The sequence below is a fragment of the Tympanuchus pallidicinctus genome, unplaced genomic scaffold, assembly GCF_026119805.1.
Source record: "Tympanuchus pallidicinctus isolate F22 unplaced genomic scaffold, pur_lepc_1.0 scaffold8, whole genome shotgun sequence".
In the NCBI taxonomy this organism is placed as follows: Eukaryota; Metazoa; Chordata; class Aves; order Galliformes; family Phasianidae; genus Tympanuchus; species Tympanuchus pallidicinctus.
The window spans coordinates 20,344,474-20,416,562 of NW_026294802.1; the positions used below are offsets into that span (position 1 = coordinate 20,344,474).

At 35.9% G+C, this 72,089-nt stretch overlaps 2 protein-coding genes across 2 annotated transcripts; both read left to right on the top strand.

Annotated features, from left to right (window-relative positions):
- Positions 1-1,206: 1,206 nt before the first annotated feature.
- On the top strand, positions 1,207-40,294 carry DCN (decorin). Its single transcript, XM_052668288.1, has 8 exons — positions 1,207-1,407; positions 5,530-5,762; positions 23,311-23,423; positions 32,654-32,867; positions 33,081-33,194; positions 34,427-34,520; positions 37,384-37,522; positions 38,769-40,294. The coding sequence occupies exons 2-8, from the start codon at positions 5,558-5,560 to the stop codon at positions 38,961-38,963; spliced, it is 1,074 nt and encodes a 357-aa protein (XP_052524248.1). The 5' UTR covers positions 1,207-1,407; positions 5,530-5,557; the 3' UTR covers positions 38,964-40,294.
- Positions 40,295-58,756: 18,462 nt separating this feature from the next.
- On the top strand, positions 58,757-71,744 carry LUM (lumican). Its single transcript, XM_052668845.1, has 3 exons — positions 58,757-59,110; positions 62,114-63,010; positions 70,718-71,744. Exons 2-3 carry the CDS (start codon positions 62,125-62,127, stop codon positions 70,870-70,872), a joined length of 1,041 nt encoding a protein of 346 aa, XP_052524805.1. The 5' UTR covers positions 58,757-59,110; positions 62,114-62,124; the 3' UTR covers positions 70,873-71,744.
- Positions 71,745-72,089: the final 345 nt, after the last annotated feature.

Below are 72,089 nucleotides of genomic sequence, written 5' to 3' on the forward strand. Positions count from 1 at the left end.
CAAAGAAGAACAATTTTAAGAGCTGTTTTCTTGGCTCTTATTAAAATAAAACTAAAAAAAAATATGTAAAAAGTCAAGATTTCATTGTGTTTCTAAAAAATCAGACTTCTTTTAAGCATACTTTGACATTTTACATGCTTTAATTTCAGAATTGCACCTGGTCTTAGCCTAGGGGCAGAAATAAAAGGATACAAGTCAAAACACAAAGACATAAGCCTCCATTATTTTGATGGGACAGTTAACAGCACGGAGAAGCTACACATGTTCACAATCTGTTTGAATAACTAAATAAATAGTAATTATTCTGTTTACTCCTCAGTTTGCCTGAATTTTTAAACTGTGCAACAATAGAGAAATTGCATTGTAGCTTCCGCTGATATTTGCATCAAAACAGAGATTACTGACTAAATTTTAAATCTGGACAATGAGTCAAATACTAACATCTAAAAAAGCCCCAGTGTATCTTCAAAAAAAAAAAAAAAAAAAAAAAGAGTTAAAACTAATTTCCCCTCTGCCTTGCTGTCCTGGTGAGAAAGCAGTAAAAAAACAAAAAAACAAAAAAAAAAAAAAAAAAAGAAAAGCAAAGTTTATATAAAGCTTTTTAACCACAAATGCTAGAATCATTCAGCTAACAAAAACAAGATTTTCATATATATCAAAAACATGCTGACGTTTGAAGAAATCTGTAAAGCTCTTTTTTATACAAGATAATAAGAGTATATTACTCTATATGCTGTTTACTTAGATAATGATTATAGCATAAGCAGAAGCAGGTTAATATCTGTATAAATAGTTTTACCTAAAGCTACCCCGTTTTTTTTTTCCTGATGCTAATCTCCACTTTGACTAGTTCTAAGATTAATTTTATATCCTTTCCTTGAATTACAACTATTATAAACAAGAAGAACAGCCAACTTTTTTTTTTTTCTCAGCAATGAGTCAGAAAAAAAGAAACATAGTTAAAACCAAGAAAACTTTACTAAATATATGTTTTAGAAACCAAAATAAAATAAGTGATATGATTTACAGCAAAGCATCTGTCTTATAGTGTACAAGCAGTTTGGGATTCTAAACAGATGAAAAAAGAATAAAGCAAATGGAAAAAAAAAAAAAGGAGGAAAAGAAAGCAAAAGAGCTGATAAAGTTTCTGGCTACAATACAGGAGACATATCATTACCATATGATCTAATGTGGGTGTCAGCCTGGATTGTGTTCATTGAGAGAAACCTTATTTTTTAACTGTGCTATGGAATAGAAGCAGGAGGGTTTTCCACCAAGTGACAGTCACTGAGCTGAACTTACCCCCTCCTCCTTTCCACACCTGCAAAGCCTTTTGCCTGGGTTGAATATTTAGTTTAATTACATCTCAGCTTTGAGAGCTCCTGTTGCAAATCCCTGGATTAAAAGGTACGGTTTTCGGTAATTCTCCTGAACTATGCTGCACTAATAAAACTTCAGGCAAGTCTACGGCAAGAAGTAGATGGATTTTAAGAGAAGCAAGGAAAAATCCTACTAAATGTTTAGCAGGGTTGAATGTCGTATCCAGCACTTTTGTTTCTCGAGAACATGAGAATGCGTTCGTAAGGACTGTACACATTTCCTACTGTTTATTTGACTGTTCTGTCTCTTGTTTTGATTTGTATAAGCGCTGCTATAGTCCTTTCTTTTTCTGTACCGTAAACTTTTGCAGCAGCATGTTCTCTGTTTGCAAGTCAGTGTTTAGAATCTATGATGTAGGGAGTGTAAAAAAGTGTTGAGTTCATGCATTTCTCGTTTAAACTGCACTCTGAGATATATTTTTCTTCCGTTCAGGTTTCTTTGTACTTATTACAAGCCCTAATGAGTATAATTTTGATTTCAGAGGAAAAGATGTGTAGTAGATGGTTAAACAGGATCAGTGTATGCCTTTATAATGTTAGAAAGCGCCGTGTTACAGTGTGCAAATGAGGAACCCATATTTAAAGAAGCTGCCTGTGAATGAAAGTGGGAAAGAAAATCCCTGGATTTGAAACTCCTGTTAGCAGAGTTTAAATCTCTTTTTGACTCTCAATTGCTTTTTTTGCATACTTAGACTTTCTTGTCAAAAGTCAAACATATAACATAGGAGATTTTTTTTTGAAACGGCATGTATTTTTTAACTCGTCTTTTGTGGCATTTTGAGAGATTTCTGCGAGTGGATGGACTAATATTTAAAAGATAAGGTTCAAGCAAACTGAGAAAAAGACCACCAGTACTGTGGTGACGTGAACTGATGAAGCATATTTCCAGAGCTATTTTGAATTGAAATGTGGCCAATTCTATGGTATAGTTTCCTCTGTTTGTGGAAAAGTCTTACTCACTGTAAACATATAATTAAAGCAAATTTAAACAGTTCTGTCTGCAGACATAAATATTGTGTCACAGACCTTTAAGAATTCAGGTCTTTTTACTTCTCTATTTTTTTAAAGTGAAATGTAAACATTTTTTACTAGTACAGTTTTGTACAATTTTATATCTAACTATTTCTGTCCATTTAAATGTGTAAAAAACAGAAATATATGTACCTACAGTAGGAAAATATATGAATGAAGATGTGTACATGTCTGCTCTTATTTCCTGATTAATCTGTAGTTTGCATCTGCTGTTTTCTCTGCTGTGTGTTTGAATTAGATCCTTGATATCCTTTGTTGTCATTCAGTTCTCCTTTATGCACAACTTTTTTCTGAATTTGTTCTAGTTTTTGACAAAACAGGAACCAAAGGAAAAGTTCTACTACAGGAATTAAATCAGATAAGCGGAATTTATCGATATTTAACAAACGTGAAGATGCTTCCAAAGCATTTATTCATTCATTCATTCATTTATTTATCTATCTATCTATTTATTTATTTATTTTGCCCCTTGGGAGAAGAGTGTTAGTAAGTTAACTCCAGGATATGATCCTGATTGTGCTTTCTTGTGGAGGGGGGGGGAGGTGGAGTAGTGCTTCAGAATTGATACTGGAGAACTTAGAAACGGGTTTAATTTTTTTTATTTTTATTTAGTAATTTGTGAAAAGGGACCTGAGAAAGCTTTTTGAAAAAAAAACTGATTTCCAGTGCCAGGGGTGGTGCTGGTGTCCAGCTTTCCTGATGTTTATTGGGCATTTTGAAATGGGCATCTTTTAAAATCACTCTGTACTTGAGTAGCGTTTTATTACTCATTTTCACAAGGCAGCTTATTAAAGTGAATGGTGATGATTTAGCAAGTTTGCATTCCCGTTTCAAACAATTAACCAATGGCATTGTTATTTTACAATCTATGATTATGCCAGGAACTTGAATTAGGTTAAACCATAGCAAGAATTTACCACCCTGTATTAATACCTCATTTCTGTGACACCCTTAACTTATCCATCCGTGTCGCATGACAAGGCTGTATGCTGGGCATGGGACAGACCTGGTGTTGGTGGGGGCTGGGACAGGAGGATGCAGAAAGATCTCCCACCCAGGCTTGTCCCAGCTGCAGGACACAAGATTGCACGGTGAGGAGCTGTGTGAACAGAACAGGGTCAAGGCTGTGACTCTCCAGCTGACACTGGGGTCTGCAGAGTGCCTCAGTGCATGCAGTGGGTAGCATGTCTGTCTACTCCTGGAATAGAAAATACTTCACAGACTAAGAAACCCAGTATGTTTCTTATAGTGTTATCAGAAACTATATTTTGCTCCATGTGAACTCACTTGGAAGCCTGTGGGACATCTGAAGAAGTTAAATGCCTGTCTTTCTGCTAGGTAGGTGATAGAAATGTAAACTCTGGTGTTAACACTTGCATAGTTGATAAGGTCACCTTCCCATCCTCCTGTGACTGAGCCTCAGAAATTTCTGCAGGACTGCATTTGTGGCATCTGTATGTAAAAATCTGCAAAGGAAATTGAACTCAGGCACAGTACAGATTGTATCTAATTCCAGGCCTGTGATTTTTATTTATTTAGCATTTTTTTTTCTATTGACCATTTCTGCTAGAGTACCTAAATGTTATATTCTGGAAAGAGAGGCCTCAGTCACCCGTGCAACTGTCACCTAGCACCAACTGTCCATGTTGATCATCTAGTCCTATCTAGCATGTTTCAGTAGAGTGAGGGAGACATTCGTTCTCCCTCCTCCCTCTCAATATTTTTAATCTCCATTAGTCCATATGGAGCTGGGAAGTGCTATGTGACACTCCTACCTGTTAGCTAACTTCTAGATAGCGTAGAATCCAGTTAACACCCAGAGAAGGCATCTCAGAGGTAAATTTCAATGATCTAGTTACTGACCCAAAGAAGCAATTGGACATCTTTGCTTTCACTATAAAGAACAATATCTGTAATCAGAATTGCGCTATTCATTTTAAGTAAAGTCTCCTAAGTAAGGAACAAGACTGCTTTTCTATCATTTGATGACTTGAAGGCAGTTTTCTTTTTTATTTAATTGTGGATTGTTTATGCACCAAGGAAAGGTTGCAAAACACAAGCTTGCTCATGTAAATTAAATAGTCAAAGAAGGTAATTCTCAGAAAGTAGGGTACAGCCTTGATACAAAATCTGGAAACAACTGTTTTGGAATTCTTCCCTAGTGCACAGCTAGGTAGGTAGCACAATGTACAGTGTCTTGAAATGCATTTTAGGCCTAAGTCCTCAGAACAGATGCTTAGCAGTTTTCCTTATTATTATCAATGGCAATTCACACTTGTGTAAAGGTGCTCCTGTGCATGAAAATCTGCAGGATGAGGCCCTGAAGTACCATTTGAATGTGTACTGACAATACTGAAAGCACCAGTTCAAATGTCTAAGCAGTACAAAGCATAGGATTTTCAGAGTGCATTTTTATGAGGTAAAATCCCCTAGCCAAAAACTTGGAAAGAAAGCCAAGAATATCCAGTGTAATACAACACTGTGTTCCTTTTTATTGTGCTGTTTAAACTGGGAATTAAGAATAGCTTATTTTAAAAACTAAAGATCTTTCTCTCTCTCTCCCTCCATCCCATCACTAGATCTTACTCTTTCTCAGTCAGCTTTACTAGGATATAATTCAAAACACACAGCAAACTGACCCTTTTAAAAAAAAAAAAAAAAAGAGATTTGTCAAAATACAAAATACTGCATTACAGTGAGTTTGGGAACCTCACGTTCATCCCGAGGGAACAAACTCACTGCCATGAGACAAATGTTAACGAAATCAAATAGACTATTCCATTGGCAGAAAACATACACATGGAAAATGTGGCTTATTGTGTTGACTGTTTTGCATAACAAAGTTGACAGTGCTGCCTGTTCCTAATAAATATTACTCTAAATATGCAAACAGATGTATCTAGAGTTGCATTTAAACCATCTTGTGAGAAAGAAAAAGGCTATTGACAAGCAGTTGCCAGGCTGCTATCACATAACTGTCCTACTTTCACAGTTCAGTTTTCATTTATTGAAAGGAATAGTTATGCAACTGTTGAATGTGCTGGACCTCCTTCAACAGGGACTGTGCACCTATGGAAAACTGCTACTTTTGCTTTAAATTCTCTACTGTGGTTCCTAGGTTCTACCTGGAGTTGATGAACTGAGCCATGAGGCTAGCTTTCCTCTTCATCCTACTGTTGCCAGTATGCTTGGCCACGCCATTCCACCAGAAGGGCCTCTTTGACTTTATGATGGAGGACGAAGGGTCAGCTGATATGGCTCCAACAGATGATCCTGTCATATCTGGATTTGGGCCAGTGTGCCCCTTCCGCTGCCAGTGTCATCTTCGTGTTGTGCAGTGCTCTGATCTAGGTAAGCCCAGAAGTGTGTTCATAGGGACTGGCCTGCGAGGCTGGACAGTTGTGAACACAAAATATTTTTTATATTTTATGTATATTTTATGCATGTACATTTCATTTGCTCTTTGAAGAACTACAGATCTCAGTTGCCCAGAAAATCGCTTTTCAAGGTTGTTTCTTCAAATGTGTATTAAATAAATTCAGTGAGGTTAGATGTGGGGATGGAAACATTTTAAAAGTTCTTAAATTGCACAGTCCAGACTCCAGCACTCTTAATCATACTGTCAAGTACCTCAACATAGAAATCATCCTATTTCCATAGGATTACATGAGCATGGAATAACCAACACTGAATCATGGAACAATCAACCTTGGAACCAGCTCTTTGAAGGAAAGAGCTTGGATACTCTCCAAAACAATGAACACATTTTGGAGTGCCTTATTAAACATCTTTCTTAGACAATGTTCAAGCTGAAACCATGAGAAACTTTTTCACAAACTCCCCTTACTCCCACATGTACAAGGGCTTGTTTGTACAGTAAGACCAGCAGAATGTGAAGCCACGCTATCTGTCACTTTATTCTGATTTTATTATGCAAAAATCTCTAGTAATGAAGTTGACTCCAGCAAAACTGCTTTTGGTTTGTGCCGGTGCTATTTGGTGAATGTGTAGTGTAGAAACTTAAAGATTTTTTTCTTTTTCTTTTTTCCTCACAAGGAAATTAGGCAGTTTATTCAATGAACAGACAAATAGTTTTACTTACGATTTTATAGATTTGATTTTTTTGTAAATGTATTCTCTCTGCTGTTTGAATGTGTTTCTGGTGTTTCTATTTTAATAAGTTATTGCGTTGTCTTTGATAATTACTGTAAGTCATGACACAACTCTACCAAATAGGACCTGGGTCTCATTGTGGTGGTTGTTGTACAATTATAAAATGAGGGGAAAACATTAGTTACATCCCTTGACCACTGTGAACTTCTGTGAATTTTTTAAAGTAAGCCACATAATTACGCAACAGATATGTTTGGCAGAGACCCAGTGAACAAAGCAAGCCAAGTTGCACAAACTAGCACAGACTAATCTACCCATGAATTCACAAAGCTTTTACAGTAATGGTTCTGTTGAAAGACACTTTTTCACTATTTAGATGCTAGATAGTAGCCAACATGGAAAGTTGAATGGAGAGGAGGTTGCACCACATACATGAAGATCTTAGACTTTTATTTTCATACAATCATGGAATCATAGAATTGTTAGAGTGAGAAGAGACATTTAGAGGCCACCCAGTCCAACTCCCCTGTAGTGAACAGGGATACCTACATCTAGATCAGGTTGCTCAGAACCTGATCCAGCCTGGCCTTGAATGTCTCCAAAGAGGAGGCATCCACCACCTCTTTGTGCCACCTGTTGCAGTGCTTCACTGACCGTTACTGTAAAAAACTTTCCCCCTATTTCCAACCAAAATTTCTCCTGTTCTAGTTTGAAACCATTTCCCCTTGTCCTATCACAGCATACCCTGATAAAGTATCTGTCCTCTTCCTTCTTATAGTCACCCTTTAGATACTGAAAGGCTGCTATTGGGTCTCCCCAGAGCCTTCTCTTCTCCAGGTTGAACAGCTCCAGCTCTCTCATCCTGTCCTCATAGGGAGGTGCTCCATTCCTTGCATCATTATTGTTGCCCTCCCTTGGATGTGCTCCAACAGTTCCATACCTCTCCTGTGCTGAGAACTTCACATCTGGACACAATACTTCAGCTGAGGTCTCATCAGAGCAGAGTGGAAGGGGAGGATCATTTCACCTCCTGACGATCCTTCTTTTGATGCAGCACAGGATAAGGTTGGCTTTCTGGACTGTGAGGGTACATGTCCAGCTTGCAATCCACCAGTACTCCCAAGTCCTTTTCAGCAGGTTGGTGTTCTATCCTTTTGTCCCCCAGCTTGAACTGGTAGTGGAGATTGCTGTGACCCAAGTGCAAGAACTTGCACTTGGATTTGTTGAACCTTATGAGATTCACCTGGGCCCACTGCTCAAGCTTGTCCAGGTCTCTCCGAATGCCACCCTGTCCCTCAAGTATGTTGACTGCACCGCACAGATTGGTATCAATCACAAACTTGCTAAGGGTTCACTTGATCCCACTCTCAGTGTCTCTGGTGAAGGTATTAAAGAGCATTGGTCCCATTACTGATCCTCTGAGGGACACCACTTGCCACAGATTTCCATCCAGATATTAAGCCATTCATCACAACTCCTTGGGTATAGTCTTGCAACCAGTTTCTCATCCATTGAAAAGTCAGCCCATAAAATCTGTATCTTACCAATTAAGAGAGAAGGATCATGTCAAAGGCCATACTGAAGTCCCGATAGATGACATCAGTAGCTCTTCCTTTGTCCACTGGAGCAGTTATGTCATCATAGAAGGCCCTAGGTTGGTCAGGCTTTGATTGAGCCATGTTGGATATCTCAGATCACCTCCCTGTCTTCCATATGCATTAGCGTTTTCCAGGCGGATCTTACCTCAGCACAGAGATGATGCTGAGGAAGCAGCCAGCAGAGGATGTCAGCACTTTCCTGGATCGTTCTTTCCACTCTTCTTAAAAATGGATATGCCATTGACTTTCTTCCAGTCAGTAGGGACTTCATCTGACTGCCATGACTTCTCAAATATTACTGAGAGTGGCTTAAACAATACATCAGCCAATTTCATCAGGACCTATACTTATGGATGTTCAGGTTCCCCTGGTGATTGTGAACCTGACCTTTGCTTACAGCAGGAAGGATGCTGTCCCCAGCTTCCAGCCCATCCACTCAAGGGGTATGTGAAGAACGCTTGCCAGTGAAGACTGAGGCAAAAAAGTCATTGAGTACCTCAACTTTGTCCTTCTCTGTTACCTGTGTGCCTGTATTGCCCACTTGTGGGAGTACGCTGTCTTGGGCTTTCCATTTCTGGTTGCAGCTGAAGAAGCTTTTCTCATTCTTTTTGCCTGGTTGGGCCTTGGCCTTCATGACCACATCTCTACACAGCCTAAGAGCATCCCTATACTCCTCCCAGGTTTCCTGTCCCTACTTCCACTGCTTGTGCATTTTCTTCTTGCTCTCTGGTTTGACCAGCAGGTCCAAGTTCAGCTATGCTGGTCTCCTGCCTTCCTTTCCTGACTTCCTATATCTGGGATGGACAGTTCTTATGTACTAAGGAAAGCTTCCTTCAAGATCTGCTAGCTCTGCTCAGCTCTCTTGATCTTGAGGACAGTTTCCCGTGGGGAGGATGGTTCCCCAGGGAACTGTAATTATTGTTATACTGGATAACACTGTTGGAATTTAAGATATTTTAGGAACTTTTCCCAAGTCTGTTTCAATTCTGCTAAATTGAATTCAGTTTAAAAAGTAGAGTTATTCACACTGGAGCCCTTTGTTTTTATACTTGCTCCCACATTCATTCATTCAGTTCCCCCTCAGAGTCATGATTTCCAAAAGATTGCCCTGCATACTGTTGCTTCTGGGTTCCATACGACAGGGAGATTTGGGAATAAAGTGATTAAAGCTCCAGTTCTGTGTTGCCAGATAATTTTGAGAGAGATAAGAAATACATTTTCAGCTTGGTTTAAGCCCACACAATGCAGATACTGGAATGAGAAGACAGTGCTTTTGAAGCAGCTGGGCTGATAACATCCATCCTCTGGGCACAGAAGAAAGATCTCTCTGGGGTTCAAATACATGGCACAGCAAAATAAGTAATATTTCCCTGGCAGAGCTCAGGGAAGTTATAACCATTCAGTTTTCCAGCCTTGGCATGAAGTTTTACCCATCCCTACCACATGTAGTTACAACAGCCACTTTGGGGCCTGGCCCAAATGAAAGGCTCATCAGGATGCAGGTTGGCCCTGAGGGCAGGGATAGGACAACTGAGTATGCCTCTGCTTCACACTCTTCCAGTCTCAAGTCCATATCTGTGTGACTCAGTCTCCATCTAGGTCAGATTTACCTTATTACTCTTGGAAAGCCAGGAGCTAGCTCTGAGAGTTCAGCATTTCTTTGGGAACAGTGAAGGTGCTGCCACGATGACCTAGCGTGCTTGCACCTCCCTGCAAACCACCACTCCTGGCTTGCCTTTCCCTGCGGCTTTAGGCATTTCCTACCCAACCAAATTAGTTATCTCTCCCCCCTAAAATTATCACATTTAATCATCTCGTCCCACGAGTACTAATTGAAGAAAAGCTGCAGGCAATAACAAGACTCCTCCCAAGGACTTATTAAGAACATACTGAATTAAATCCCTGTCCACAAAGGAAAACTGAAATCTGGATCCTGTCTTGCACTCACACTCTAGCCTGGAAGAAGGGGCCCCTTGCAGCTGGGTGCAGAGGACGGGTCAAAGAAAGGCATCTGAAAGACCTAACGTGGGCTTTCTCTTCCTCTGTATGCCTCATTTTGTCCTCAAAGGGACATTTACTATTTCTAAACTCCTGCAGCATAAGGAAGAAGCTCAGTAAGTGACTTGTGTGAAAAAAAAAAAAAAAACCAAAACACAACAGCTATTACATCCAGGATCCAGAGATCAGGTTTGTTCCTTTAATTGATAAGTCTTTTTTGTCCAGTTGACACTTCTCATGAGGATTGGATAGGAATATTGGAAAAAAAAAATAAAAATCCGAATTCTAAAAAAGCAGTGAAAAAAATGCCTGGTGGTCCAGTTACACTAGTGTCAGCTGAATTTTTTCGTTCTTGTATTTTCAAGTTTCAGTCAAATCTTCCTAAGCACATACCTCTGAATTAATTTATTTTGCCTCCAAGCCAAAAGCTGAACTAGCAGGAAGGAGAACACTGTCTTCTCACACCCTGAAGAAGAATTCTCTCAGAGGTGCAGTTACTGACATATTGAGAACAGGATCCAGTGTGCCTACCTCATGTGAAATTAATTACCTTTGTGCAGCGGGCTCAAGGATCTCTGCAATACTTTTATGAAAGTGCTGCCTTTTTCTGAGTTTCCCTCCCATTGCTAAAATGAAGTCATAGAATCATTTTTTAATTATGCTTCAGTGAAGACATTACTATGCCATAGCTGGATTTTCCATTGAGGTTACTGTCTTCCTTATTAACATGCACTGCAGAGTGGCCAATACAGCTGGTGAGAGGAAGCTTGCCATGTTGCAAAATAATAAACATAGGGAAGACATCGCTGTTAAGCAAATATGCCTCATGAAACCTTAGCAAGGTTTAACAGTTCAGTTTAAGTTCCAGCTTCCCAAAGAGTATCTCAAGCAAAGGCAGGAGGTCATGTGTATTTATTCAGCAAATGTGGCAAATGCAGAATGCTCCCTAAGCATGTTCAGTGATAGTGGACAGAGCTTTACTTCACCTTCAGATGAGTCTGACAGCCCCTTAGGAAGTGATCAGTGTAAGTACTCTTCAGGATGCAGTAACACTGACTTCCTTAGAGACTTTACAGGGTTGAGGCTTCCTCCAGCTTTCTTGCCGTGAGCATCCATGCAGGCTTTAGTAATTAAAGTTGAAGCAGTATTATATCTTAAATGGGATCTTTAGTCACAGCTCAGAAAGGCAAGTTTTCTCCAGCTGTAAAGAAGGGTGTATTAAAGCTCAGCATGGGCACTGGATTGTATTTGAAGAGCACTTTGAGATCAGCGGGAGAAAAGCTCACAGATGTGTAAAGCATTATTCCAGGGATCCAGTAACATGAGTCAGTTTATCTGAAGATATCAAGTGTCTACATTGTATTAAATGATGGCTCTTCAATACTCGAACCATGGTAACGTGTCAACAGCTAATTTATTTGTTGACAGAAGGCAATTTTTCTCCTTGTGTAAAATATTCCAGAAGCATCTGAACACCAATTTTCTGATCTTCCTGTGATTTTCACTTCTTTCTTGGGAACCTCATCTCTCCTTTTTAAGGAAATTAACTCCTTTGGGACATACTTTGATTAGAACGTCCATAGTCAACACAAAATATTCTTATAGAAAACATATAAAATATATTATAGAACATAGAATAAGAAATACTTACCTTATTGGTGATCAGTCTCAATCATTTTATGAGCTCCAGAAAACAGATAGGGTTACTCCCTGCTGTTATTTGAATCTTTACCATCCTTACAAAAACATAATTTTTAAAGCTAAACATTTAGCTTGAAATCCAGTGAGTTTCTAAAAGTGCAGTAAGAAAAATCATGAATCATTAAATGACAAGATATTAAGAAATATACTTTTTAAACAAATTTTTGTTAATTGACATTTTAATTGATGAAAATTTAAGTTACATTATTCCATGTTTCATTATTTTCTTTCTTCCAACAATAAGGGCTGGAGATTTATTCCTTTTCCTACATCTATATCTAACAAGAAATGTGATCAATGAAAATGGTACTGTGAAATCTAGGAGAATATTGCTGCTTATGCAAATAGTAGCCTCTATGTAATAATATAATGGCCCTGAAACTAAGACTAAATGCCTTTCTGGATATTCTTTATTAAAACAAAACTTGCGCTGTATTCACACAGAAATCATTAAGCTTATAATAATTATTATAAACAATAATTAGGCTAAAATAATTATAATATTATGTGATAATTGGGTGAATTGTAAGACTGAGACATATTGGATATCAAACTTGAGGACCTATATGAGGTATTACAGATAAGATATAGAAGGTATCATTTCAGGTAATGTTTGTTACCTAAGAGTCATCTGGTCTCTCTCACAATCATAGGGCACAGGGCAGTTCTTCCTGCCTAAGGTGACTGAAAGGAGAAATTAGACTATCATTAGAAGGCCTCAATGGTCATTTGAGGCTATACAACTGATTTTCAAATTAATGAAGATATGTGTGATAGAATTAAAGACTGAAGAAGTAATAGGTTAACAGCGTTATTTTTCAATAAATTTGACCCAGATTATTAAATTTTTAGTATTTATTCTGTTTACATACCATTCATTTTTTAACTGGAAGTTTAAATGGGCACAAAAGAAAGCCCTATACTCAGTAAATCCTGAAAAATTATTAAGAACAAAATAATTAGAACACCCTCTTGAGAAGTGTTCAGGAAAAACAAAAAATCCACAAACAACAACCTGGCTAGATGTAGGATTCTCTGTATTTATAAACTATGATTGGGTTTCTCCTCTGCAAGAGCAATAGGCAGGCCTTGTTGCATTGCCACTAGTTTTACTAGTTTAACCTGAATTGCTGATGTTCCAGTTCCAGTTGACAGATATGATTCTGGATGAAAGTTAGTCCATTCTAATTATATACTTTATTTTTTCATTTCCTGCTTCAAAGGTAACTGTTACACTCATCTTTTGGGTTTGTTTGCTTGGTTGACTGTTGTTTTGGTGAGGTTTGTTTTTTTTGGTTTTTTTTTTTTGGATGATTTTATACTTGTTTGCTTGGTTTAGACTAAGGAACATCATTTAATATGGCCTAGTAGAGGGAATGGTAATCTTGACTGCCAGATACAGGTTGTATGAGAAGTGACTGTTTTCTGGATCAGAATATGAAAAGGGCTGGTTTCTAATATATCCCACTGTACAAATAAATAACTAATAGATGGATAATAAAACTTGAATTAATTGTTGTGACATTAAAAAACATAGCAGGTGATTGAAGCACTTGAAACATACCAAAGAATCACTACTGGTATCTACTAATGCTACTGAAATCTATAATATGTGTATTAAGTTCTTAATATCTGTATAGGATGTAGTGTTTGATAATGTATAACTATTTAGGAGCTATTCATATTTTCAACATATGAAGCCTGTGCTGCTCACCTGCTAAAGACTCCGCCATGTCCTAGGAAGACATAAGGACTCCAAGAGTTCTTTCTCAGTGTTCGCTCTGCAAAAAGGAATGTGATGTAGGAGTCTGTGTCCTACTTGAAGCCACCAACGATAATAGTAAGAAACTGCCATTCTCAGGAAAAACACTTTTACCAAGCCCAATTACTGTGGTATTTAGAAAAGCATCTATTTTTAAACAAGTCTTCAAAACACCTCTTTCTAAACAAGTTTTGACATTTCTAATTCTTCCTTATTAACTTCAGGCTCACTGGTCTCTGTTTTACCTTATCCATATCCTGGATCTGTCATGTGATTACAGGAATAAAAGTTGCTTTTTCTTAAGGTTTTTATATGTTCTTAAAATTGAAGTCTAAAAGTATATGCTTTATAATATCTCACACATTCTTTTGAAACTTATTTTTCCTGCTTTTTGTGTTTGTCCTGACAAATAGCATTAGCAAATGTTAGAATTCAAGTTCTGTCCAGTTGCATTACATTTTATAGCTTATTCCTGCAAGGCATTATTGTCCTTTACAGTAGGAAAGGAAAACAAGGGGAGTGGAAATTTCTCATTGGATTCTCAGCAAGGGAAGAAATGGAAACAGTGAACCCAGAGACTTTAAAGACCAAAGACTGTACTTGCAACTGGTGGTGATGAGGGGGAGGCTTGTGTGTTTTGGTGCTTTTGGTGCTTTTGTACAACTCAAGGAACTTATAGTGTTCAACAGGTCTGTGTCCACTTGTCAACAGGGTTATTCTTGCTACACAGGCAAAACTACTGACTTAGGCATTCTATAAAGAAAGAAAAAGATGAAAAACAGTATTTGAATGTTCCTTGTGCAATCTCTTTGCATGCTCTTAAGTGAGGGCACCCAGGAGTGCACTCTATCAGCCTTTTGTTCATTTCCCAGGAATCTGGTTGGAGTGACTCTGAATTGCTACAAAAAACTGTTAAGTAGAAGGTGATTGCAGTTCTTATTTCATTATGAAAGAGAATGCAATAAATAAGCAACACAGTGAAAACCAGAAACTACTTCTGTCCACCTCATTTCTTGTAAGCTTTATGTATTTTAATGGCAAGATGAATGGGCAAGTTATTTATATAAATGCTACAGTATTTAAGATATGCAAATATAAATGACTTTGCAGCCTACTTCTGTAATACATCATAATCACAACAGCAATGAGTAATAGGTCATCCTAGAACCAGCTCCTTCTGCATCATTTGCATCATCTAACATGTGAAAGCCCAGGATGACCTCAGTTTCTGTGCTGGAGAATCTTCACTTTGGACACAGCTAATCACAGAGTCCGGAAGTTCATTTTCCAATAAATGTTTTCCCTTCTAGCACTCCAGTGTGAGCCTCAGAAGCTAAACTGGCTCTCAATGAATTCCTATTTTAGGTTAATACGGAAGAATGATGTTTGTGCTAGTGCAACATCCACTCTCTCAAAAAAAAAAACCATGACCCTTTACCGAATATCTTTGTATAAGACTTATATGAACAAAGACATAACTGAAACAGCCAAACAGGATTATGATACAATTTATTTCCATAAGCTCAAATAGGATTTACATGCCTTCAAACTGAGGAGATGATAATAATTCTTTACCACTGGGAAGTAAGAATGGGAAAGAAAAAGGAACAGAGCTAACCATGTCTGTATAGTGGCACCAGGTCATAGTAAAACTATGGGCATGTGGTCAGAGAAGAAAGGTGTAAGTTCATTGGAAAGTAGAAGAGATCTCCCCAAACTGCTCTTTATTGCTGCCTCTTTGTGTTAGGGCTAATTCTGGTACATTCCAAAGCAAGTATTTAGAGTGGTGTCTTTAGATTAGTATCTATTTTTTGCCTGCTGCTTGAACCATGAATCAGGAAAACATCCTTACTCCAAAGGATTGTTAAAAAATTTAGTGTTAGATAGTGTTCACTTTTCCGAGTCACTGAAATGGTCTGTTCTAACTACTCTAAATACATGTAAGAAATACAGATTTCACCTCAATGCATGAGTAGTCATGGGTAGTACATCTGCATTGCATCCACAGTGATTAAAGTCACAATTACAACGTGCTGGCAGATTATACAAATCACACAGGACTGTTGCTGTTCTCTGATGGGATGTTTTATGTCAGTAATCACGACAGTACTGCAATCTTGGCAATTCTAGCAGTTACTTCAGAAATCTCACGATGTTTGATTGTGTCACATAATGCCTTCATCCCTAAAGGCTCATGATTTTTTTTCAAAATACTTTTCTGCCTAAGATAAATCTCTGCTTCTTGATAAGGTATAAATCTTCCAGACCTTTGAAATTAACAGTCAGTTAGAAAGAACACAGAAAAGGAATTTGCTTGATTTTGAGTTTTAAGGACACATCATTACTTCTTGGTATGAGTGTTCGGAGCCAGGAGACTGAATCTATCTGTACCAGAAATGTGACTAACGCTGAAAAATAATTCATAACATCTGTAGCTTGTAATATCTTTTATACTCTGAAATATGTGTTCACTACACAGAGTGGGTGGAAATGGAAGCGAGCAGATAAGCTATGCACACATTTTAAAACCTTTGCTGTGACTTTTTCAATTATTAGTACTATCATAATAGATAATTGAGCAGTTGATCACAGTGTGTGATTTTATTACTTTTTTTTTTTGGTGTTCTTCATTCTGTTCTGGGAAGCAATGTTATACATTGTCATGATTCTGCAATTTTGTGAAATGTTTTTTGGGAAAACAAAACAAAACAAAACAAAACCAGGGTAGTGGTGTATCTGTAGATCTACTTCTGGGAGAGACCTTCTCAGCAGGGGATGGATTTCATTTTCTCACTCTTTTCATAAGGGAAGGGTCAGAGGTATACAAAAATAATCTGTGAAGAAAATAAGCCCGAAATGGATCTTAATGGATAATGAATCTTATGGACTGAAAGCAGGAAAAACATCTGAAAATGGTTATCAGTCCCCTTTAAGAAGATGCATTTTAAGTTTCAAATGTTCAAAAGTGGACACTCCTTTTTAGAACAATCGTATGAGAAAAATAGTTCTCCACTTTTTCAGATTTTTTTTAAATTAATTAATAAAGTAGTCATTAGAACTGACAATTTCATAGGGAATGAGAAATGCAGAGAACAGACTTTTTGAAACTGGGGGAGAGAAGGAGTCTGTGGATACTTCTCAGCAAAGAAGGACAATTGTTTCTTATTTTTCTGGATGGTTGGATGCAAATTATGAAATTGATCTTATTTTCAAATTCTACACAATAGAGAACATATTTCCAGTAAATACTCAAGTACACAGCCTGGGAAAGCTTCAGTGAACTTTTCTAAGTCCTATGATTTTCCACAGCCAAGACTGCTGAACCCATAAGCTTGCCATTCACCCCATGCATCCCAGCGTCCACTCAAGGCACCACCAAGGGCATTCACCCCTGGGAGGGAGGGAGGCAGGGAAGGAGGGCTGCTGCCCACTGTGGGACAAGGCAGAGCCCGGCTTGGAGCAGGGAGAACACACAGCAGAGGAAGCACAGGCAGCTGCCAGAGAGGCCTCCTCTGCCGGGAGAGCAGCCACTGATGACCACGGCTGGGAATTACACGTAGCTCAGGCCAAATTCCTCAGCTGGCAGCAGCTGTTAGTGGAAACTGAAGCGGACTTGAAAAGAGCCCCATTTTATGGCCCCTATGATAATAATTGTGAGTGTTGGGATGTAATAACACATGTATCTGAGCTGCAGAGTTCAGATCTCCCTCTGCCTTTTGACCTCTTCTCCCAGATGGGGAAGGGAAGGATTTTCCAGCAGAATAAGCCCCATCCTCAGTTGTTGTAAAATAGGAGAACATGGGGAAAAAAAAAAAAAAAAAGAAAGAAAAAGAAAGAAAAAAAAACGTAGCAAACTGCTGCATTAAGTAGTTTGTAATTGGCACAGTTCTCTTTTTGTTATTTTGACTATGTGGTCTCAGCACTGCAAAGACGCAGTTCCCAGGGAAGTGTCCTCATCTCTGAGCTACAGACTCAGACTCCCATTTGCTTCGTTTCTCTCGCTAGCCTCATAAATCTTGCATTCCTTTTCTACAGAGCTGTATGGCTTCAGCAGAAACATGGCTTCATGCCAAGCTGCATACTCTCACTTCTGAGAAACTGGAGGAGCAAACTGAATCCCCTTCACAGTGAGTGGGGCTCAAAAGCCATCCCTGTCATTCTGGGGGTTAAACAATTCCACAACTGGTTGGTCACAGCTCCTGCAGCTGAGTGCATAATTCCCTGTGCTGCAGAAGTAACGGAGTTTGCCTTGTATACCAAAATCCCTAATCTCCTTTAGTCCTCGGACTATTCCCAAATCCTTGCTACATCTCCTACACCTGCTTGGCCAGCTAAATGGCAGCGTATGTGAGTTGGGCTGGCGTACCACCATGCTGGAGATGACTGTCCACTTCTCTCTGCTCTCTCTGGGACTCTGTAAAGACTGAATTATGCCAGCCTTAGCCTCACTGTGTCATTAGCTTGGCTTGTTTCTACCTAGTTTCTGGTTTCATAAAATCTCCAGACCCATGGGACTGTCTTCTCCAGGTGGTAAAGCACAAACAATCAGAAAGGCGTTACAATCACATAAATCTAAATTACTTAAAAAATCATGACAAAACACTACACACCAGATAGATAGGCTCTCATTGAGACAAGCCTGATTTCTCAATCCTCTCATTACAGAGGGGTTTCTGGACCTGAGAAATGCTCTCCTCTGAACATCTTCTATATGACTGTAGTTGAGTGTTTCCTTCACTACACTTCTAAAAGTGAGTGTGGGTCCTTGATGTCTGGCTGTGTGATTGAAATCTTCTGATCATCTAGCTCTGTTAGGCATCCCTCTGATGCATTTAATCGCATTAGTTATTCCAAGCATCTGTGATGTAGTGTTAAGAAAGCTTCTTCCAGGGAAAATAAAAGTGCAACTGATACTGACTATCAAAAGGAAGTATTTCAAGCTTATCTACACTTTTTTCTTTTTATAGTCCTATGGCATATTCTGCTCTGGAAGTATTATCATATAGATAGGATATGCATATAGATACATATATATAACTAGGCATCAGCCAGCACTGTGCACTTGCAGCCCGGAAGGCCAACTGTGATCTGAACTATCTGAACTGCATTAAAAAAGGGTTGGCCAGCAGGGAGAAGGAGGTGATTGTCCCCCTCTACTCAGCTCTTGTGAGGCTCCATTTGGAGTACTGTGTCCAGGCCTGGGGCCCCCAGTACAAGAAAGACATGGAGCTCTTGAGACAAGTCTAGAGGAGGGCCACTAAGATGATCAGAGGGCTGGAGCACCTCTTCTATGAGGAAAGGCTGAGGGAACTGGGCTTGTTTAGCTTGGAGAAGGCTCCAGGGAGACCTCATTGTGGCCTTCCAGTACTTGAAGGGAGCGTATAAACAGGAGGGGGAACAGCTGTTTAAAAGGGTGGATAGTGATAGGACAAGGAGGAATGGTTTTAAACTGAAACAGGGGAGATTTAGGTTAGATTTTAGGAGGAAGTTCTTCACACAGAGGGTGGTGATGCTGGAACTGGAACAGGTTGCCCAAGGAGACTGTGGATGCCCCATCCCTGGAGGCATTCAAGGCCAGGCTGGATGTGGCTCTGGGCAGCCTGGTCTGCTGGTTGGTGACCCTGCACATAGCAGGGGGGTTGAAACTAAATGATCATTGTGGTCCTTTTCAACCCAGGCCATTCTATGATTCTATGATGATTCTGTGACATATACAGATATGCTGACGAGACTCACTGAGTACTCATAAGTTCATGAGGTAGAATAGAAAAAAAAATCTGCTTATTGAAATCTGTAGAGCATGATACTGATCTGGTCCAATTTGCAGATGATAATTGGAATTTATAGTTTTTTAGCTTGTATGAGGAAGACATTTTCTCCTGAAGTGCTACTTTAATGCCAATGGCAATAGCTGCCTGACTAAAGAAACACAAACTGGCTCATTAGATCCCATATATTTTGAGAATCCTTAGGCTCTTGATTTCAGTATAAGCAAGTATTTTGGGAGGGTGGGGTTATACCATTTTTTGCTTATTTGTGAATTTTTAAAATACAGTTACAAGCTTAAAAAATAACTGATTCACTTTTATTCAATGAAAATGAATAAAGCCAGACATTTAACAATTTAGCAGACAGTAGGAGAGGCAGAAAAATCTAAATCTTTACTCAGTTTTAAGTTAATCTTAGAAAACAGAGACCTGAAACATTTCCAGATTGCCAAGCTGTATAGTAGTGATTATTTGATAAAAATTCAGACTGCTATGAAGGGTTGTCATGCAGCTTTTTAAGAAGCAAGCTTAAGTATATATGTATTAAAAAATAAAACTAAAAGCTGGAATACTTGTATGAACTGGTTTTAAAATAATTCAGGAAGTGACTCAGTTGGCATTTTACTGTATTTGTTCCCCTTTTGGTTGGTACTACATAAATTTCACTGGAAGGCATTTGTTGGTGGACATAGAGTCACACAAAAAATTGTTTTCAGAAGTATGTGGACATCACGTGTGTTTCTCAGAAATAAGTGCAGCCCACAGTCATCCTCTAAACTCCCCTGTCTTCCATACAGAAGAATCCAAAAATCTGCCTGGGCAAAGGTAATTCTACATGTAACTCCTACATGTAGCTATCTGGAGATCTACCTGTCTCTGTAGAGACTTGAAAGCTCATGTAGAAGTGACAAGTGTCAAAACACTTGGATCCAGTCCACAAGTCAAATACAACTTAATCCGGAATTATTTAGCTGCTGATTTTATAAGGAGGTGTCCAGATCCACATATTTACAAACTTTTATTTCACTGGGCAGATGCATTTTATGTAGCTGTCAGTTAGTGGATGTACTATACTACTTAAAGCTAATATTACATCTCTATGGCACCAGAGGTACATCCTGTGTTCCTCCATACGGAGCATGATGCTCTGCTCTCCCATATTCAAAACTCAGACAAATCAATAAAAAACAAATGTCACATCTACAGCTGTTTTCTGAACCATTTTTTAATGTGGTTTCAGGAAATAAATAACCGAGTATGCGTATGTATGCATATGAAATAATACAACAAGTTTGTATTTTAAGGGATGGAAGATATATTCTTTGTATGTGGAGCTACATACATCATAGTTTTCAATACAAGATACAAAGCTTTTATAAAATCACTTTTCACTGAAGGTTATTTCATTATATTTGTTTTATTGTTATAATATGAAACACAGTTTAACTTCAGAGCTATGAAATTATCAGTTCTATCTTATTCACAGAAAATACTTCAGCTTGTAGAATCTGACACGTGAAGCTTGAAATGTACAGCTGGAAATTTAATTTGAAGCTTAGTCTTTAGCAAATCACCCCTTTAACAGCAGTCCAAGTGTTCTTACGAAGTATATTCCAAGGACATCCAATAATGTACAGCTGTGCAACTCTTGTGTACCCTGGTTTCTGCCACAAGTACTTAAATTACAAATGCCAGTGTTTTTAATATGAATGTACTGACAGCTAGAACATGCTAATATTACTTTGTATTTAAATAATTCAGTAATTTTTTGCATTTGTATGTGAAAAATACTCTAAAGTTGCTAGACTGTGAAAACTTTTCACAACAATTATGATCTTAAACAAACAGTGCTTTTTGGGAGAGAATTTTTAGTTGCTGACATCACTGTTGTCTGCTGAGGGCAGAAACTGTCCAGAAACAACATGCAAATTATATGGTATTACATTTGTGTATATTTGGAGCTCTGGTCCTACACTTCTGAAAGTAATGAGAGTTTTGCCTACAGAACAATTGAACTCCATGTCTAAATGAGAAAAAACTGTTTTAGGAATATGAAGAACCCCAAGCTCTATGATCTATTCATGTGCTGAAAATCAGTAAGGTGAATAGTAGGGGATCTGAGCTTTGGCTCTTGTCATTTTATATGCAGTATATGCTTTTACTCATTCATTCTAGGCTGTAAGTTTCTTCTTAAAACATTTTGGTTATGATGTGATTCAGCCAGTCTAACCGATATTGTAGTCAGTTTTACTAAATACTAAACTCATGTAAATTTTTATACTCCTTTGGTTAATATTTGGGAACTTACGGATGGCAAAAAAAATAAAATAAAAAATAAAAAAATTGGAAGAGTGATTAGGATTTCTTTAAATTTAAAAAAAACGAAACTTTTTATAGCATCTGGACAATAGAATATGTTCTGTACAGACATCACTTAAATCTAGGAAGCAAACACTTCAAAAGTTGAGCTCTTCACGTAAGTTAGAAGCACTAAGTATGGTGCCAAATACACCATTCTTTTCATGATTTGTCATAGTAATTTAAAATAAGACGAAATTTTTCTTTTTCTTTTTCTTTTTTTTTTTTTTGTCTATTAAACACCACAGAATCACAGATTTTTTTTTCAGTTTGGAGAAAATGTCTTCAGACAGTATCCTGTCAGTGCAAGGTCCATTACAGCAGGTTGCTCAGGGCTGTGTTTTGAACATCTCCATAGATGAAAACTCAACAGCCTTTGTGAGCAACCTGTTTGGACAAAAATATCTTAAGGATCTCTGCAGTCCCATTTATTAGATTAAAATAAACTTATTTTAAAAGATAGTCAAAATATACAAACATTTTTCAGCTGAGAACAGTATTTGTTATGCAGTCCACAGACATGTTGAGGAGACACAGCTGATACTTACAGACATCATTCCAAGGAAACTCTGAGTACAGCTTCAGAAATGTTTCTTGAAAATGTTATTGGTATTCTACCTGGTGATAACTACTTCTGTCAGATGCCCATACTGAGACTTCATTAATGTCTGTCAAGTATTTCTACCAGCTGTTCATTTGTTCATTTCACATTCTGTTTTTTTTTTTTAATTTTATTTTGTTTTTATTTATTTTATTTTGTTTCATTTTAATAACAGGACAAGCTAGGAAAGAAACATTAACTTTGTGGTAAATCAGAATGACTATTATTAATTTGCTGTATTCCAAGTCACACTATGAAAGGAAAGCTGGGTAAAGTGAGTGTTATTTAACACTAAATAATTTAATTTCCATTACTTCACTGGACTTATATATCAGCTATTCAGAAAATAGTCCCAAAGAGAGTCTTTAATTTAAACTGTCTGATGTTCTTTTGGCAGTGGTAGAGAAACCAAGAGATTTGTTCTCCAGAAAACTTGGACGCAGTTTCAGCTGACAGAAAAGTGGGGGTTTTGTGCCTTTTTTTTTTTTTTTTTTTTAAGGTGGACTTAACTGCAAGTTATTTAGCTACTGTCAAACAAACAATATTTTTTCTGGAAGTGCTTATAATTAGCAACCACTCTTCTTTCAATAAAAAAAATTCTGCTACCCTTGAAATAGCAGAAAATGCTCTCTATCCAAAAAGACACAGTGAAATCAATAAATGCCATATTTCTTTCTGAAAGCAATTTTTATTCACAAAATTCAATAGGGTTAAATGCATTAGAAATATTTTTGGCAAACTCAAGATATAGCTCAGATATATTTTCAGAAAAGGGCATAATGGAAATGTTAATAGAAAAATTTCGATTTGACATAGCAAAATAAAACTCCATTTACCTCTTTGGAGACAGAAATTCTGTCAAATAAGTCTTAATAAGCTTCTTCAGGAAATGAGTTCTAGAAAAGTTTACTCAAAGGTAAATGTAACTAAGGAAAGTACTGATTGCTTTTTGAAAATTATTGTAAGTCAATTGTTTTGGTTTTTTTTTCACTGATCCTAGGTCTGGAAAGAGTGCCAAAAGACCTTCCCCCTGACACAACTCTGCTGGATTTACAGAACAACAAAATCACTGAAATTAAAGAAGGAGATTTCAAGAATTTGAAGAATCTTCATGTAAGTGTATATATGGCTGAACTAACACACACATATACAAATTAGACAAAAAAGGTGATTTGGGCATCATACCCATGTTTTTAAGGAACATTGATTAAATACTTTGTGTTCTTCCTCCATCGTCCCGGTCTATAAATTCTCATTCTAATTCCTTTCCTCGTGCCACTAAAGATCTTCATTAATTTTCATCTCTTTGTAATTGTCTGCCTTCCATTCAGCTCCTGTTCTCCATCACAATTTCTCTCACCTTTTATTTCCTTTGGCAAAGTGGTTTAATAATTTCTAGTAAAAAAAAAAGCTACTTCTCAACCCTCACACATCACTCACTCATTACCATATTCCTTCCCCTCCTGCCCCTGAGCTCATGAAGTGCTCTATATACTCTCTGTGCCATCAGTTTTTCTTTTCTAATTTTAGCTCAGGGATCCTTTCAAGCCAAAATTCTGCCTGCTGCACTGCAATGAAATTATGGTTTTGCCAATAATTGCCTATTAGTAAAAGTCTACCCTTATCTATCTACATCTGACAACACTACTCTTCCAGCACTGCTGACTGCTTTCCATTTGCTATCACCCAAATAAGCGCTTTTTTCTCTCTTAAATTTCTCTGAGCAGCTTTGAACAATTGCTAGGGATACAGTGACTGTCTGACTGTAATGGAGGGAGTTGCATGAGTAGATCATGATGCAGTTCTTACATAATTTTAGCAACTGCTGCATAGATGTCTACATCTGACCTCAAATGAGATTATTTATGTCCCCAAATTTTTTGTTTGCCAATTCTTGTGCTTTGCTACTAAACAGATTTGACACTCTACTTCCTTCCTGCTTGTTTTGGTTCTCATTCATCTTGGAGAAGTGTCCTGTTTTTTTCAGTGAAGATCATCTACTGGATGTTGAAACAAAAAAAAACAAAGAAACCTCTTCAGTGCAACTAGTCTTTTCCAATCCTTCCTCACAACACTGCATTAAATGGTATTGCATATGAAAAGCACTGGCACCGATAATATCTTCCTACTTGGCACACAGCTCAGGTCTTCATTATACCTTGTGCTGTGAGTTAAGCTGTTGTGAGTGATGTCATCTTGCTGACTTTAATTCAATGGATATTTTTCTTTCCCTTATTAAAGCAGATAGAATTTAATATTGAATTAAATAGGTGACACTTCAGGAAAGACATCATTTCTTTACCCTAGTCCCAAAAGTAGCCAGGCATGTTTAGGGACCAATGGAAAACAAACAGAATAATGACAACAGTAACATAGGTTTTACTAAATGACCTACAAAACTGATTTTCTTAGATTTTCTCAGTAAGGGAAAAGGATTCTTTAATCTCCTCCCCAAAATAATGATTTACTCATGTACATTTATGCAACTAAGCACTACCTCTATGCTTGGCAGGCATCATTTTTCTCTTTGTGAAGGATGTGGGAATGATTCTCATCCCTCCACTTACAGTATTTTTCAAAGTAATAGTGAAAGGGGAATATTGCCTTTAGATAAGCATATCTCAAAAGTTTTGCTATTGACAAAGGTCTGTTTTTGTGTTAAGGATATGTGTGTGCATATGTGTGATGTATATGTATATATCTCACATATAAACTTTTAAAATCATATTCTCAGATACACATCACAGACTTGTGATAGCCTTACACTTGACAGTGTGATGTTCAAAAGTTTCTGGACTTCTACCAAAATATGAAACCTTTTAAGACTCTACTAAACCAGAAATAATTGCATAAATTATCGCTCTTACTGTTACAAAATCTGAAATAAACAGAAACTGCACAGTCTTTTGCATGAAATTATCACTTAGCGTAAACATTTAAAGAACAATTCTCTGTAATCCCAATTCATACACATCTTGATGAATAAAAAAAAAGCATAATGAGTTTACTCCTTTGGACAAACCATTTAAATTCATATCTAATTCCTATAGACATCACCTACCATAGGTATAATAGTTTTGGAAGCGGTTTTCATGAACAAATCAAATTGCAGTTCAGTTTGTGCTAAAATATAAAAGAAGAAAAGGGATCCCTTTATCTTGTCCACGTCTTCTCTTTCAGTACAAAAGTAACTGATTAAGCTCTTAAATGGAAGATAAAGAGGACTTAATAACTACAAAGATGTTCTGTGTAAAAAAAAGAAATTTCGTGAGAAGGTCAAAGAGCAAATTTGCAGCTGGGGAATTTGGCAAACAAGTAGAAAAGGTTTCAATTAAGGAAATATTTAAATGCAAATAATATATGCCTGCAAAGGAGGACACACAAAAAGTAAAAGGTGATGCTATACTTGATATTTTTACAGTTTTCAACTGATCCAGAAAAATGTGACTGAGCTGTCAAAGTTGTTCTTAAAAAACTGAATGAGACTCCATACTATAAAAATGAAACATGAGATAGACTTTAATTGGAGGTCTCAGGACAATAATGAAAAAAAAAGCCTTAAAAAATTTTTTTTCGGGCCAAGAACAACAATTTGCAGTTTCAGAAAATTGTCTGATTTTATGTAAATTATTTGCTTATGATTTAATCTTGTCACAAAACATTTAGAAATGGTGTTGGAAAAGGAAGAAGAAATCTTTTTACACAGCTATCAGAATTTTCCAGGCAAACTAAAACTCCTGGAGAAAGTACAGTATTTTGACCCCACGGACGTTTAAAAAAAATCTGAAATACTACATGAGTAAGCTGAAGGAGGAGTTTAGAAAAACAGCACATGGAATTGCATGCTGTGTGGCAAAGCCAAAACAAACCAGCATAATACCTGGCACTTTGGAAAAGAAGTAATAGAAACAACTGTGTATGAGATCAGTGTAAGATTGCACAAATAAAAGTAACTGCATGCTTTTGCAATAGGAATTTTTCAAAGGCATAGTGTTAGTACAGTAAAGGAAGGTGAATACAATTTTGGGCTGAAATCCAATGGAACACTGCTTAGTTTAAGTTGATGGACCATGTCCATCATGTTGTATGCAAAGCAGACAACAGAGCCCAACCAATCTTCATTTACAATAGAAGACTTGCATAGAGAAGATCTATGCTAGGGACTTATATTTACAACCATATCCACAATAAGTGATTATCTATGTTAAATGTATGGGCTAATAAACTGAAATACTCTTTGTAGCAACATTTTATAGAAAAAATATTTTTTTGCACAAAAAATGTTTTATGCCCTCAATTTTTGTTTATTTACTTATATCAGAAAAGGGCACCCTATGGAAGGACAAGGGCCTAAAACAACTGACGATAACTCTAAGAACACCTTCCAGGGATATAGAAAATTTCCTGACAGATAAAAATATTAGTGAAAGAGCACAGATTTTGGATGAATTATTACTGCTTCAGTTTCTTTTTCACAGACATTATCAAAGGAGAAATTAAGTAAACATGCTGATCTTTGAATCAGAGATTGAAGACTGTACAGTGACCACTAGCTTACTGTAAACAACAGGCAGAAATCTCTGCCCAAGTTCTACTTCTGAACTCAATTCCCACTATCACTTAGTAGATCATAGGATGGAGAGACACTTCCCTCCTCTCCAGCTAAGAGCTTCTTAGAATCATGGAATATCTCAAGTTCAAGCCAAATTTCTGTGAGCACTGTCCAAATGATTCTTTAACTCTAGTGGGTCCCTGACAAATATTCGAAGAAAGAAGATGTTAATCCTTCTGAACTACAGCACTTCCTTAGAGAGATTCCATTTCTCAGACTCTTTTTTGCATTGTGCAGAACGCAGAATGAGATTTTCCACAGAAACAAGCAATGTGCAACACATAACATGCATGAGAAATATTTTTTTAATGTGCAGGGGAGAAAGATCTTTTTGTGTGAGCATAACAGCAGCAGGAAAAAATACTTTTAGATCTTCAAAAATTTGGAGAGTTTCAGAATACTGAACTAAAAAAAAAAAAAAAAAAGGATTTTAAAAGAACACAGCAATAAAGTAAATAAACAAGTAAATTATGATACAGTGAAAGACCTAAATGCTTGCCCCAGTAGACAACAGTAGTGTCAAAATGTTCTCTAGAATGCCAGAACATTAGGATTATTTTTACTGGAGCAATAAAACATAGAGCCAGCTGTTCTCTGGTCATCTGTGCAAATCACGTTACACAATACTTCCCAGCGACAGCTCAAACTTGGTGCAAACTACAGCTACAGTAGGAGCTTTGGCTTGGTGAGATTACCCACCCAACAAGGTGCTGTGGATGTGATCAAACTGCTTTCCATAGTTTTCTTTCCTCTATACTGACAGGTTTGTTTCAGTGCCTTGACATCTCCTTCTTCACAGTTCGTCCACCTCTTCCTGCTCCTTTCCATGCCATCCCTTATTCCTTGCCTTTCCTATCTATGGCAGTTTGATCCACTTTACGGAAGCTTATCAAAGAATTTAAGTTCTAATCTAAGAACCCTAGGAAAATCATTACACCACCATGCTTTTTTAAAACTGTTATCTTTTCTCTGCATTAAGACTGTATGTTCCTCATCAGACAAAGCATCTTGTATTCTGTTCAGAGACCTCCTTGGATTCAGCGCCTCTTGGTTCCTTCAAGTTTACCAATCTGTATGATTTTTAAAATACATACTAATTTTGTAAAATTTTGTCTTCCAGTAAGACACAGAAAAGGAAATAAAAAGGGTTTTTTTGGTTTAGTTTTTGTTAGTTTGTTTCCCCTATACGTGCACGCTCACACTTAATATTTGGCAGAAAAGCTTGACTATATACAAGTAGTCCAGCATACAACTATGAGTTAACAACTGAAACCATCAGGCAAACAAAAATGACCAAATTTATTAATATTTTTATTTGAATGCTGACTCCTGAGCTTACAGTTCTTAAGGCATTACTGTTCCTAGCAGCACTACAATAAAACAACAGGTAATAATAAAATACATAACCCAGGAAATTAAAGAAATTCCATCGGGTCAGCAGATTGATTTTTTAGTTTAAACCCTGAAGGCCGCATGCATCATTAAAGATTTGATGTTAGGTAAGAGCTCCATACCCAGCTGGCAAACCAGATGTATCAGCACGTATTAGGGTTGATCACAATTTGCTGATTGTTCTACAGTTCATTTCAGATTTTGGCAAGGCTCTTAGTTCAAACTCTTCTAAACTAAGAAGGAGAGACGTAAGGGTGGAAACCCCACAGAACCTTGAGGTTCTCAGATAATGAAATGACACCAAAAAATATAATACACCTCTCTTCACCTCTGGCCAGGGTAGAAACCTCAAGTTTTGGTAAACCCAAGAACTAAGCCAGTTCCTATATAATGGCCACATGCTCAGTCTACAGTTTGTTTTTTGACAAAAGCATGCCAGCAAGTGTTCCAAACTCTGCCTGAATGTGAATCCCTGGTTTTGTTCAGAGAATGAATATTTGAAGCACAAACCAGGCCAGGAGGAGGTAAATGGACAGATTCTAATGGAGGAGCCAGCATCTATTCATATCATACAATCCTTTTCCGCTTTTATTTATTTTAAATAGAGTTTTTGTTACTACACTAATATAAGAGGTGTGCCAGTAAAAATTAAGCTATCTTTGGAGCACAACTTGTCGGGTTTTTTTGGTGTTTTTTTTTTCCCTCTCTCTCTGAGCACTGCTTAAAATGCTGGCCATGATGCAGTGGTCCATAGGTATTACCGTGGAGCAATATACAATAATAAAAATAACACAGCCTGCTTACCTTGCAGGAACTGCATAAGAGCCATGGGATCTATGATATACATATCATATTGTGTATAAAAATAGAAAAAGCCTTTATCTTAGAACAAGAGAAGCTACTTTTTCTCTTATTCACAAAAAATTGCTGTGTGCCCTCTGATCTCAAACACGCAGTGTCTTTAACGATTCATATATTTGTGCCTCTTTCTCTTTCTTTCTCACTTCTCTTCCTGCCTATGGCTAAGGACCTCAATATCCATATCAAGTAATGTTTACACATGCGCATGCTTAAAGCTTTTTCTATGTGGATTGGTGATATGCTTCAGTATTGTTGACTATCTTATATATGTATTGAAAGAAATATCTGTAGTCCCTCCACCAAACAAAGGAAGAGCGATTTTTGAAAAAAAAATATTCCTGTGCCTGACTTCAAGTATCATCCTAAGCAGTCAGGATTCTTCAGTCTGCTAGATCATTTCATACAAGCAGCAATGCAATTGCTAGCTACAGGTCAAGCACTTTCAACGCTTTCAGATTGACCCTCATTTTTCCCTCTGAGCATTATTTCGCCCTGCACAAAATTAGTAGATGGAGCTGTCCCTTTGCAAAATGCATATCATGTCCCACCATGCCATCTGGGCTATATTCAGGAAATAGTCCATGTGGCATTTTTTTTTTGCCTAACATCCCTTCCTCACTAGAACAGCCTGCAGATGTTTTCCCTCAGCTTTTCTCCTCTAGTTCCTGTTTTCAATGACCTCTAAATTCCCCGGAGTTTTTCATTTAATTTTATTGTGTTTTGTTTTAACTTTTGTTACACGCAAACCATACGGGGCACATTCTGAGGAAAATAAACAGCAGTGCTCCAAAGCTAATAACTTCTTTCTCTAAGTCTTGCGTATAATAGAGTTATTGTGAAGTGGGAAAGAAACCCATGGGTACAGCTGGCCAGGTGCTCTGCTGGTGTGTTATCCTCATCATTTGCTGTTGCTTTGGGAGACAGTAAACTCCTTTCAAATTCTGATGTGTGGGCTTGTTTTTACTTCTTTAAAGCTGCACAGCAGTGTGAGAAATAATGTAGCTTCAAAATAGTGGGACTCACACAGCAGGATGCAAGTGAGAACTGATGTTCTGGTGCAAAAAAAGTTGAAAACTACAGGGTCGTGATACTTTTCCAACTTATACCACCAATCTGTATGTTCCCACTGTGAAAGCATTTCTAAGCATACTTTTTGATAGATATCATCATTTCTAAGTGAGATAGATATTCTGAATCTTTGAATAAAACAACTCTTCTGTGTGTTTCCTCAAGATGGTTTTGATCAGAACAAGCAGTCCTCACAAGAGCTTTAGCTGTTCTCTGAACATTAACTACTCACAGGATATTTACATTACAGGGTGAGCTGAATGTATACCCATCTATTTTTGGTGAGAAATATTTCACATCAGAACACCAGCTTTGATAATCAAACCACAGATATTTTTATTGAAAAGTTAAAAAAAACACAAAACTGAAAGTAGGTACAATTATTAAAAGATAAAGCAAATCTTTAGCTGAAATAGATGACCAAGTGGTAAAAAGCAAATATAGGTTAAAAATTTCACATGCTCATGTGTCGAAACTCACTTAATATTGCTTTAGATATCTACAAAAACTGTTACAATCAACCAAAAGGACTGTAACTAGTAGTAGTACATTCAGTTTTTCTGTCATTACGATTAAAGCAGTGAAAGAGACTAAACAGAATAATTTAAGCTGTATCCCTCTTAATAACTGAATGTTTCTCATGTCCTAACACTGTGCAGGTAGATTTAGTACTCTAAGGAGAGAAACTGTATCTGCTTCCAAATTCTGGCAGTTTTCCCTTAGGAAACAAAAACTATTCTCATAGCAGTTCTTATAGCAATCCGAAATAAGAGAGAGCTGTGGCCGTAGCTTCCACTGACCAGTATATTTACTTTGGGAGAGACTTATTGTTAGTGAAATACTTCTCTGAACTGTGAGTGACCTTTTCTACCTCCTTTTGCAAATGTGGTATTGATAGCTAGCATACAAAATTAAAACCAGATCTGCTCAACTTTACGCATACTCAGTGAAACCATATACAGATCACAATGCTTGCTTTGCTCAGGATGAGCTCCTTTAGGAAAAAAAGACATGTCAAATACGATTTTAAACTATATTCTTACCACTCAGTTTTCTAGATAGGTAGTCCAGACACAGTGATTTAGTACTTACTTAACTTATTATGGGAAGAGCTAAATGTTCTATTTTCCTCCAAGAAAAAATATGCATGTTCAACCCTGAAAATATTAAAAATATCTTGAAATAGACTGGATATTAACTATAATAATATATATAATAAACAATTATTTTTTTGATTGTGTATATCAACAACAGTTTTCTTTTGTTTGTGAAAAATGACGTAATGGAGTTAGTGAACAAAGATGTTCTATAGCTTCACTCAAGTAATACATATAAATAGACAATGGTATCCATATCAATATAGCACATTCTATATCTATCTAATTCACTGTAGAAATGTGTAAAACTGTAAGTTTGATAATTAGGCAATTATGAGATTAATTCTCATACATGTCAAATTTGTAAACCTTTCCATTAGCTTGTAGTACTCTTCTGACAGTAATGGGTCTTCTTTTTATGTCATGGATGGTTAATCAGTATGAGCTAACAGGAAAGTCACATTTCAGAGGCATGTGGAGACTACCTCTTCCCGAAATGTACAAAGAGTTCATTTGCAATTTGCTTAGATTTATCCTGAATCTAGATAGCACAATTGCCAAGAGAACTAAATTAGATTCTAACATAGAAAACAGAATACATGTGGTTGACTCAATGAAGTTCTTAGAGTATGAGACTTCAAATTGTTCCTCTTTGATAATATGTTATGCTAAAAACAAAGAAACAAATTATTATTCTACAAAATATAATTTGTTCTAGTTTTATTTCTACAAAAATGAGACTATTAACAGACAAACTTAATAAATTCAATCCATAAGAAGAACAAGAAAATGCGTGAATATTTTTATTAAGCCAGACTGTTCCTTGGCTAAGTCATAGAGTTTTCTGTTCAGGAGAAGTTGGACAGGATGGTTATGCAATGATGGACAAGATATAAGTGTATTTGATTAAACAAAACTACTACTTTACTTCCTATCTAGTCAGGAAAAAAAAAGAACAAATAATACTGATGTTAATTATACATGCATGACTTACTCTTCACAGATTTCAAACAGAAGGACTATGCTTAGTTGTGAATATAAATTATAATTCTTCTGGATATTAAGAGAAGCTGCATATAACTCAGCAGTGAATTACCATTTGTAGTTATTATGTAGGTCTTGCTTATCTTTCTCTGTTTCATAAGTCATTAGTCCATTTATGTCAGTACTGCGCTGTATTTTCTTCAGCTCACTAGATTATCCATCAAATGACCTTAAAAAAAACCTAGAAAAGAAAAAATATTTTAAGTGCTTCATTCTTTAAATAATTTTCCCAGTGGTCATCTGAGATCTTTGTAATTATTACTCCACAGGCATTGATCCTTGTTAACAACAAAATCAGCAAAATAAGTCCAGCAGCTTTTGCTCCTCTGAAGAAACTGGAAAGACTGTACCTATCCAAGAATAATTTGAAGGAACTTCCAGAAAACATGCCCAAGTCTCTTCAGGAGATACGTGCTCATGAAAATGAGATCTCCAAGTTGAGGAAAGCAGTTTTTAATGGACTGAATCAAGTGATTGTCTTAGGTATGAGCATGATGATCTGTAATGAAATCAATCCAGCGTATTGCATATTTTTTCAAGAAGCATTTAGTCCTCTCAGTAATTTTATGTGGAAAGCCACAAAATGTGTTATTAAATTATACTTCTACATTAGCTCTCATCTGATAGAGACATAAAGTTCAATGTATATTGATACATACAGTGCAGTGTAGCTCACTGAATATCTTTTGTCAACAGAATTGGGCACCAATCCACTCAAGAGCTCAGGAATTGAAAATGGAGCTTTTCAAGGGATGAAGAGGCTTTCTTATATCCGTATCGCAGATACTAACATTACTAGCATCCCTAAAGGTAAGAATTTTGTTAATTATTTGACAGATTTACACAAGTGTAAGACAGAAACTTCTAGTCAGCTAGAGAAACTTAAAAAGTGAGTAGAGAAGCGTCTTGAGTTAGTTTTTAGAATATCCACTAGCTGACTATTGGATAAAGAAAAAAAAAAGCCTGAACAGCAAACAAAAACACACGCACACAGATTTCATTCTGTAGTCTGTTGGCTTTAACTGGTTTGGAAAAATTTGTTTTTCCCTTATGACAACCTCCAGAAGAGGTATACTTTACAAAGTAAGGCATTTTATGTTACTTTGCTCTCCTTGTCACATAGTTGAAATATAAAGTGGAAGAATGTTTTCTTCCTCTAAGCCTCGTTTGTGAACCTGGTCAATGTTGTACGGATGTAAACCCATGCAGAATTAAGTGAAGCTCTACAAGCATAAAATCAGCCATCCATGAACCCAAAGAGTTGAAGCCAAAGGATCATTCCTATGCAAAACAGAAATATTTGCCATTTTTAAAGTATTTCATTGTAAATCACTACAAAGTAAAAACAACTTTGGTATAAGCTTTTAAAAAAGAAAAGAACTAGAGAATGGTTCCAATGCAGAGGAAATTATATTCAATTTATTCTTACTTCAGCCAGCAAAATGTTTTGAAGTAGCTCTACTTTTTTGAAAGTTTAATACTAGTTGTTATTTCTTTCTTGCCACGTTTCCTGTTTTGACTGTTTCTTTGAGGGAGCTAAGATAGTTAAAATATTTGGTTCCAGTTTATTTTCCTGATAAATAGAATTTACAAACTAGTTTGTATCCCATTTAAAATACAATAAAACTATTTTTTCTCATCGTTATAATGTCATTTCCTGCTGCTGTTATTTATATACAAGAATGTCAGACTTCGTTTTAGCCAGACTACTCACATGTAGTACAATTATATATGTCCCATTTATGTAATTGCAAAGGCTAGAATATCAATGAAGAACTTTATTTAGATATTTCTTAAGAACTAACTGCTTTTTTTAATGACCTTAGGAGATTGATTTTATTTAATGGCAAATAAATTCTTACTAGCTGTTTTCAGTTTACCTGACTGTGAAGTGTCCTATTCATTCATGGAACTAATCTTGGTCATATCTGGCAAAAATCTTTAACACAACCTCCCCTCCTTTTCCCCTACCCAAAACAAAGAAACAAGCATAAAATAATACAGTTTTATCAAAAGTAAATTGATTACATTCTCTGTCTCAGGTCTTCCTCCATCCCTTACTGAACTTCACCTTGATGGCAACAAAATCAGCAAAATTGATGCGGAAGGTCTGTCTGGACTCACCAACTTGGCTAAGTAAGTGTTTAATTTTTTCTTTTCACATGTAAATATTAATTGAAATTGTAACCATTACAGAGCAATTAAAAACATAATTCTGGGCTTCTCAGCATTATCATCATTGAAGCTTTAAGTAACTTAGAAAGAAGAAGCTCCGAAGACTTGCACGCTGAAATAACAATGCAAAAAACTTTTTTATTTCTGAGCACCCTCTCCAATTATCTTCAGTTATGAGCAATGTATGCCAGTTTTTTTCACATGAATACTGTTATATTTTAGAACTCTTATGAAAATAGAAACATAATTGACTACTACTCAGATTATTGTATCTTATTCCTAGATCTACATGTTAAACATTCAGACTGTCATAATGAAAGCAAAAAAAAAAAAAACAAAACACAAAAAACCCCCACAGAAATCTAACAAAGACTGTTCAGCAAAAGGATTTAAATTTACCAATTTTTAGTACCTTGGACTACAGTTTAGCACAGTGACATAATTAACACACATTCACATGTTTTGAATCTGGCAGTCCCAAGTGATGAGTCTCACAGCAGCTTTCTAAAGCTTGTAAAACAAGACATGTTCGATGTTCATGTTTGATTAAATATTCATCCTTGCTTAAAATAAGTTTTTTCCTGGATGTCATGAACAAAATAAAAATTCTATAATTATGGGTTACAGAACTGTGAAGCAATTATTGCTACTGATAGCAGCTTCGTATAAATCCTTCAGGCAAATGATAGATAAAACTTTAGGCAAAAAAAAAAAAAGGAAAAAAAGACCACCAAATTCTTAATTACTCAGTTCTTAACTACTACTTACTTACCAAGTTCTTAATTACTACTGTTTGGAAATGTGTTGTCCTGCAGATGATGCTGTTTTTCTGCTTTTTGAAGTTAATCTCTGGAAAACACTGTAGACAACATTACATGGTTAATATTGTTGGAATTCCTTCTAAAGTCATAAATTAGATGCAGCAAGTGCTAGTAGACCACTCAAAATATCTAACCCTGGCCTGCTTCCATTGCGGTTGCACTGAAGCAAAATAATCTCTTGTGGTCTGGAAATGTGGAGCTGTGCAGAGTGGGCACCAACTTATAAAATTGTTCTCTCTGGCCTGTGGTTGAGCAAGCAACATAAGCACAGTCAGAAATCTTTTGAAAAGCTGAAAAGTAAGGCAAAGTAAAGATCTGATGAAAAAGCAGGGTGCTGGGTATAACACAGCAGACACTTAGAAAGGAGGGTGTTACAGGACAGCATATGTGATAAATCTAAGGGGCAATATGCATCCTCCTGCAGTTCTACAGAAATAAACTACCCGAAAATAGTTTTTATTTGTATGGGTAAGACATCAGGAACATCAGTTTGAGGTCGGATAACCCTCCTGGATTGTATCAACAGTGCTCAACAGTCTTATAGCTGTCTTTAACAGATAGTTGACCTGCGAGAAAGTCTTTCAAAACTTTTCATATAATGCTGCAGTGAAAAAAAAAAAAGTCTCAGGAATGTAAATGGAACAAAGACTTTGCTGATTTCATGCAGGAAGGAGGTTTGCAGAGGAATATACGCTTTTTTATATATATGTGCATACACAACTGCTGCTACTAAAGTCTCTAGATCTTATTAAAGTTTACTGAAGAAAATCTAGCTGCCCTTTTTTTTTTTCCCTAAAGTTTTATCTATCATTTGCCTGAAAGATTTATAGGAAGCTGCTATCAGTAGCAATAATTGCTTCACAGTTCTGTAACCTGGGGTTACTTCGAGTCCTGAATAAGAATGTTTGTTAAAGTGTATGTAACAAAAGAGTCGGCTATTGCAGACAAAACAAAGTAAAAACGATCAGAGAACTACCTCTGTGCTTAGCTATGGTTTGGTTATGCTATTCAACTATGTCATGACTGTATCAGCTAAAACACTATGTTATCAGTTCATTAATATAAAAGGAAATAGATTTTGCCAATAGTAAACAACAGCCATTTTCAAACCTCTTCTCATTTGTTCCCACCAGAAGAGGGAAGATCCTGTTCTTTCCTAACTCTTTTAATCAGTTTGTATGTTCTACAGTAATCCTTTCTGATTCCATTTTTAAGCATAACTTCTAACTTAGAGTTCAAACAACAGTTAACAAAGTGTTAACAAAGGACAGAGTGCCTACTCATAACAACTGCAGAATTACCACTGAATTCCGTACTGCAACACAAAGCCTTGAAACTTAGGAGAGACTCTTTCACATTTTCCTAACTGGACCACATAAACTATGTTAATAAACCCTGAATGTGGATGTATAAATTGGGAAGGATGACTTTGTGGCTAAAGTTCTGGTCTGGAACCCAGAATAAACGTGTAATGTCCCATTTCTATGTTCTGCTGAGAAGATCACTGTATGACTCAGCTCCTGTTTACAGTTTGCAACATGGCTCTAACTACATGTACTTTAGAAGGATGTGGTGAAGATTTAAAATTAACAGCTCTAGTCATTGTGGGTCTAGTTTGACAAATAAAGTTACAGTTCGTAATCCTAAAGTCATTTGAGAAACTTTTAAAGAAAGGCTGGTACCTATGTGGATACACGGTATGTATTTACAGTGCAATCAGGCATATACACAGTTTAGAAAAGTATGCAGAACTGTGGACAAATTAAGTGAAGTCATGATACTTGTAAGTATGGTAGCTCACACCAGATATCAGTCATTTTAATACATTTATCTAAACTAGTTATCATTGGTGACTCTGAACCTTATGCATAAACGTAGTCTTTTCTACTGTAGTAGTTTGTAGAAGTAATAACCACAAGAAAGATGATTATGTAGGTAAGTTTAATGTTTTAATTAGTTTCTTTTCATGTGTTTGTTTGTTTGTTTGTTTGTTTTTTCTCCAGATTGGGTCTCAGCTTCAACAGTATTTCTTCTGTTGAAAATGGTTCTCTGAACAATGTACCTCACCTGAGAGAACTTCATTTGAATAACAATGAACTTGTCAGAGTACCTAGTGGGTTGGGTGAACACAAATACATCCAGGTAAGGTTTATCATACTGCCTCAGATAACAACGTTTGGAAGATTATAGACGATATATGAATGGTTATTCAATTTTGAATGAAAACATTTAGTTGTGAGAAAGATAACTTGATTAAAGTTTCACTCATCATTGGATAGGCATAGAAAAGTAGTAAACAATAGGACTCTTATTCTGTTGGGTATTTTTTGGCAATGGAATTGTCTAGATCTGTAGGCATGAATTTGCATCTTTGTGACTTAAAAAGACACAAATATGGAGATATGGAGATACAGAGATATCTATGTACTTATTTATTTATTTATATACTTTTTTTTTTTTTTTTTTTTAATTAGAAACTGTGCTTTCTAGGAACATTTGTTAACTTTTCATTTTTTTTATTCAACTCAGTGATGTGTTTCAAGTTTCTCAAAAACCTTCCATTTGGTATCCTACAAAGCTATGCCTTCAGGAGGTGAAAGAGGAACAATTCACACCAGCGGTGTTTCGAGGTCTGTGTGATTAAACAGCAAGAAATATGACCTCTTGGAACCAGTTAAAATCTGTCTCCACTTGGTCTTAGGTTTTAGAGGAAGGAATCATGGAATCATATAATCACCAAGGTTGGAAAAGACCTACGTGATCATCCAGTCCAACCATTCACCTATCACCAATAGTTCTCACTAAACCATGTTCCTCAACACAACATCTAAATTTTCCTTGAACACCTCCAGGGTGTCCAGGGAGAAAGCTCCCAAAGAATGAAGACTCCCAAATGGAAATCACTGCCTTCATGTAGCTTGAGAAAATTCATTGGAAATGGTCACTCTGCAGCAAAGTAATCATCAACTATCAGCAGTTACTTTGGCTCTGTGTCCTGTAGAGTTGCATTCATGAGAGTGAAGGTTGAACAGAAACCATTCAACAATTAATGCATTCTTTATATACAGCATATGCTTCTGAACCACAGTACTACGTTAATAATTTCACATTTGTCTCCTGCTTCAGCTACAGTATGATCAATTGATAGTGCTACTACTGTATTAGCATGCAAAATTTATGCTCATTTTCTAGAAATTATTTCTAGTTTGATATATTACAGGTATTTCAAAAAGTAAGAAGAATCTTAATTTGTTTGTTTTAATTTGTCTGGAAAAGTGGATGTGTTTTCAGTCTGAATGATATTGCACAATACTATTTGACATGAAATGATTTATGTTATTTGCCACGGCATCTCAATTTCTCACTTATGCAATTCTATAATTTTCAGGTGGTCTATCTGCATAACAACAAGATTGCTTCCATTGGCATCAACGACTTTTGCCCTCTTGGCTACAACACCAAAAAGGCAACTTATTCTGGTGTGAGCCTCTTCAGCAACCCTGTGCAATACTGGGAAATCCAGCCCTCTGCTTTCCGATGTATCCATGAACGCTCTGCAGTACAGATTGGAAACTACAAATAGATTTCTAAAGGCGGGGTTTGGTTATATTTCAGCTAAAGTACCTGTTGTAATGGGCCTGTTCAAAAAATTGTTGCTAACAGTTAGTGCCAAATACCAGAAACTTCACCGTAAAGTGGAGATGATCCAATTATGTAAAATAAATTAATCATTACAGATGTGCAAGATCAAACATACCATCAAAAAGAATTTCTGTCTGTGCTTTAAACTGACTTATTTCAGCCTTCTTTTCCAGCATGCTTTCTGTGGTAATTTTTGGTTTGCTGAATCCTACAGGTTTTCAGATTCCACTGTATATGAGATTCGGAGTAAATATTTGTCAAACTATGATTTAAAAAAAAAAAAAAAAAAAAAAAAAAAGATAGTGATTGAGCATATTTTTATAGCCACTGAAGAAAAATAGTAGAGGAAAAAAGGACTCTCAAGTCAACTTGAAACTTGAGAAGGAGAGAGTTACCTCCTTTAAATTTATTTCAAGCCCTGGAGGTTTAAAAATATTACTATAATACTAAGCTAATTTTGAATGTATCTATTTAGCAGAGGCAAATAAAATTGTTGCTGATGTCATTATTTTCGGAAAAAAATAAATTCATATTGTACACATAGTTCTTTTAAGTTTGCCATTTTTTTAGAGCAATGCTATTCAGGATTAGTCTAACATAATCCTAGTGAACAAAATAATGAGTAGTCTGCAGCACAAAACCTATAACCTATGTCTGGAGCTCAATTACTAATTTTCTCTAGGGCAAATCCCTCTCACCTTAGTCATAAGAGCAGTTTGATTTTCAGTGAAGCAACTTTGCAGACTAAGGTATTAGGCTTTAGCCATTGGTATCAATCCATGTATATATCTAAAACAAAAATAATAGCAGTTCACTGTTCATTTCTTCTACATTGTACATTTGTCATCATCCTTTACTGATTTTGTTTTTTAAACACTGTTCTTAACTGTCAAGTAGAGATATGCAGGCTCCCCATCAGATGAATATGTGAAATTCAGAATAAAAGCAAAATCCTAAGCATAGCAAAAAAATGAAGTGAAATAACAGAAAGGCCTAGTTGAACATTGCTGGGATATCATTTGTAGAAATATCTTCTGAGAATCATCTGAAGCTTTCTGCAAATTGGGATTCTACAACACATTCTAGTGGGTAGCAAGCACATCAAAGGTAGGCTGCACATTTCTACTGTCGATCTACAAAGCTAACCATATACTCAATCAAAATGCCACCTTAAAAGAATGTTCTGCAGCCTCTTAATTCTCCAAAGCCAATCTCTCTAATTTGTAAAACATATATGTCATTTATATTAAAGGATAATGCAATACAGGCAAATTCCACAGTGTTTGTCTTTATTTTCTGTTTTGTTAGCATGACATACTGTGAAAGAACTTTAATTGTGGTTAAGCCCTGAGAGTGAACATCTTTGGCATGGTAATAACTAAAGTACAAGCAGATTATTTGAAAATCTTTTGTCTTTAGAAAAAAATCACTAATAGGCCTTTCTTTTTTAGAATATGAATATGTCCTCTTAATATTGTCATTTATTTATAAGTAATTGGAAATTACAATGAAGCATGAAAACAATTACACAGAAACAAGGTGTTGCCATCTTTGTTTGTTATCTAGTTCAAAGAAATAGCTGATGAGTTCCTGTATTTGCATCTGATTTTCTTCTGGGTTTCAAATTTTCTGAGCATTATTTTTAGAAAACTAACAATACTTCATATTCTTCTGTCACTGGCAGAAAAACCTTCTGGGTAATCAGCAGGTTATTTTTTCCCCTTTGGCTTTTGGTTGGGTATCTGATATTACTCAGAGAGACTTCATATACAAAGTTGAGTGCTGGCATTTCAGAAGAGGACACAGGCTTTTTTTTTAGCTTGAACAACTTCACAGATACACTTTACAAGAAGAGATTCATATCCTAAATAATACAAATAACTTATTATATAAAATTTCACATGAGCATGTATTCAAGCTTCCCTTTTGTCTCTCCGTAGCTTAAAAATCTCTACTGACAAAGGATTTTCTTTCAAACCAGAAACAACCTTAAGTCTATAAGAAAATACCTGAGCCTGTACTCCACTGTCTACACAATATCTACGTGAAATCCAACATAACAAATTTGCCTGTTTTCTGATTTTAAGCACATATATGTCATACAGTATATTTACTGCCAACAATTAAGGTCTGGAAAGATAATGAGAGTTTCCTGATTCCCAGCCCTGTAGAGTAAAAGTGAATAAGCAAATTCTACAGCCTAAGACACCAGCAAGATCTTGACACTGACTAGTTCAGAAGGCAAACACACTCTAGATTTTCCTGAAACAATTTCCAGACAATCCCTCAGTACCTAACAAAACCCTATACTGAGTCCAAACAACATGAAGCATCAGCAAACTCTTCAAAGCATTGGTGCATTGGAAGCTTAATACTTTTAAAACTACTTTTTTTGTATAAATACAGAACAGATGGCTCTTCTGCTTTTGAAAGGAAGAGAGAAAGAGAAAGGAGAAAAAGAAAGAGAAAGAGAAAGAAAAAGAGAAAGAGAAAGAGAAAGAGAAAGAGAAAGAGAAAGAGAAAGAGAAAGAGAAAGAGAAAGAGAAAGAGAAAGAGAAAGAGAGAAAGGGTTAGAGGAAGGCAGGAAGGAAGGCAGGAAAGAAGGCAGGAAAGAAGGCAGGAAAGAAGGCAGGAAAGGGAGAGGAGAGGAGAGGAGAGGAGAGGAGAGGAGAGGAGAGGAGAGGAGAGGAGAGGAGAGGAGAGGAGAGGAGAGGAGAGGAGAGGAGGGGGAGAAAGGGTGGGGGAGGGGGAAAGGGAAAGGACTCAATCCTTCCAGAAAGAATGAAGATGGTAAACAACCACATAATAACTTGTGGGATTAGACTCATTTTATTCCCATAAAGAAATAAAATCCGTATTTCCTGGAGCATCCTAAGGCATCTCAGCTCTTCCTGCAGCACAAGGCCACAGAGGGGTCACTGCAGGCAATGGGTATGACCATTTCTCAGGTTTTAGAATAGATTCTTCTAGGGAACCTAACCAAAACATTTCTTAATAACCTAAAAATCTAAACTGGCGGAAATGAGAATAAGAAGTTGTAGTGACAGATCTTCAGTTGCAAGAATGGTATAAAAATGTAACTGTAATACAGAAGCCTCTTCTTCCACTGAATACAAAATTATAAAAAATCCACACTAACAAAAAATAGCACTTTCTTGCCTTTGCTTTTAAAGGTGTATTTTATCATAACTGTCTTGGTAAAGAAAGCAAAATAATAAAATCAGACAGCAATGTGTTTTCTGTCATCTACAATTAATAATGCCTATGACTTGTCATGGTACTTAGAAACAAGCCCAAGTAAAAGTTTGGATTTCATTTATCTCATTCACAGGACTTTTCTGTATTATAGCCAATATTTTTTTGCTGTTCTGTGATGTCTAAACAAATAATTTTTCCACCATTCATTAATTTCACTTGAATGTTCTTTAAAATCCATGTAGGAATCTAAAGAAAATTTCACCTATCTTCTCACAGAAATGAGTAAATAAGTTGGAAACAAAATCTTGAAGAAGTGATGCTTATTTTCCACAGTTTTAATGCGTTATTTTAACTCAATGATACTGTTGTACATTGTGCTTTTCCATTTGTAATAACTTCACCTTTTTCCCGCTTTTATAAAATTAAGCATATCCCTTTTCAAAAGTACATCTATATTTCCTGTTAGCAAAACCAAACCTTGTTAAAGAATTTTATTTTTCAAAACGATTACAAGAAAACTCCAAATCAGACCCTTCTTTTAAAGCCACAAGGCAGCTAGCTGTTTTTGGCTTTGTCCATCCAGTTATGGACAATGATCTACTTGATTTCCTGGTATATAAATAACATCAAATCTAATTTCCTTTTCAGAAAAGAGTTAAATCTTAAATCATTTCTTGTCAAATCAAGTACTGCACAGATTGCCTTGCTCTGATTTCTGGGTCTATAGATTTGATTCAGTATCCTCCTCCCTGGACTGTTTCTCACATCTTCTAAATGCAGTGTCTGCATTTATGAGCTCTTTGGCTCATAAGCTGGCTTTTTCAACCTACTAGTGTACAAATCTGGGTACAGTCCCTTTCTGCTTCTATTTGGTACTAGTTAGAAAGAAAGAAAGAAAGAAAGAAAGAAAGAAAGAAAGAAAGAAAGAAAGAAAGAAAGAAAGAAAGAAAGAAAGAAAGAAAGAAAGAAAGAAAGAAAGAAAGAAAGAAAGAAAGAAAGAAAGAAAGAAAGAAAGAAAGAAAGAAAGAAAGAAAGAAAGAAAGAAAGAAAGAAAGAAAGAAAGAAAGAAAGAAAGAAAAACACACAAATAATGTTAGCTACTTTATAACAATTTACAAAAAACAAAAAACAAAACAAAAAAAAAAAACAGCAGAAAGTTGCAAAATTAAATTTCTGTTCAAGGCTAGCATTACTTTAATGCGTTTGTATTATCATACACAAAATACCTAAAAAAGATTACAGGAGACTCTGATCTCAGCACTACTCTGAAGTGCCACCTAGTGTCATTGAGGCACAGTAACAAAGATGACCATGAATTGTGAAAACCAAGAGGGAAGTGATTCTTGAGGGTTTATGAAAAGAAGCTATGTTGATACATTAATTAATATGCTTTGTCTGCTATGTTTTGTTGGTTTTGTTTTGTTTTGTTTTATTTTTGTTGCTATTAAGTGTGCACAGCTGTGGAATCAATAGCCTGTTTGCATGTCTCCAGTCAAATATTCTTACTTTGCCCATGGATGTATAAGATCACATCCTCTCTGAATGCACGTGTGCCTGAATGCACGTGTGCCTGCAGCTTTGCTGCAGGGCTTGGTTTACCTCTCCATTAAAAAAAAAAAAAAAAAAAAAAAAAAAAAAAAAAGTGACCTTATTTTCCACAGTCATCACCAAGCTGTTGCTAAGTGGTGGTGGGTTTTTCTTTTCATCCCAAATTTTAAAGTGTTGTAGTTGGTGCAATTTTAATTAAAAATATTCAACAGTGAGAAAAGGAATTAAGGAATGTGCTTGTGGCAAGCTCACAAAACACTCTGAAGGGAAAAACATGGGCTGCCAAATAGCCAATATTAAGTGGATTGTCTTCAAAATTAAATAGTAAATCTAAAAATAGCTGATGCATTTTAGAATAAAATATTGTCATCATTGTGCAGGAGCAACAGAACCCAATGCTCTAGCAGTTCCAGCTGTAATATAATAAAGGTTTTGTGCATCCCCTGAAAAGGCACAGAAACTGCTTGTGTTTGAATTAAACTCAACACAAACACTCAAACAGCCAGTCTCATCAATGGATACATTTAAAGTGACATAAAACAGCCTTTGGTCTCCTGCCCTACTTCCTGCTCTGGTTGTTAAGCGCTGTTAATGTACCCTAAGTGCCTGAGGATCAGTCTGGCTGCAGGCTCTACAGAGAGCTGCTGACCCTGCCTGTTAAACTCTGTGCTTTCCTCTCTGAGACACAAGGAAGATGAGGTATGATTTTCTTCAGAACTATTTTGTGAGGCGGCTCCCTTACTCACTGTATACATTATTCCACTTGAAAGCTTGGGAGATTACGTCTGTGTGGGTGTCTTAAATCAACAGACCAGAAGAATGTTAATGCTCTGTCACTGCCTGCTTACACTGGGGATAATTTACATTGGGAATGGAGTTGGACAAAACTATGAAAACCGGTATTGTTTTAATTATACAACATATATATGCACATATCCTATTTGATTATAACATAAAATTGGGAATAAAGTTAAGAAATAAAGGGAGCTAATCACAAAATCAGAGCATCTGCAGTGTAACGAAAAGCAGTGATTCTGAATTCCTGAATCCACATGCAGGACAGCAGCAAAAAACACAGTGAAGAAGTTTCTGGAAAATAAGAAACGCCTTGGGCCCTGAGTCTGCAAACATTTACCCACATGAATAGTTCCAGTGTTCCCAGTTGGAGGAACTGAAAGCTACAGATGGGAACTCAGTTTTGGAAGGAAAATAAACAAAAAATGCCATCCACTGCCTGAATACAAAAAGCCATTTTTTAAACAAGCAAACAACAAAATCCACTGACCTACCTCCATTCTGAACAGTCTGATCCAAAGGGTTGTCCCAGGTAGTGTATCTGGTTCAAGCCCAAAGTAAGGGAGTATAACTACTAGCAAATTATGATTTCTAACAATGCATATGATATTGTTCTTATTTTCACAAATGTATTTTGGAATTGGTATGTTTTGTCTCTTCTGGCATCTGGCAAAACATGCAGTAGAAGACTTACTGCTTTCTCTGCCTAAATTCAGAAGATTTTCATATGCAACCTTACAACAAGCAAAATTCCAATTTTTTACCCAGCTCTTTTTTTTTTTTAATGACTATTAAAGTGTATCCTTTAAGGTATATCATAATTACACCTTTTGATTGTTTTCATCTAATACATTCAACTATATATTGTACTTGTATGAAAAAGCCTTGAGGGTTTGAATGCTATTTTTGCCAACTTCAGGTTTGGACAACTTGCATTATTACTTCCATATGAAGACTTTAATTGAGATGAATTAGACTAGTGCCTCTCCACATACCAACTTATTGAAAGTGTTCAAGCCCAATGTAAAGGCATGGAAAATAGGAACCATGTGTGTGCTCTTAAATACATGTTAGGAAGAGATCTTTCAACTGGAAAACTCAGAACCAATTAAACTAATCAAGTAGTATTCTGCTGATGAGTCCTTTCATCCTTTAATTTCAAGGTATTCAGTCTTTGCAGGAATCAAAAGATTACGAAGAATAAACCAAATTCTCAAGTACAGGAAAAAAAGAAATGTAACTTAAAAATGCATAAAATAAGACTATCTTAGCATGAAAGACAGAATCGTTCTGAATATTTGTTGACTGTGTTAGGAACATTAGACAACAGAATTGCTTATAAAGGCTTATTTACTTCTGAGAACAATCCTTCAGAGGTTTGTCCATACACACCATTCTAATGTGGATCTGTTGCAATGAACTCTTGAAACCATGCAGCATAACTGAAGTATTGGCTAATGAAGAATGATTGAGAGATCCTAAATCTGAGATGATTTAGAATTTCACTATGTCATCACCAGAATTATGTAAAAAGATTGACATGTTGGGTTATTTATATTTTTCTTGTATCTCCTTCTGCTTATTCCAGCACCAGGCTCATCTGAAGTTGTGCCAACCTCTTGGATTAGCTGCAGGGAGTTAAAAAAAAAAAAAAGGTCAGAATTTCTGTAAAATGGGTAAAAGATAATTGCATTATGTTATGGAAAATGTTAAGTAGATGAGCTCCTCACTGCAGTCAAAAGACTAAATGTCTGTGAAGTAATATTATTACCTTTGTTTCCTTTGAATTTTTGAATTTCACTGGCAGAATTCTAACTCAAAGGATTTTTTTTTGTCCCCTACATCTTGGGAAGTGGGACTGTATGTACATTGTAGAAAAATGGAACAGCTCAATGACTTTTGATTACTATGCAGAGCTGAGAAATAAAGAGAGAAAGAATAGAAAAAGAGATCTGGATTGTCATGGTCAGGGCTATCAGAACCTTCTGGTGTGCTCAGGGCCAGGTGCTCAGGTTAAGACACGTGGCATGCTGGTGCTTACAATCCCTGGAAAAGTCCTTAATCATTCCAGCAGCCTGCTTTGCAGGCTTAAAGTATGGAAGATCAATGAGTCCTTCTCTATGGCCATTCTTAGCTCCACGGTTAAGTAATACAGGCATAGAAAGATGACCTTTCCATGGATTAGAGGCACACAGACATTGATTAAATTTTTTAACCTGAAAGAATAAGACAGTGGGGCAAGACATTAGTGGGACTTCATGTGGGCTCCCTAGAAAAGTCACTAACCTGAGACAAAACAAGTCTTCTCTGATGGGTTTGGACATACGGGACACAATAATGCAGGCTCACACTTATGCACTTATGTTCTAATCTTGCTTATTCTTCATTGCTTGCCTGCCTCAAAAAACCTTTTTACTAAGACTCAGAAAGAGGGAAAAGTAAACCTCAGCAGGTTTACTCAAGGCAGAAGGGTCTCACCAAAAATCCTTTCATAGAAAGTTTGGGGCTTTCTGTTGTTTTAACCTGTTTATACTGCTTCAAACTAACAGGGTTATTCCATTGCTATTATGATAAAAGTTTCATAGCTAGTGCAAAGGTTTAAACACTTAGATACAGAGTAAAATGCTTCTGTTTACCAGCAGAGCTACTATGAATGTGTAAGAGCCAGCTCTGGAAAAAAAAAAAAGAGTTTTCATTCTACATTCATGATATTGAAAAAAAAAAAAAGAATTTTGTTATACAGCAACTAGTTAGACATTATTGAAGTTATCTATGGAATATGAAAATGACTTAAATTACAGTGTTGTTCATTGGTACTGCTGTACAACTGAATCAGCAATTCTGTGTGAAACCAGCTTTTCCATTTAAAAATTGTTACTCTGTTAAAATTTGGAATAGGATCTTATTTCTGGAGTAATCTTTTTTCTCTTTTGCAAGTTAAAAGTAATCTGTGTATCTTCTTCAAAACTTCAGTGCAAGGCAAGAGTGACACATATCATCATGCACACATGCAAACTAAGAAAATTTGAGAAAATGATGAAAATTATTATTTGATACATGTCAAATTATGGATCAGCTAATGTTAGCAGACCTTAGGACCTGAATGTTGATTTTCTTATTCATGGTCTTGGTTATATTTCAGAGTCTAAAGCTGTGTCTGTTCTATTAAACTAAATCATTACTTTTGCCAATTGTGGACTCTAGCAAATCTATTGTAAAGATTTCTCACTCCACAAAAAATGATGGTTTCATGATGGTTTCATTTAAACACTCTGTTGAGAGTGGCAAGTCACAGATCATGACTAGGACTTGTTCTAGTCAGTCTAGAGTTATAGAAAGGCTCATTATAATGAATTGATATTATAACAAATGTCTTGTAAATGCCAGAGATACTGTCTGATTTACTGGTGTAGGTACAGCCTAAATGGGAAATTTGATGTCCACCTGCTTATAATCAATACTGTTAGATGGGATGTCATTCACATTTTGTATGGACCTATCCAGATGTTGACAACCCTATTATCTACTCACCACATGAATGGTTTCCTACTTTTTTTCTTCTCTGTCAGTTCTTCAGCAAAAGTTTACATCTATATCTTTTCATCTTTGACCAAGAGGTAATATCATGAAGTTCCAATCTGATCAAGAGTTCAGTGCAGTTAAAATATTTGACTGTAGTGTTTTAGTTTCCATAACTATGATCCAAAACAAATTACAACTCAGTTTTTGAAGAGAGAAGGAAAGAAATTACCTCTAGGTTAAATGCATACTGTTGTTTCAAAAAAAAGGTGAGGTGCCTTTGAAAATGCTATTTCATTTTGTTGCACAACGCATATCTATATATGCAAAAGTAACTTCAAATATTAAGAAAATACGAAAAGATAAAAGAATGTTTGTTGATTCCAATTCTGAGGCCAAACTGGCTTACCAATTAGCAAATAGACATGCATGTATAGAAATACACAAATACATAATTACCTCAAAAACCTTTAAGTGTTTCCTGAAGTCTGAAAAATATGAAAATGTAAAGAAAAAAAAAAATCAGTCTGAATAGAGAGAGCTCTGAAATTTATAGGAGGTAAAGAAGAAGAATACTTAGAAAGTGGTATATTATTCTCTATCAAAGTAGGATGAAGAAAATGTTGGTGTCACTTATCCCTTCCAAGGTTAGATGAAGAACAAGTTAGACCTCAAGTAGTTTAATTTCAAAATAAACCTATGAAAATCTATGATATGAATCTCAGAGGCTTCTAAAGTTGTTTTTTTGTTGGTTGTTTCGTGCCTTTCTAATTTCTATAACTTACACTGACATCTGTTTGAATGCTTTGATTGACTAAAGCAAAAGAAAGCAAATCACTGACTCAAGAGATGACTTAATGGAAGCAGAGGACTGTTTTCTAAATTTTGATCTCACTTTTGAAAAAAAAAAAGTCCTCATTATGCCTTTTTTATTATAATATTTTTAAAACATGGTAAGAAAATGGAAAATACCTTTGGGTGATTATATTCTGTTTTCAGACTTGCACATCTCGCTTTGCCTGGCACTATTTCTTTGACGTTTGTTTGCAGACATTGTGCTGAATACACAGCTAACAGAAGGTGGCAATGAAAACTGTTGGAAAGCACACGATTCAGACAGTTTACACAATGTGAGAATATTGCCTCACTTTAAGAGATTGTCTGTCTCCTGGTCTGGAGCTCCAAGTGCATGATCAGGTCTCAAAACATGTGTCTAATGTCATTTCGGATTACTTAGACACACTTGGCTTTCGCCACTATTTCAGAACAGTGAAAGTTCTTGTGATCCTAAGTCATAACAGCCAGTGATGTGGATGTACAGAACAGTCCAGAGCATATCAGACAGCAGTAGATATCTTTGTATCACCAACTGACTGAGGGCACCTGATGTTATTAGTAATGTCAAACAGCTCATAATAAAGCATAAGTAGAATTTCTGAACACTGCATAATTCCTAAGACTAAAGGTATTGCATAAAACATGAGGTAAAACCGCTCTCAACCTCCTCTTGGTTAATAGAGACAGGTTAATCACTGGATTGGAATCTGGTGGTTGCCAAAGCTGACTATTTAATATAATCAAAAGCATATTTTGAGCCAATATTTCAGAAGAGTTAACATTCCCAAACAGGAAAAGGATGAGTAAATTCGTCTGGGAGGAAAAAATTAGAAGAAAAATAAGAACTATACTTAGAAAGAATTTAAGAGATTGTCCTGAAATACCTTTTTGTCCTGTGATTTTACAACTGAAAAAAAAGGAAAACTGTAACCATGTTTTTTTTTCAGAAGTGAAATGCAATTAGAAGTGAAGGAAAATAAAAAGCATGAGATATGAAGAACGAGGAAATATGATGTATGTATAGAACCACAGAACTATAGTCAGACAATGGTTTGGGTTTGAAGGGACCTTAAAGATCATTCAGTTCTAACCCATCTGCCATAGGCAAGGCTACCTCCCTCTAGACCATGTTGCCCCATTCAATATGTCTTCGAACACTTCCAGGGATCGGCATCCACAGATTCTCAGGGCAATCTATTCCAGTATCTTACCATTTTCATAGCAAAGAATTTCTTCCTCAAATCTAACATAAATTTGCCTTCTTTTTGTTTAAAACTGTTATATTTTGTCCTAGCATTACTCTACGTGATGTCCATCTCCATCTTTCCTATAGGCTCCATTTAGGTACTGAAAGGCCACTGAATAACACCAACTCTATCATTGAGTGAAGAGGCCTTAGGCCACATATAAAAAATATAATAAAGTTAATACATGAAAGTAACAAAAACAGTTTCATCTTTTAATATCTTTTTTTAAAAAACCATAAGAGAGCAACATACACATAAAATGAGTGGGATTTTCAGCTTATTTTTGTGAAACTAATACATCCATCTAGTTCAATAGGATTACTTGCAATTCTTAGTAAGTTCTCAAGATCAGAGATTTTTAATGAAATTTTACTCTTCCTATACTTCATCTTTCAAAATACTTGTTCACAAATGTACACACAATGAAAAAGTGATGACATGAGTAAAGTGTGATTGTGAAGAGAGGGCTGTTTCTCTCTGGTAAGACAGGTCTTAAAAAGCCTAGTAAAGAGACATGATTGAATTTTTGAATTAATTATCTAATTGTAATTCTACATATTCAATTGGAAAAATCACACCTAACGTATTTTGTTGACTTGAAAATGGAATCACAAATATACAAAAAAACTGATGATTTTTTTTTTTTTTTTTTTTTTTTCAGTTCTGAAACAAATTCTCAAATTCATGTATCAAAATGGGAAGCTAGGCTGTGTATTTTTTGCTGTTCACAGAAGAGTGTGTTTAGCCGATGCATAAAAATGCGTAAAATTATTTGCCATAATTTGAGTTTGTCATAATTTAAGTTTCATTTTGAATGCTGATATGGTTTGAAACATAGCACAGATAAGTTGGTTTTCATCTTGAAGATGCATGTTGAACTCATTTAAAGAAGAGGTCAAATCTGCCAAAAATCCTAAGTCTATGAGACTTCTTAGATCTTCAAGTTCTAGCACAAATTTTCCTTTTCAGTTATAAATGAATCCACTTCCTTTTGCAAATCATAAAATATTTTTAGCATTTTAACACCTTTCTTCAGAAAAGTAAATGATGTCCCCATGATCAGCATCCATTTTTTTAAGGAATTCCTGAAACTGGTGATAATTTAATCCTTTGGAGTTTATGAAATTCACAGCTTTTATGGCAGTCTGCATGACATTACCAATTTTTAAAACTTTTGAGCATAAATCTTCTTGATGTATGATGCAGTGATATTTCCTCAAGTGTGACTTACTGATGGCAGTAATCTTAGATTTATTTTATAAGTTCTTTTTTGGCAACTGTTGCCAGAGTGCCAGTGTTAGCTATAGCAGATACATTGAAAAAGTTAAAGAAAATAGCTTTAATGTATTTTTTTAATGTTTCATTTGAATCAAGAGATTGAGTTATGTCTTTTAATGGCATCAAGTAAGCCATTCCGTCAGTGATGTATTCAATACCTCTAGTGGAAATGGCATTTTAAGCCATATCAGTACTTTCATCTATAATCAAAGCATAACATTAGAAATAAGAAGCATTACTCTCTAAATTTCTTTTGATATATTTTCCTATTTCTTCACCTGGTGATAGTCTGGAGAGACAAACAGATTTTAAAAAAAACAAACACTTTTTATCAGGATAAATTATATCTGCCATGATTTCCATACATTGCTTAATAAACTCACTGTCAGTAAATGGTTTTGATTGATTTTTTTTGGCAATCAAAGTTGCTACCACATAACTAGTTTTTTATAGTAGTCTGTATCAGTTATAACTAAAAAAAAATATTTGTTGAGAAGTCTGACCTTTTTTCAGTTTCGTTATTTTGTCTTTGCAAAGGTTTCCTTGATATGCATTGAACCTGGCAGCATGATTCTGCCTATAATGTCTTTTCAAATTGTAATCTTTGAAAACTGATATGATTTCCTTACAAAATAAGCACAGTGATATATTATTTTTATCCTCTAAAATGTACTTATCTATCAATTTTTCATTGAATGCTCCTCCTTTCACAAGTTTTCCTTTTTTTTTTCCTGTTTTGTTTTGAAATGATATTAAGTATGCTGAAATACTATAATCGGGTTTTTGACTGCATTTCACTCACCAGGCAGCACAAATGCATGTATTATGTAGAATATATGAGTTTTGATTTGACTGAGTATGTGTGGTGGGTATGAGAGTAGAAATTGGGTTAGTTTGGAAGTACATGTCTTTCCATAAGCCCATGCTGAGTGGGTCTGATCATTTGGTTCTCCTGTACATACCATGTGATAGCACTACATATTATCTGCTTCATAACTTTCCTTGCTACTGAGGTGAGACCAACAGATCTGTATTTCCGTATTTCCTCCTTTCTGCCCTTCTACAAGATATTTAAGATATAAGATCTAAGATATATGTATTTAAGATATATATAAGATATCATATTTGTCAACTTCCAGCCCACTGAGATCTCCTCATTTGGCCAGGACATTGAAAGTGGCTTGACAAGCACTTTTGCAAGATCCTTCAACACCCTTGGTTCATCCCATCTGACTCTATAAATTCATGGATGTTAAGCAGTGCAATAGGTTGCTAACAGCTCTTCCTTGGATTGTAAGGCTTCATTCTGCTCCCTTAGACTGATGTACCCTATCTAACCCCAGTACACCATATTACTCAAAGGTAATCCCATGATCTATGTAACTAAATTCCTGGCTGCAGCACCAGCCCTGTAAACATTTGTTGATTCTCCAGATTTGACTGGCTCTTTCAAATCCCTTTCCTTTGACAGGAAGAATCGACGAAAATACTACCTGCACTCCAGAGTCCCTTGCTACTGCTCTCAGGACTAATAAAATAGAAGCTACTGTTCCTGAGCAATGCAGCAAATCTGCAAAGTTCATAAACCTAAATTTGCATATTGTTTATACTTAAAAGAGAAATAGAATAACACTCATGAAGTGGAGGTGCCTTAGGTATGCATAGGTCAAGCAGGTCCTCCTTTCTATCAGTCTGGGAACGAGCCCTTCACTTCTGGGTGTTACCTGCTAGAACACAAGGAAAACTACAAAAGCACTGATAAATAATCCTTACTTTGCTGACAGTCTTATTGTCTGACATTGCCTCAAGGTACAAACCTCTGCCCACAGAAGGACAGCACTGAGTATCCCACTATAACTTGCCAGTTCATTAAACCAGTTCCACTGAGGAACTCATAATTTTCAGCAAGGAAATTCTCAGTTTTGATGGGGAAAACTTGATGGGAAAAAAAAAAAAGAAAAGAATATACTCCTAAGACTATAATGTCACCAAAACAAACAAAACAACAACAAAACAAAAGAAACAAACAAACAAACAAACAAACAAAAAACACAAAAAAACCAGCAATAACAACAAAAAAAGTGAATTTTGAGTTTGTAACAAAGAATTATAAGGGATGGGAGGTGTTTTCATCTATGTATAAAATAGTGATGCATATAGTTGCATCAAAACTAAAAAATCTTTATGAAGAAAAGCTAAGGAAGAAGTCTGATTTTCCTCTACTGATTTGTCTTTTGGTGACCTAATAAGACATTAAGAAATGACTCAGCCATAGAGGCATCTATGCTTTAATGGTGGCATCTCTAGTGGCTTATTATATCTACTAGCAAAAAGATTAAGCAAATCCAAAGGTTGCTATTTCCATTCCTATTTTTTATTTTTTAAACAAATGACAGATTTTTGCACCAAACCAGAAAACTCCGAAACTTTTCACACCTTTGATAATGGCTGTATGTTGTTTGGAACAAAGATATTTTGTTGGACTTCATCCAGCAGTAACAGAATGGAGACTAATGGATTGAGATATATGGTAAGTCAAGTTAGATGCAACATCCTTTCTGGCCTTGAATGGTAATGATGAGAAGGAAGAAAGACATTGCTTAATGTCTACATTAGAAGATGTTTAGCAGTCATTGACTTTCAAAGGAGGTCTATGCTGATAGAGCACTATTACATACAAAGACTTGGCAATAAGCTAGCCAAGTTTGCCATGTCTTGCTTTTTATTTCCCTGTAAATCATTTGTGCCAGTTAAGATACAGAGCTGTTATTATAACCTACCAACCCCAACTTTCCCAGAACTTAGTCAACTCCTTGACATTCCCTCTTATTTCTTGTATTAGAATTATCTGAATTGGTTCATGTTCCAGGACCAGATGTCTTTATTTTATACATAGACCTGCACATTATAAATGTTAGAACACAGACTATATATACATAGGAATCTGTTTAAAAAGCAGTTACTAGTCTTAGTCCCTACAGTTCTTAACATAAAAGAGAACTAAAAGGAATTTTGCCATTGTCAATTTGAGTCAAATTAAGTGCAGTCTGGTACAAAAACAATCTGAAAAGCAGTGAAGAGATTAGCAGTAGTCAAATACAGACACTGTCAAGTCTGAAGCAAAACAGTAAGTAATTTCTCAGAACCGCAAAAACAAAGATACATACTCAACTAAAATATCTGTTGTGGTCTGCTAATATGTTGTACCACTAGTACCATTTTTGTAAATTTCCAAAGCTGTTATTTCCTTTTTAGGAGAAAGGAAAAAAAGGATTTGGATCACCACAAATTTTGTAATGCTTATAGTATGTGTGCTAACAATTTCCATTTAATGTGTAAGTGCGGTGTAGAAGCTGAATAAATAAAATTTCTATTTGGATGAAAGAGAATTTTCAGATGAAGAAATAATAAGCACCTACAGCCTTCAGAATCTGGAACTGAATTGTTTTTAGTGGAACTCATTTGATATGAGTCAGCTTTAAGCAATACTTTCAAAATGCTGCAGGACTTTGCAAAAACATTTAACAAAGTATAACTGGAAGTTTGAACCAATATCATATTTTTGTTCATTCACTAAATATAAGCTAACAGGCTGTATAATTACTACACAGAGATGTGGAAAACATCACACAAACAGCATAGCACCTATCTATAATTAAGTGGCTTGTGTGGTAGTATCCATGGAATTATGTTTTCTCTCAATAGACATTTCTTTACATTCTGCTGCTGTAAAAGAAACCCATTAATACAAATTTGCCTTCATCTCCTCTTGAGAGTAACATTTAATTTTGAGTTAATAGTGTGAAAACCTATTACTCCATTTATGTGGTAATTTGAAAAGCTTCACAAGTATTTTATCTGAAGCTATACACTTCTGTGACACCCTATTTTTAACTTTGGGCACTCAAATCTTTTAGATCTTAGGGAAATTATACTTGTTTTTGAATAAGTACTTATAGAATTGAAATTTATTCATAATTAATATCAGATGTGTGCATTGTAAGTCTAAAAGGAAGTGTTTGTCTTCGGTAATATTTACTAGGTTTCAGTGCATTGAACTTTTAGGAGAGAAAAGAGATAACAAACAGATTAAGAGAAGTTCATGAAGAAGTATGTAGAAGCTATTAAGCAGATATTTTTACTGGAGAGAGATAAGGCAGAAGGGATATGACTGATGGCTGAAGAGTGAGAACAGGGGCGTTTTAACTCAAAATACTTGAAAGCTAGATCTGACTTAAAGCAAAGTGATAAACTCACAGTGAGTTCTGATCTCAGATTCTTTCACTAAGACCTACCAGACTTCTTGGCCAGCTCCATATCTGAAAATAAGAATTAACAAGAAAAGAGCCTTGAAATAAAGGATAAAAGGAAAATAAAAGGAAAATTTCTGTTCCCATAACACAAATTGAAGAGAAATACGTGATAGCAGGTTTTAATCATATTTTGACTCCATTTATGAAAAATAAATAAGAAATAAAGCCTACAATTAAATGCAAAAGAAAAAAAAAACCCACAAGATGGCTTTATTAGAAGAACAGCTGCTGTAAATCTGTGAAATACATGCATGTTCTTAAACTATCAGGTAAGGAGCATATTTATAATTAAATTAGATGCTATGGATGAATTTACTTATTATTTTGTGGATTCCTTGGAAATTAGGTAAACTACGCTCACATGTGCTTTAAAAGCTTTTGAAAACTGGGGGGGGAGGGAAGGAGAGGAGTCAGAAAAAAGAAAAAAGACCCTGAGCAAAGGAATCACCCACCTGTTTTCCCACTCCGTTGCATAAGAAACCATATCTTCATCATTTGAAATGCACTCCCCCAGATGTAGGTTTATGAGGTGTGTGTTTCCTGAATCAATTAAGCCTTCATATAAAAAGATGCTGAAGGAATAGCATTAACATCAGAGTGGAGAGAAAGCAAAAATCTTATTGAAGTAAAGGAAAATTCTTCTCTATCTTATTCTTGGAAAGCATATTTTCTTTATCTTGAATGTGCAATTTACATACCTAATGTAAAACAGTCAGCAGAATGGGAGCTATATGAATGAAAATTCTTAGCTGTATATAACCCAAGTTTTTACAAAATGGATTAATTGTAAGTGGTTAATTGTAAAATATCATCACATTTGTTTAAGAAGATGTTTCTACCCACTAAGGAAGGTAGGCATGTTTTGTATTTCTGTTTATAGAATGAGAAAAGTGGTGAAGACTGAACCTAGATAAATTGGAGTAATAAACATCGAGTACATCGATATACCTTTGCCAAAAACACTTTGAGCCTTCACTATCCTGTATTCCCAGCAATATGTAATTCTGTTTGTACTGCAAAAGTAAAATCATGTCTTTTATTGAAAGATCAAAATATATATTAATTTTTATACAATAGTGTGCTTGTCTTTCAAAAAGGTTTTTAATCAGAGAATACAAATCCCTGTGGATTTTTGAGTTATCTTTACAACTGTCATGCTGTGTTGATCACCTTCTTCCCTGTACCTTCTTCCCCACGGCAAACCACAGGGCCACTTTAAAGGGCATTCTGAGATATTCTTTTTCTGTAGTCAGAATCCTTTCTTTGTTTCAATTAGATTGTTTTCCGAATACTCTTGCTTTTTTTCCCCTTTGCAATCAAGACTACAGCTTAAGTTTTCTTTGGTCAACTGAAACTAATGAAATAATTTTCAGAGAAGTATCATACTGAGAATGAGAAACTCCATCTGGTCTCCATTTGTCCATGCGCAGGACAACAACAGCTTTGCCCACTTGTACATTTCCAGTCCTTATTCCATGCATATTTCACCTACTTAGCTTAATTCATTATGGCAATTTGGAAGATTTCAAACACTCTTAACCATTTAGCTGATCTGCATCACTCAGGATGTGTAATTATATTCTGTCACCAGCCTCTGTTTTCTAACATGTAACATGGTTCTCCGATGCCAGGGTAACAGGCACAGTGTTAGAATATCAAAACAATTAAATTCACTCCCTCAGGACTGCAGTGGCATTTGGCACTCTGTCTTGAGTAGTTTTGTTTGTTAATTGTGTTATGACAGAAGTACAGGAATTTGAAGCCCAGGGATCTGCAGTCATGGGGCATCTTTCTCACTCTTTGTGAAGGGCACTGAATTATGACTGATCTATCTCTGCCACCAGTGACCTGCTGGCATGAAGGCCCAGATGTAGCAGTAGCAGTTCTTGGTGAAAGCCCATGACTGGGTTCCTCTGCAGTGTGAGGCCACTTGATTCTCCAGCCTATCTACATCCTGTTCTGTGGCTTTTCTGCCTAGAAGTAGGCAATCTTGTTGCTTTCATGGGCGTGCGAGTTAAATCAAAACTTGTTGAGTTAAAGAAGTGCAAAGGAATGGATTGCAAGAAGTTCGGAAAGAAATCATTTATTCTGTACAGGCGGCACCAGACAAAATAAATAAATAAATAAACAGGGCTGAAAACAAGAATGTTTGCACGCTTGTATCAACAGCAGTTATGGCTAAATGTAATTAAACATGTAAGATTATTTAAACTGGCTTCTGTATTCTTTCAATATGCTCATTTCACATTTGTCCCGTCCGGCTTTAGAACAGAGAGGTTGCATCTCATAAAATAGGAAGACATCTACCCCTACTACTATAGATAAGGGGAGATTCTCACAGAAACAGTAAGATCCACTTTAAACAGTTACTGTCTCAGTGCATTATTTTTTGGCATTTCCCTGTGAAAATAGCATTCTCATCCAAGCTGTAAGATACATTCTTGAACTACATCCATGGAATAAGAAAGAGACAATGTAAAGCTGAGTAGTTCCAGATTCTGAAAAGCAGGAGAAAACCATAAGTGCAAAAATGAACAAATTTATAAAGTGAGTTTACAGTAACTGCTGGGGAAAAAATACAACACACACACACACACACACAAAGCATTCCTGTGGATGTGTTTATACTAAACAGGCAAGCATTTAAACACCAAAGAAAAGTTACAGATCAAGTAAATTACTACAATTTGTGGAAGAAGCTTTGAACTCAATATCTTATGTTGGGTGAAATGATGTAATTCAAAGATAATCCTGACACTTTTGTTCCTGTCCTTAAGCTAAAAGTTTTATTAAGCATATTTTATTGTGGACATACGATAGTTAAAAAAAAAGAAAAGAATGAGTCACTTGGCTAAAGAAGTACAGCAGCATTGAGGTCTGAGTGCTATTTGTTAACTCATGTCTAGCAGTATAAAATAAGTTGGAAAACAAAAGTCTGTTTATAATTTGTTTTATAAAGGAAAATGTTCTTCTGAAATACAAAAAATCTTTGCATAACGCCATGGCTGATGATCTAAACTTTTTCGGATTTGTGAAACACTTATCATTCTCTCATCCCACAGGAACAGCAGATGGGTTGTCCTTGTACAAAATGTGGTATCCACCTGCACTTCATTAAGAGAGCTGCATTTTCGTACATGCCACACCACAAGATCACCATGATGACATAGCAGCTTCAGAGAACAGCGTGACTAGGGTTTTTTTTTTCAGGGTCTTTTTTTTTTTTTCCTCTTGTAACACAGAGGATCTGGCAGACTTTTACCTCCTGTCACTGTTTACAGCATATATTGGTCGATACAGTCCCTTATTGCATCTGCTCTGGGAATTAAGGAAAGCAGCTTCAAGGCAGTAAGGTAAGTGCTGCTGCATGTTTTAACTGTAATGTTCAGCTATTTAAATGTAGCTGTAATGGGAATGTGAAAACATGTCAAGATAAGTTTGCCAATTTGTAAATTGAATACAAATCAGCAGTCGTTTAGTGCATTTACTTTTTTAGCTTCCTTGAAACAGCTTCACATGTTTTGTGCATCAATGCTGCACTTTTTCAAAGTGTTTTGTTCTGCTTCAAAAGAAGAGTTGATGTACAGCACAAAGAATTTATTTTAAAAACTACTCATTCCTCTCTTGGTAATAGCTTCATAGAACTCCATTTGTTAAATTTTCTTTCTTAGTTTTATAAAAAGGCAAGGTATTCAAACATTTAAATAATTAATCAAGTAAACAAAGAGAGGAAAACTATAGGCATGTTGAAAAAGTTTGGATAATTTTAAAGCTAATTTTTTATATACTATTGAACCTTTTTTAATATGAACTCTTACGCAAACTGTGTGAAACAATAAGCTGCAGAATTAAGGCATATTTAGATTAATGCTGTTTGAATAATAAACTTTCATATACCTTGTTTCACAGCTTTGGAATTAAAGCAGTATAGGCTCCAAAATAATCTGAATAGTTTGTCTACTCCACTGTAGTAAGCATTTTCCCCAGTTTGTGAATCTGTCATTTGGTGTGTTTTGGCATGCTGCCTGAGCAACTTCACAAATGTTTACACAGGTATTTAACAGCATAATTGAGTAGAACAAACACAGGCAATTAGTTCAAGCATGCTTGTGTTATAAGATCTAAGAATGTATGCTGATGGTATCTTTTGAATGTATATAGTTCAGTGTAGCATGTGCATATCATCTATTTACATTTTACACTTCTGACAGAGAACCACATAGAATGCAAAACAACAAATAAAATATAACAACAACAAAAATTCGTGTTACTGTGCTATTTCATGTCACATATGTCCACATATGACTTTTCACTAGGGAACTGTCATTTAAATTTTAAAATCTTATTGGTAAAATCATTCAAAATTTTTTTATCTAACTCGAATGTTTTCATGGTAGTTAAACATTGTACACTCTTTAAGTGTCTGCCTCTCATATGAGTAATAAAGATAAGCATGTTGAATATAACTGGAAACCACAAGAAGAATAGAACTTGAATTTAAAATGGGATGTTTATTCTACATTACCAGTAAGACTATGAAATGATGAGGATGTGTAAAAATGTCATTGTGAGGTCACAGAGTGTAGTCCAAGAGGTTCACTACGTCATATATTTTGAATACAAAGCACTTAGTTCTTCACTTTTAATGTTTAGTATCAAAATAGGAGCAGATTTCCAACCAGACTGCATTGCTGTAACTTCTCTCCTTTCAGAGTAGCTATACTTCTTCATACCAGCAGGGGACTTAAAGTCCCCTATGTGTTCTCATCTCATACAGTAATGAAGAACAGACAAAGAAAATTACACTGATAACTCATATTTCAATAATTCTCTATCCAACAGTTTGTCATTAGCTAAAGCAGAGCCAACACCATGATAAAAGACATGCAATGCTAGTCCTTGTTCAAAAGACAGCAGCTTAATACCCAGCAGTGAGGCTTCATGTGTGATAGACTGGACAAGAGAAAATTTTTAAAAAATTCCTTCCATTACACAAAATCAGTAGGCCCTGATTAAAGTTACTCTAGTTGATTAAACTGTGATGTGGCTTTTATCAACTCAGTAAAAGCAAGGAAATTTAGTTGAAGATGACTTTCAAGCTATGGCCTTGCATTTTAACTTTAGGAACTCCATCACAAAATAGTGCTAACAAGAAGACTGACTTACTTTGCTGGAAGATTGCCTAGGTCTGAGAATGTCTGGTGATCTGTTTAAATGATGCACATGCTGTCTGAAATTATTTGAGAACAAGAGGGTTCTAAGGATTTTCTGTATTTTCTCACTCTGAACAGTAGCTGAGTATTTGTTCATGGTGAAAATCAAAGTAAGCTCAGCAACTTCAGTGATGCTAAGCTGATCTTTTCAACTCAGCATCTATCTAGGTAAGAAGAAATATCTGCAAGATACTAGTTTATGCGGATTTTGAGATATTAGTAGAGTTGTATCTTGTGAAGCATCTAATTAGTAAAGCATGTCCTTGAAAAGTAAAGTGAGATGACTCACACTGTATCACAGCAAAACATCCCCAAATGTCTTAAACATCTTTTTGCTGTATATGATTTAGAAGGACAACTGTAAAGCAAGTGCTTATTGATCTGTTTATGTAGAGTAGTAATATAAAGTAATTAGCACTCTCATTGTCATATATCAATTTTGAAAGAACGTTTGCACTATGTGAAGAGCTGTCATTTCAAATCCAATGTAGACCTGTATTAGAGTACACACATGTACACATATGCAGTGCTGTTTGACAGGTCCAGGAGAACATGTGCTGTTTTTATGAGTTTGTTCTTTGATATGGAATATGGAAGAAGATATCTCAAGCTACTGGCATCTTAACAACACACTATATAGCAGACCATCACTCTGAGTTTGTAACTTTCCTTAATTTAGTTTTCTGAAACTAAATTAAGCCATCACATATTATTTAAGTAAAAGGTACTTTAACATATTCGGTGTAACAACGAAAGCTTGATAGAATTTAAATGGCAAAACTGACTCTAAACATGACCTTCAGCAAAACTGGAAACTTGTGTTCCAAGGTTAGAAGACTTGGACTTTACCATCCTTCTTGCAATTTAACAAATTGCTACAGGATGATTTTAAAAATCTGTTACTTGCAGCAGCAGAATGGCCTGCAGATTCACATTACAAAGGCAGATTATAACAAAATAAGTGCTGTAAAACTGTAATAGTAACACTGCATTGCTAACAAACATTGTATTTTTAATTAATAGCTTTATATAGGAAGTGTAAATTAGTGTTGAATCATAATCTTGGTATATTAAAATTTCAAGTATTGAAGAAAAAATAGAAAATCAGAATTGTAACTTTTTTTATTCTCCTCCACTACACAGAGACAAGACACATGGAAAAGATGACTTTTAACTCTCTACCCATCTTTCTAATATTGATTAGTGGCATTTTTTGCCAATATGACTATGGTCCTGCAGATGATTATGGTTATGATCCTTTTGGGCCATCCACAGCAGTCTGTGCCCCAGAATGTAATTGTCCTTTAAGCTATCCTACTGCAATGTATTGTGACAATCTTAAACTGAAAACCATTCCAATTGTACCAAGCGGAATAAAATACCTTTATCTTCGAAACAATATGATTGAGGCCATTGAAGAGAACACATTTGATAATGTAACAGACCTGCAGTGGCTGATCCTAGATCACAATCATCTGGAAAATTCAAAAATTAAGGGAAGAGTCTTCTCTAAACTAAAGAATCTGAAGAAACTTCACATTAACTACAACAATTTGACTGAAGCTGTTGGACCGCTCCCCAAAACTCTGGATGACCTGCAATTAAGTCACAACAAGATCACAAAAGTCAATCCTGGTGCACTTGAGGGGCTGGTAAATCTAACTGTCATTCATCTCCAGAACAACCAGCTGAAAGCAGAATCTATTTCTGGGGCATTTAAAGGTCTGAATTCACTTTTGTATCTAGACTTAAGCTTCAATCAACTTACAAAGCTACCAACAGGACTGCCTCACTCCTTACTCATGCTGTATTTTGACAATAACCAGATCTCCAATATTCCTGATGAGTACTTCCAAGGTTTTAAAACCCTGCAATATTTACGTTTATCCCACAATAAATTAACAGATTCTGGAATACCAGGCAATGTCTTCAATATCACATCCTTGGTCGAATTGGATCTGTCCTTCAATCAACTGAAGAGTATTCCAACTGTCAGTGAGAATCTTGAAAACTTCTACCTCCAAGTCAACAAAATTAACAGTGAGTTAAAATTGCATGTTTTCAATAACATTTAACACAGTCCAGAAAGTAATGGCTTGTGCAAGTATCTGGAATTGTTGTTCAAACAGTCTGAAGAAATGGTACTGGCTAACCTGTTAGCACACTGACATTTCTCTGACTGCTCCTCATATTAATATTAAAAGACAGATATTTAGCTACCTATTTGAAGGCAGAAAATTCTACTTTCTTTCAAATGTGGTTATTAATGGCCAAATCCTCATCTCACATAAATTAAAATAAATGCATTGAAATCAATGGAGGGTACTTATACAATTCAGAAAAAAAAAAAAAAAAAAAAAAAAAAAAAACAACTCTGGAAAGAGTTTAATCAGTGTGAAAGATACTCAGAATTTGTAAGTCAACAAAAGATAACAGAATCTCACTACAGTATGTATAACCTTTCAGTGAAAGTACTGGAGGGGAGGACAGGTAATCCATAAGGTACAAAGCAGAGTGAAAAATACACAAACTAGCTGTTATTGGTTTTATTTGTTTATTTCCTCCCTTCCTTATCTTCCCCCTTACAGGCAGTATATTTCCAAATCCATCTTGAAATCCTAAGAGCTGCCCCATTGTTTCTTCTTTCCATTCCTGTTTTCCACGTCATATGATCAGGTATTAAGCTTGACTCCATTTAAACAAGATTTGAACAGAAATTCCTTCTGAAGTCAGTAACCCTGCCTTGTATGAGGTTGTGGAGGTTTCTACTGAGACAAGACTGCCTTAATCCTGGGGTAGGAGGGAGAGATACTATGGAAGTGAGCAGGCCTCACCCTCCCATCAGACGCTCTCCAGCTACACTTCTGTAAGCAGAAACCTCTCATGGAGAGGCAGTATGGTCAGAAACAACTGTGTTTCTGTTGAGGGCTTACATCAACCTGCTAACTAATATTAACTAAATCAGAAACTCCTCCTGTTTACCTGTAGCCATCAGGTCTCTAGGATATCACTGTTAGCTAAAAGATTTAATTTTTCTTTAGACAGACTTGCAACAAAATATTTTAATGCGTATCATCCCAGGCATAGGGCAACAATTTATTTTATTTTTTTTTAGTCTACCATGTTTCACATGTTCCTCAATATTTTGATTTTTTTTCCTGTATCTCATTTCCTTATTTTGATGAAGGAAAACAAAAAATTAATGCTTCCCAATGAAATAGCGAGTATAGCAACCTATAGTGCTCTTTCAGATACTCTTCTGTTCCTGAAAGAGTTGATGATTTTTAATTTCTCCTGTGATAAATGAGGCATTTTTCAATGCTTAGACCAGCTGTTCTGAGCCTTTTTCAAGAGACCCAGGTACCAAGTTTGCTTTCCACTCACATTTCCAAGGTCTTCTGAGCAACGGTGACAGCAATTTACTTCTTCAGTGAAAGCAATGTTTCCAGAACTCTAGTCAGTGGAGAAGCTGATGGAGTGAGGTGTGAATGCACTGGCTACTGCTACACTTTCATTGCTACCATATGGAATGATGCAAGAGATCTCTGATTTGTTCTTTTGGCTGAATAAGAAAGTGTAGAAGACAAATTTCTTTGACTATCTAATTTCAAAGGCACAATATTATGTTCCCCAATATGCAAATTAACAATATGGGGCATTTTGGTTTAAGAAGATAGCTGATACAGAGTGAGCAAACCCTTTGCAATTCTTTTCTCATTAGATCTGACCTTCATGTCTGAGTGCTACATCTTTCTAAAAATTCAGTTGACTGATCTTTGACCCTCAAACAAATGACCAGTTGCTTTTAAATAAAATATTCTTGTTTTCCTGAGATTTATGTAAAGTTGAAGGTAAACAAGGAAAGCTTCCCTTCCATACAATGGCCCATAATGCTGATATTATGTGAGAAGGACACTTCTCTATTACATGTAATGATAGCTTGTCCTGAAAGGTTACTCAATTCAAAAGTCATAATTTCTTAGATTACACTTGCATAGCTTAAAATTTTCACTTATTTAGTTTTTCATTTGCTGTCATTTCTCTTTTTCAGTACACTGAGGGCTATAAATTAACATTTGTCTGAGAAAAAGCCCTACCCAATTTGATATTACTAGAAAGAAAGGAAATATTTCTTTAAATCATTGTCCCTGAGTTTTGTTTTGATTTGATGGAGAAATAATGCATTGACATAACTAAAAAATTATGTATTAGGAAAATATCCTCATGTGAGTGACTTTGAGCTTGGTGAACAAAAGCTGATAAATGTACCCTCCAAAAGATTTGAAACAGAATCAGTTTCATTTCAGTGTGTTCTGTCTTCATCCCACTGGGAGAGGAGGAGGAACAGGCTAACAAGTAGGATAGCAAACTGGAATAAAGACAAATTCAGAAGAACTCCTTTGATCTCTACTAATAAACTGAAGCATGCGTGAAGTCCATGTTAGGTATCAACAGTATGCCCCATCACCTGTATTTGAACAAGTTGGATTTCCAAGCTAGTATGGGACCATGATGAGTTTATAAGTCTTTGCTCTATTCCTGTCTCAAGCCCAGAATGGAGAAGATTGGAGTTTCTGTTTATTTTTTCTGTTGTTGTTGTTGTTTGTTTGTTTTCTTAATATCTTTTTTAGTAATTTCAGGGTGAAATTTTGTGCTTTGTAGTAACAATTGTTTGCTCCTATGCTTTAAGATGCCTTTAGGTTTATGTATGTATTTATAATATTTGTTATTATTGATTATTCAAGGCAAAAAACCCTCTGCAGGTATAAACATCAAAGAGAATCAGTGATACAAGAAGAGAGTTCAAAGGCCCATATTTCATTTGCAAAAGATTAAGAAAAGAAGTGCTTCCACCTGAAGCACTAGCAAGAAGATATTGTAGGAATGGAGCATAACAAGTGGAACTTGAAAAGTTTTCAGAGAACAGTCAAAGACATATTCTCATAGAATAATGAAATTATTAGAGTTGGAAGGGACCTCTGAAGGCCATGTAGTCCAGCTCCCCTGCAATGAACAGGGACACCACAGCTAGACAAGGTTGCCCAGGGCCTTATCTAGCCTCACTTTGAAAGTCTCCAGGGATGGGGCATCAACTACGTAACTGAGCAACCTATTCCACTGCCTCACCACACTCACTATAAAAGATATTTTCCTTATATCAAACCTAAATCTACCCTCTTGGAGCTTGGAACCATTTCCTTTTGCTCTATCACAGCAGACCCTGTTAGGAATCTGTCCCCTTCTTTCCTGTAGCTTCCCTTTAGATACTGAAAGGCTGCTATCAGGTTACCTTGCAGCTTTCTCTCATCCAGGCTGAGGAGCTCCAGCTCTCTCATCCTGTCCTCATAGAAGAGGTGTTCCATCCCTTTGATCATTTTTGTGGCCCTTCTCTGGACACACTCCTACAGTACTGAATATTCCACATCTGGATGCAGTCCTCCAGGTGAGACCTGGAGCTGAGCAGGGAGGCAGGATCACCTTCCTCAACGTGCTGGCCATGCTTCTTTTAATGCAGTCTGGGTTATAGTTGACTTTCTGAGCTGCGAGGGCACATTGTTGGCTTATGTCCAGTTTGCCAACCACCAGTAACCCCAGTTTGTTTTTTTTTTGGCAGGGCTGCACTCAATCCTTCCATCCTCCAGCTTATATTTGTAATGGTGGTTCCCTTACCCAGGTGCATGATCTTGCATTTGGACCCAGCTTTCTGCTGCAGTTCTGGCTGCATTTTGCTGCAGTTCATTGGCTGGATCAGTAGCTGTTCCATGAATTTAATTACTCTAAGCATAGCTAGTTGTAAGATGCTTTGTGGTCTTCTATCTGGAACACCACACCAATCTCAGAGTGTTTTTTTTACAATGGTCTGTGCAGAAATGACTCAAATATGCTTACTATCGGCTTACAAGCCAGGAAGGATGATGAGAGCTGCTGATCCCAGTAAGCTTTTCTGCTGTATTGCGTGCCTTAACAGGAAGTCTTAGCATAGTTAGTTTTCCTCAGCTTGAAGCTGCTTGTGCTCCTGATTTAAAAAGTGATATACCTTTGCTTAGCATACAGTAAAATAAACAAAAAGAATTTTGTGTAGAAAATAAATGTATGTATGCTTCTATTTTGGTCCATCGATGAGAGCAGAAGATGAATCTGCTCCTTTTTATATATATTCCTTTTTATTGTATTCCTTTATATATATATTTATTATATTCTGATTATTTGTTAAAATATCAAAATTTTTTAAGGGGACAGACACACTTAGTGAGAAAATAGCTGTTCAGATGAAAATCCAACTTTTATCCAATCCTTGTAACTATCTCTGTGTCAGATTCAAGCAGGAATTCTTTGTTGGCAAAATATGAATTTCACACTGGTGGCAAAATTCAAGTTTCATTGCCTCTGAACATGGATATTATTGATTCAGAAACATTTTTAACAGGAATATCTGAAACACTGATCACTGTAATAAAGGGGGAAGTAAACTAGTGATGTTTCAGTGCTTCAGTCTCTTTGATTGAGGTTCCCATGCAGAACATCTAGATAATAGAATATCAGATGCAGTCCAAGTCCCACTTGTCTAATCTTTTTGTATTGTAGACAATAATTAGAATCCAGATATTTTTAATATGCTTCTAACAGCTGAAATTCTACAAACTGTATAATAAATTGATACCCACATGAAAAAAATGCATTTTTGCACTGAGTAATGAAACCCAATACCACTGAACTTCATAACAGTTCCTTTGACTTCAGTAAAGACTAAATCAGAATCTATTTCCAAAGTGGTTCCAATCTCACAAGCAGTCTGCACAGCTGGATATTTTAGTAGCACTGATAAACTTTATGATTTACATGTATAAAGTTTAAATATTCTGAGTACCCAAATTACATGTACATAGCTTGTATTTCAACCAAATGTAAGACCTTGAACTCAGAAGTAACAATAAGAAAAAATATGAAAAAGGAAATTCAGAAAGCTTTTATATGTGTGGCCTTCAACGAATGTGTAATTACCATGCCATTTTATTTTCCATGAATGATAAGAAAAGGAAAAAGAAATCTGTATTAGAATTCATATTTATTAAAATCTTTACAAATTACACCAAATTACCTGGAAAGATCTGGATGTAAATAATTAACGGTATAGTCTGTAGGCCAAGCAAATTTATGTTTGCATACAACAAATACCATACAGATCTAATCCTATATCTTATTTTATATGGTTATATCCCACAAGAATTGACAGTTCACTAGAACTGATACATTCTAAACTGGAAGAATATTAGAATTGATCTGCAGACTTAATATTATTAATATTATGATTTTGACTGTCCAATGACTGTGCCACCAAGAACGTCTTATATCTCTTACCTGTTGCAATTTCCGTGAAAATAAATAGGCATTATCTTTAGCTCTCATCTTTCTAAAACAGGGTTGTACAGTGCACAAAATCTAGGAAATTGTTTTGAATTTAGTGTCTAACTGGTGTACAAAATCGAACATTTTTGAAACACATTTCCTTAATCCTCATGTAAAACTTATGGAAGATACACACAGTTTTACTATTCAACATCATATCTCTACCTCTACTATCTCTAAAACATTACCTAGATTGTCATTCTTTAAAGATCTGCCTTTATGGACAAATATACACTTATACCTAGTTCACACTGGTTCATTTAATCAATGAAAGCACATTACTGTAATGTTAGTTCTGCAAGAATTCAACTTAAAGTGAAAGACCCTCCATCTCCTTTAGTACAACATGTTTTCTCAAATGAGATAAATAGTCATACAGCAAAGATATAAAAGCTGCTGTTTTCAAAAGCCCACTGGTAGTCAAAAGGGTTTCTGATTTTGAGAATTATGAGTTGCAGTCCTCTGCAACATGAAAGCATTTTATAGCATTTAATTGATTACAAAAGCTGTAAGAAGACTCTCAGATTTCTTCTTCAGTATTGTATGAATCAAAGTGAACACAGATAAGAATGAAGGACCATCTTTGTAGAATTACACAGTGTGGTATATAATGGGTACTAGGCTTATTTGCATAGATTCTCTCTTGCGAATGGACCTTTTCTGCATGATACATATGTCAGTTGCTTTGAAAGTAATGCCTCTTATTTAATTTCATGAAAACTACAACAGATACAAAGGGCAGAATAAAGCCATTTGACAGAGAAGATTCTCAGCTACAAAACACTATTTTTCAGCATAGTCACCACCACCAACTGTGCAGTTTTTTCAAGAGATGAACAAGAGCCTGAGTGCAATGCTTGTAAAAGTCTATACCAGTGGAGGTGACCCACAGTTGCTGTTACCACTGCTGAAATGGACCACCCTCAGCCTCAGTGTGCTCACAGCCACTGTTTGGTATCCATTAACATTCAGCAAACTTTGACAAATGTCAGTGGGTTCAACGTTTACTGCATAGAGGAATTCAGTGGCACCCCTTTACTTCATCCACACTTCCATGTCAGATGCCATTATGTCAGACTGCCCCTCTGCTGCCATATGTTGCACGGCAACACAGTGTAATGGAATATTGTTGGGAAAGTTCAACCTCTACTGCTGTACCACCAACATCTCCCTCTGATGTCTTGAGCCAAAATAATAAAATGGGAGGCATTACTTTTGGATCATCCCTTGTATATGTGTGCTTATTTATATTGAACACAGAAATTTTCTTTTTTTGTTGTTGGTTTTTTTTGTTTGTTTTTTTGTTTGTTTTTTTCCAGTTAATATTGTTCATAAGATACCAACTTAATTCAAGGTCTGCTGTATTTCAACTGGATGGAGTCTATATATAGCATGATACATAAATTGCAATAAATACAAAAAAATTTCAAATATTTTTTATGTTTACTTACTTTGAAAGCCTGCTATTCTAGAAAGGTTCAGCCATACAATTTCAGCGTAATTCCTTCCTTGCTCATAGGCCAAATTACATTTTGAAAATAGTAAATCAAAATTAAACGTTCAGAAAACAAAACTTAACAGAGAGACTCTGTCGACTGCCTGTTCTTATGGATAAGGCCAAATCACAGTTTCAGTTGTTCCAGAAACTTTATTCAAAATATTATGTAGCACTGTTTCACATTTCCATCATAATGCACTCAGCGTAAGAGGTTATTCCCTCTGCATCCCAGACTGTACTGATTCTTTGTTTTTTTTTTTTACTTTTCTGTTCCCTTCTAAGTGCCAGCCTGAGTCTGAAATTCTTAAATTCTGAACTTCTCACAGCTAGAGTGAGGAACCTCTTCAACACTTCTGACAAGGGGAAATTGTTTCAAACTAAAAGATAGGAGATTTAGATTGAATATAAAGAAGAAGATTTTACAGTAAGGTTTGTGAGGCACTGGAACACATTGCCCAGAGGAATGGTGGATGATCTATCCTTGCGAGACATCCAAGATCAGGCTGAATGTTGCTCTGAGCACCCTGATCAGCTGTAGGTGATCATTTCCTGCTCATTTCAGGGGAGCTGGAATAGATGACCTTCAAGAATCCCTTTCAACTCAGAAGACTCTATGATTCTGTAATACAGACCTCTCAAGTTGCAGTAAACTAACAGGGAATTTTATCAGTGAAAACACATTAAATATTGAAAAAATTTCACTGGGGGTTCAGATTGGTTATTTAGGAAAAGGTTTTTCACTGAGATGGAGGAATGGACTCCTCAAGAAGGCTACATTTTCCAAGTTCTATTTGTCCTAATTCTTCATGTTTTTTTCTCACTCGCGTACCCTTTTTTTTCAGAGTTCCCATTGAGCAGCTTCTGTAAGGTTGTTGGACCACTGACATATTCCAAGATCACACATTTACGCCTGGATGGAAACAATCTCACTCGGGCTGACCTGCCACAGGAGATGTACAACTGTCTTCGAGTGGCTGCGGAGATCTCACTGGAGTGAGATGCCTCAGAGTCTGCAGTTCCCTTCTATGGGCCATTATTACAGGAATTGCATCATGATAGCTCTTTAAATTTAGGATACGTCTTAAAAAAAAGTCAATCTGCATATTATCCATTCTGTTTGTTAACATTTAGCATGCACTTGGCAACCTTAAGGAAATGTGTGCATATTTTTACAAAAGGTTGTTATTTAGAAAGCACAAGAATGACCAGATGTGGTGCAAAATATGCCTTCATGTGGTTAGTTAAGTTGAGGGAAAACACTCAATCTGATAGAAATCCATGTTCAAGCATGCAATATGTACCATTTGGTACCAGACGTATGTAGAAGTCAGCTGGGTTTCATCAGAGTGCTGAGCAGTATGGGCTAGCCTGTGTAAATAGAGATTCTCCCTGCAAGCAATCCAGCATTCTTAATTATTCATGTCCTTCTTTTGTTAAAGTGATTTAACAATATAAAAGCAGTTCAAAAATGTATGAAAATATTTTTCGGAGCTATTACAGTATGAAATGAATAGAATATGTAAAGAATAACAGGGAAACAAACATTTTTTTCAGGTCAAAAATTGTTTTCTTTTTGCCATACTTTCATTTAAATTTTCACTGAAAGATTTTTATCCATTGCTGATACAATTGTTATTTCAAAGTAAGTCATATATACAAGTATTTTTATTCAATTACTTGCATGCTACTTTTAACCAGATTGTAGAAAATAAAACATAGTAAATAGTATTTCTGTGTCCATATCATTGCAAACAGTGTTTCCATCTTTTATAAAATGAAAAGAAAAAAATCCTTCAGGTTAAAATACGATAATCAAAGACATTCTATTTTGCAAAATTTATTGTAAGGTTAAATAAACTGTTTTCTCTACTTTCAAGTTTCAATATGTTTATAAAGTTACAATTTTACCTACTCCACCCCACTTGCATTAGCCATTAAGTCCTCATCTTCTTGAGGCTGCATTATGAAACATTGTGAATTAATTTGTAAGCGCAGTCAAAAGAATAACAAAATCTCTCAGAAGCAGCAGGCAACAAGTAAAATGCAACCCTAGCTATTCAAGACAGAAAAATAGTAATGTACCTGGGAATGATTAGTCCAAATACTGTCAGCATCTCGGAACACGCACTAGAAAAAGTGCTAGTAACTGAGAGTCATAAATGACTTGCTTGCAAACACAGATCATCCCATGGGTGATATTTAGACTATTAAGCA

Excerpts from the sequence above, each read along its gene's own strand:
- LUM (XM_052668845.1), top strand. The coding sequence starts at position 62,125 with ATGGAAAAGATGACTTTTAACTCTCTACCCATCTTTCTAATATTGATT. Across the intron at positions 63,011-70,717 it reads CCAAGTCAACAAAATTAACA|AGTTCCCATTGAGCAGCTTC; the intron begins GTGAGTTAAAAT and ends CTTTTTTTTCAG.
- DCN (XM_052668288.1), top strand. The coding sequence starts at position 5,558 with ATGAGGCTAGCTTTCCTCTTCATCCTACTGTTGCCAGTATGCTTGGCC. Across the intron at positions 5,763-23,310 it reads TGTGCAGTGCTCTGATCTAG|GTCTGGAAAGAGTGCCAAAA; the intron begins GTAAGCCCAGAA and ends CACTGATCCTAG. Across the intron at positions 34,521-37,383 it reads GGACTCACCAACTTGGCTAA|ATTGGGTCTCAGCTTCAACA; the intron begins GTAAGTGTTTAA and ends TTTTTTCTCCAG.